The sequence below is a fragment of the Schistocerca serialis genome, chromosome 5 (assembly GCF_023864345.2).
Source record: "Schistocerca serialis cubense isolate TAMUIC-IGC-003099 chromosome 5, iqSchSeri2.2, whole genome shotgun sequence".
NCBI lineage: Eukaryota > Metazoa > Arthropoda > Insecta > Orthoptera > Acrididae > Schistocerca > Schistocerca serialis.
In genome coordinates this window covers 239636371-239708459 of record NC_064642.1, presented here as the reverse complement: position 1 = coordinate 239708459, position 72089 = coordinate 239636371, and the positions used below count along the sequence as shown (strand labels likewise).

The following is a 72089-nucleotide window of genomic DNA, read 5'->3' as shown; positions in this document are numbered from 1 at the left end:
CGGACTTTCGTTGACAGTATGCAATAGGGCGCCGCGTCGAACGCCGAACGCTTTCCGCAAATCTAGAAATATGGTTCGTCCGATGTGTGGAAAAAGGACGAACTGAATTTAGCACGAGCGACGCCTTCTGAAGGATACTGGTTTGTAATTTTTGGGGTCGGTTCTTCTACCCTTCTTACACACAGGAGTCACATGCACTTTTTCGAATCGGTGGGATTACGCGTTCGGCTAGTGATTCACGATAAATGTAAGCTGAGGTGCAAGTGCCGTAGAATAATACCTGTAAAACCGAGCTGCGATTACAATCGGACTTCGAATCTTTTTTTTTTTCTTTTTTTCATCTGTTGCTTGTCAGTAGCATAGGTGAATATTCGTGAGTCCGTCATAAAGGAATACGACTGATATACGAGGGTAAAAGTGTACCACCGTCGTTGTGAATGATTTTTTAAAAGCGAAATTTGAGGCTTCAGCTTTCCTTTTGGTGCCAAATCAGACTGGTCGACGAGTAATTGGACAGCAGCCTTCGAGGGACCAAAGTTTTCTCGGTGGAAGCTGAACTTCATGTTGGGTTCTCCCGTCCTTAATCCAGTTACTCGGAACCAACTTCTCCTGAGCACGATATATTATCAATTTAAACCTTGCCCATAATTCCTGTACTTTCGTTTTGAGTCATAAGTGTTCTGACTGGTTTGATGCGGTTCACCACGAATTCTCTCCTGCGCGGACCTCTTCACCTCAGAGAAGTACTTGTAACCTACGTCCTTAATTATCTGCTGGATGTATTCAAACCTCTCTCTTCCTCTACAGCTCCCTCTAATACCACGGAAGTCATTCGCCGATGTCGTAATAGATGTCCTATTATCCTGTCCCTTCTCCTTGTCAGTGTTTTGTACATATTGCTTTCCTCTCCGATTCTACGCAGAACCTTCTCACTCCTTACCTTATCAGCCCACCTAGTTTTCAACAATCGTCTGTAGCAACACATCTCAAATGCTTCGATTCTCTTCTGTTCCGGTTTTCCCACGGTCCATGTTTCACTACAGCTGTTATACATTATATGTGAATTGAAGCTGAAGAGGAGAAGAAAGGAATGAGGAGGGCTCACTGCGGTCAGCTGCACTGGGAAATTACGCGGAATCGGCGGCGGCGAGTGAAAATGTGCGCCGGACTGGCATTCGAACCCGGGATGTCCTACTTACTAAGGCAGCTGCGGTAAACACTGCGCCATTTGGGACCCAGGGTTATCGCAACTGGATGGACTATCTCGGTTCGCCTCACAGTCGCTCCACCTACCTATCCGCAGCCCCGGTCCATTTCCTCCACATTCGCTCTTCCAAGATTCCCACAGGAGGTGGGACGTATTTGTGCATCCGCACTGAAGAAGGTGGATTCGTTGCCCAGCTAGGCTTACCAAATTATATAAGTGTTTGGAGTCTGTTCATTCGGAGGTGTCCAAAGCGGAAATCACCGTAAGTAAAAAGCAACATACTGTTAACAAACAGTTTTCGATCTTGAAAAACAAATCAAATTACACACATCTTTACTTACAGCCCACTGATGATGCTTTCCCTCAATAAAACGAAACGTGTCTGGTGAAAAGAAACACTCATTCTCTTGTGGTTTTCAACGAGAGAACGAAAATACCCTCAGGAACTGTAAAGCAGCTACGCACATTATGGCCCCACAAATGAAGAGCTTTATGTTCGTTTATTCTGTGACATTTCTCAGTGCCTCGTTTTCGAATTCTTCCACAAATAAGTTTGCTACAACCGGACTCAGCAAGGACACACCATTCACATTTAAGTCCACAAATTTTCTCCTGCTGGATCGCCGTGATGTTAAGTCTACTAATATCACATGCTTGATGTAAGAGTCCGATCAGCGTAAATGCGGTCGTAATAGAGTTGTCAAGGACACCGCAGTCGCATGAGTGGGTGCACCAATGGCACTTAGCGGAACGTCTCCTTCGTGAATTTTTGACGACGCATATGCCTCGGCGGTAGCGCAGCTGAACGGAACAGACTGCTGCGTGTTCAAATCGAATGAAGAGTTTTTATGAAATTGTTACAGTTCCGAGGACTTCATCGGTAAGGTCTTTGTTCAGATTTTTAGATGTCTGCTGATGTAATAAGTACGTGTTCTTAGTACCACAGTCGGCCACTTCCATTACTACTGTTGCAGTGGCCTTGTCAGCGGGAAGTATAGCACCATCGTCGTCATAAAGGCATCACGTAGTGTTCATTCCACCCACACTTTTATTACCTTTTTGTAAAATTTCAGGTGTCTCCACCCGAGCTAAAACAGGGCGATCCTTATAAACCTGAACTACTTAAATGGATCATAATTTCCATTCGAAAGTTCGTAGAGACGGGAAAGTTGTTTTACTCATCTCTGAGAGAGTGAAAAGTACCACCCCTTGTTGGCAAGCTGATTGGAAGTCCGCGTCACGTAGGAAGGCGGCTCAATTTTCGACCGTTCTGCGCGTCCCCCTCTATTAGCCACTGCAGCCAATAAGATTCATTCTGTTCCGAGCGGCTAGTCGCGAGTTACAATTGCACAGCGAGAAACTCTCTCCTACGTGCTGCCGAACTTCGTGACAACCGAATTATTTATTCAACAATCGGTGCTTTTTTCCTCTTTGCAGCAATCTGGTTTTAAATGCGTATCTGCAAATGTTTTAATGCGCTTACAAAATTTCAGGTATTGGCAATAAACGTGAAGTGCTTCACAAGCAAGCGAGGGGGATTATCAACCGCATTTATAACTTTTTCAAATGTGAATTTCAAAACCAGAGTTCTGCTGTTGACATCTGAACAACACAACAACGAACTGCAGGAACGTGTGGAGTTGGCAAAAAAACTATAAAGGAAAATGTAAACAGAAGTGTCAGAGTTGTAGGAAACATGAAAAATTGGTTTTGTGTCTCTTGGAAAGCATCGAAAATGCAAGATACCTGTAATGCAAATGGATGGTTTTGACAACGACGTTTTAAAGCGGTCCGTGTGAATGCTGTACTTCAGACATCAAAAAACTTGTTACAGTTACGCATGGCTTCAAAGGTCGCCCTTCGTCAATGTAAAGAATTTTAAGACACAGGTTTCAAATAGAGTATATTAAGAAGAGAGTTTTTAGTTGAAAGAAAGGACATAGGTGCAGCACGAACCATCTCCCACATAAAGATGCACGATGTAAGAGAAGAACGTATTTAAACAGTGCGCCACATTGTTGAAACATAGACGAAACAGTCATTCCAGGAAAACGCGCTGGAAAATGTATGATGATACTGGCGGTTTTAACTCTTTTGAAATGATCGCTGTGTGTTTCGTGAAGAGGTTCACTGAACAATTCTTGCCATACCTCGCTTCGAAGTCTGTCATTGTAATTACCGAATCAGTTATCATTCAGCTGTTGTAGAGATATTTTGCCCTGGCTTAAAAATAAAAAATATTTCGCACAATACGAACCAGACTCTTATCGAACTCCTGCAGCTCGTTTATTTATATGGACAAACTTTACTCCCTTGCACGTGAATGTTGTCACACAGTCTTGCTGTCGCCCACGTATTACTGTCGGTATAATCCCATGGAATTGATTTGGGCAAAGGTCTTGAGGCGTAGCGCCTTCGCATCGCTCCTGCCACTTGGTTGGAAGATATCATTATAGGCATGAGTCATCGTCAGATGTCACCAGCTGACATGGACATGAGTTGCAGAACTGCACGTAGTTGTACTAGTAGGCGGCAGAGGTCAGCAGTTGATGGAGAGTGCTAGCAGTCGTAGTCAAAACAATGTTGTAAAGTTATGTTTGACTAATATTTAATGTATTTGCATAATTATAATTGTTTTATATGTGTAGTAACAAGCAGTGTGAGTGTTGTATGAGTGAAGAAGAACAGAAGTAAATGAAAATTGTTTTGTTTATTCACGAAGTACCAGTTAAACTATACAGGGATTTACTATAATTGTGCAGTCAGTTTATGGTACTAATGAATCGTGAGTAGAACACCAACTAATCGGTAATTTCAGAAGGAGTAATTTTATATTTGATACTTCCCTAAATTTATTTATTTAGCAATTGCCATAGAAAGAAATGTTTTATTATGATTGGTCATTAAAGTAAAGCGCGGGTTAGCGCGGGATAATACTGCAACCTAATTTGCTGTTTGTGATATCAGCCAATAAGAAAAATGCAGGCTCGTGCCAATCTATGCTGAGAAAAAAGCCTTTGGTGTGATCTAAGTAAGTCAGGGCTGAGGGTTCGAACTAGTAACATCTCACTGAAAGCAGCTCCGACGAAAGTACTGTAAAATCGCGGAAAAATTACGAGTTCGCGAAGTAGTACAATGCGTATTTAAGTGAACGGTATAGTGGAAGTCGTGTGGAATTTCGGACGGAATATCAAAATTATTGCTTTTGACTGTTAGTTAAAACCACGTGGCGTGTTGTGCGGTCTAAGACTGGAACAGGTATTACGTGTAGAGCGGAGGGCACAACATTTGGGCGACCATTTTCATAACTAAACGGTCTAGTGAACTCTATTAACTTCGGTAACGGGTGTAAATACCATCAACTGGCTACGTGTGTGATTGTGGTGTGCGTGGGAGCTTTACATTGTGTAGACACTTAGTACGGACTTGGCAGTATTAACTGTGATCTTTATCGTAAAATTACACCTGAAAATTTACATTGCCAAGTTAAAACTTTTATTTCAGTACTAGCCACATCACGTTTACCGGACAATTCTATGTATGTTGCGACCTGCAGTAGACATTAGTGGTCTAGTATTTTCTACTACAGCTTTTAGCTACACAAATGAACATTGCTGGACACGGGCAGGGCAGATAAAAAGAAATGTGAGGAAAAACATTATTCAGGCTAACTACACTGAATCGCTTGTGCATGAAGCAACATACATAATCCCCCCTGCCCCCTTCCGATAGGGCGCATAGGGCGCATAGGGCGCATAGGGCGCATAGGGCGCATAGGGCGCATAGGGCGCATAGGGCGCATAGGGCGCATAGGGCGCATAGGGCGCATAGGGCGCATAGGGCGCATAGGGCGCATAGGGCGCATAGGGCGCATAGGGCGCATAGGGCGCATAGGGCGCATAGGGCGCATAGGGCGCATAGGGCGCATAGGGCGCATAGGGCGCATAGGGCGCATAGGGCGCATAGGGCGCATAGGGCGCATAGGGCGCATAGGGCGCACAGGGCACATTCTGTGCAGCACACTGAGAAGACTTCTATAGAGAGGTGAAGATTGATATAGGTCCTGAGCCTATTATCGTAAACATAGTCAAATGGTTTGGACTCACTCAGATAGCAGTGAGGATGGTACAACGATGTAAATTTTGGAACAAAGTAAAGTAATAATAGTTCTTAGTTTTAAAGACCCATGGTTTAGGAAATGGTTGTCAACATTTCAGTCGCACACGTAGTATTCGAGAACTTCCTAGCCTTTATTGATTAGAAATTTGTGTCCCATATTATTCAACATGAATCGAACAGCCAAAACATTACGACCACTGCCCACTGCCTGGTGACAGTGTGGGCATGTGACGCGGTGACAGCAGCATGTAAGCGGAGACGACGCGGACGGGGGATCGCCCTAGGGAAGATATGGGCTGCAAATAGGTAAATCCATTGAGATAAGTGACTTTGACAAAGAGCAGATTATTATTAAGCAGAGCGTGTTAAGGAGTATGTCGAAAATGGCGAAGCTGGTCGAATGTTCACGTGCTACTGTCGTGAGCATCTACGGAAAGAGGTAAGACAATGACACTACCAATAGACGCCAAATTATTGGATGTCCGCGACTCTTCATAGAATACAGGGCTGTGTAAAGTAGGGCAGATGGTGATATGTGACATCTCTGCTGAAAGAGCACAATGCTAGTGCACACAACTGTTTCGGAGCACATCGTTCATAGAACATTGCTGAACATGGCAGCAGACCACCAGTACATGTTCACACGTTGACCCAACATCGTCAGTTAAGATTGCAGTGGGCACGGGACCATCAGAATCAGACCATCAATCAATAGAAATGTGTTAGCTCTTAGAGTGAACGACATTTTTGCTACACAAGGTCGATTGTCGTCTCCACAAAAGCCGCCAGAGGCGAATGGCAGCTTAAACCTTGCAGCCCGCCATGGACGCAGGTTGGTGGCAGCAGTATTTATACAAAGATAGACATTCTCCTGCGTTTACGTGGGGCCTGTAGTAGTAATCGAAGACAGGCTGACAGCAGCGAACCACTCGCATTGATGTCTCGGCGGCCAGATTCGCCTGATGTCAATCCTATGGAAGTCATCTGGGTCGCTATCTGGCGCCATCACCGAGGATGTAAATCAGCGGCCGGCCGGGGTGGCCGAGCGGTTCTAGACGCTACAGTCTGTATCCACGCGACCGCTACGGTCGCAGGTTCGAATCCTGCCTCGGACGTGGATGTGTGTGATGTCCTTAGGTTAGTTAGGTTTAAGCAGTTCTAAGTTCTAGGGGACTGATGACCTCAGAAGTTAAGTCCCATAGTTCTCAGAGCCATTTCAACCATTTTGTAAATCAGCGACCAGTTGTTTACGCGGATTACAGGACCTTTGCGTAGACATCTAATGCCACATAACTTCACAAACCTACCAACAAGCTGCTGGATCATCGATACGCAGAATCAGTGATGTATTTCGTTACAAAGACGGACCAACAAGCTGTTAAGCAGGTGGCTGTAATGTTTTGGCTCATTAGTGTATTGCCCAAGGAGAAGTTAAGCCTTTCCAAGCTTGTTGTATGCTCTAATAACTCGCGAGAATGCAGCCGTATAAATTCGTCAAAAACTCAAGACATTCCCACAGGTACGAATTGGGAAATACATTAGAAGGATAGGGACGATTACCTGTCGAGATACCGGTGGTTTTCGATGTTATTGGGCAGCATTCCCTTTAGTTATTCACAGAAGATGGTTCACTGGTTGTTTGTTCAATGGATTATAAATGTAATGTCGAACGGGTTTATTTGCACTCATAATGTCCGCTGACAGAGAAAAATACAACATGCCGACCATTTTTACAATAGTCTTTTACGTTAGTCTCTTCTACCAACAATTGTTTTTTCTGCAGACTGAGTATACTTAGACACACACACACACACACACACACACACACACACACACACACACACACACACACACACACACGCCTTATATAAATTTGCAAATATTGTGTGAAGCAGCAGCAGTTGTCAAGCAAATGTGATTCTGGTGGGTGTTTAAAGTTAATTTTGCTGTTTATTACGTTTTTATTTAAGACACAGTCCAAATCGCAATAGCTGACAATTATAGCAAGCAGTTTCAATTACCTTCTCGTTAGGCAATAGTCATTTTGAGGAAATTGTACTTGGCGCCTTCACAAAGCTGTGTCAGTTGTTCTCGCCTTCCGACGTCACGTAGAATAAAGCTACGGAGCAGTGGACGCCACGTCGTCAAGATCTGAAGTAAGACTTCTCTCAGGACGACTGAAAGAAATGAATTTTAAAATTTATTATTCCCGTGACAGATGTTGTTGTTGTTGTGGTCTTCAGTCCTGAGACTGGTTTGATGCAGCTCTCCATGCTACTCTATCCTGTGCAAGCTTTTTCATCTCCCAGTACATACTGCGACCTACATCCTTCTGAATCTGCTTAGTGTATTGATCTCTTGGTCTCCGTCTACGATTTTTACCCTCCACGCTGCCCTCCAATGCTAAATTTGTGATCCCTTGAAGCCTCAAAACATGTCCTACCAACCGATCCCTTCTTCTAGTCAAGTTGTGCCACAAACTTCTCTTCTCCCCAATCCTATTCAATACCCCCTCATTAGTTACGTGATCTACCCATCTTATCTTCAGCATTCTTCTGTAGCACCACATTTCGAAAGCTTCTATTCTCTTCTTGTCCAAACTGGTTATCGTCCATGTTTCACTTCCATACATGGCTACACTCCATACAAATACTTTCAGAAACGACTTCCTGACACTTAAATCTATACTCGATGTTAACAAATTTCTCTTCTTCAGAAACGATTTCCTTGCCATTGCCAGTCTACATTTTATATCCTCTCTAGTTCGACCATCATCAGTTATTTTACTCCCTAAATAGCAAAACTCCTTTACTACTTTAAGTGTCTCATTTCCTAATCTAATCCCCTCAGCATCACCCGATTTAATTTGACTACATTCCATTATCCTCGTTTTGCTTTTGTTGATGTTCATCCTATATCCTCCTTTCAAGACACTGTCCATTCCGTTCAACTGCTCTTCCAAGTCCTTTGCTGTCTCTGACAGAATTACAATGTCATCGGCGAACCTCAAGGTTTTTACTTCTTCTCCATGAATTTTAATACCTACTCCGAATTTTTCTTTTGTTTCATTTACTGCTTGCTCAATATACAGATTGAATAACATCGGGGAGAGGCTACAACCCTGTCTCACTCCTTTCCCAACCACTGCTTCCCTTTCAAGCCCCTCGACTCTTATAACTGCCATCTGGTTTCTGTACAAATTGTAAATAGCCTTTCGCTCCCTGTATTTTACCCCTGCCACCTTCAGAATTTGAAAGAGAGTATTCCAGTTGTTGTCAAAAGCTTTCTCTAAGTCTACAAATGCTGGAAACGTAGGTTTGCCTTTTCTTAATCTTTCTTCTAAGATAAGTCGTAAGGTTAGTATTGCCTCACGTGTTCCAACATTTCTACGGAATCCAAACTGATCTTCCCCGAGGTCCGCTTCTACCAGTTTTTCCATTCGTCTGTAAAGAATTCGCGTTAGTATTTTGCAGCTGTGACTTATTAAACTGATAGTTCGGTAATTTTCACATCTGTCAACACTTGCTTTCTTTGGGATTGGAATTATTATATTCTTCTTGAAGTCTGTGGGTATTTCGCCTGTCTCATACATCTTGCCCACCAGATGGTAGAGTTTTGTCATGACTGGCTCTCCCAAGGCCATCAGTAGTTCTAATGGAATGTTGTCCACTCCCGGGAACTTGTTTCGACTCAGGTCTTTCAGTGCTCTGTCAAACTCTTCACGCAGTATCGTATCTCCCATTTCATCTTCATCTACATCCTCTTCCATTTCCATAATATTGTCCTCAAGTACATCGCCCTTGCATAAACACTCTATATACTCCTTTCACCTTTCTGCCTTCCCTTCTTTGCTTAGAAATGGGTGGCCATCTGATCTCTTGATATTCATACAAGTGGTTCTCTTCTCTCCAAAGGTCTCTTTAATTTTCCTGTAGGCAGTATCTATCTTACCCCTAGTGAGACAAGCCTCTACATCCTTACATTTGTCCTCTAGCCATCCCTGCTTAGTCATTTTGCACTTCATTTTTGAGACGTTTGTATTCCTTTTTGCCTGCTTTATTGACTGCATTTGTATATTTTCCCCTTTCATCAATTAAATTCAATATTTCTTCTGTAACCAAGGATTTCTATTAGCCCTCGTCTTTTTACCTACTTGATCCTCTGCTGCCTTCACTACTTCATCCCTCAGAGCTACCCTTTCTTCTTCTACTGTATTTCTTTCCCCCATTCCTGTCAATTGTTCCCTTATGCTCTCCCTGAAACTCTGTGAACGTAGAATACGATGGTTCATCGTGGGCGAAGGTACCTGAGTATTGTTCGCAGTAACACAGTTCGGCAACGTGGACTTTGACAGCCCTCTGCTGTCACGCACACGCAGTTCCCGTCCCTTCCATTCTTCCTTGCCGCTCCACCTCTATTCGCGGAAGCGCCGTCCAATGTGACGCGGACAACCCTCGTCGTTGGCGGTTTGTGAAGTCTGAGTGTGTAGTTAGGGCTGCGTGAAAGTCGCGAGGAAACGGATTCCTTAGCAGTCTTTAGCTGGCCGAAACATGCAGTACACACTTCGAGAGCGGCTTTTTAATGCGAAAGCATATTGAGACACTCAGTGGATACAACACAATGGGCCCTCCGGAGAGAATCACTGTGTGCGATGTTCCAACAAAGACAATTTTTTTCGAATGTAAGGAAGTTGGAGACAACTGGTGCACCAAACAGTGGCAGTGGTAGACACAGACTATCAATGAGTCCAGAGATTATTGATAATGTTCGAAGAGCTTGCATAACTCTCTAAGGAAATAGTTGCGTCGATTGAGCAAGGAGACAGGCATTTCATATGACACATATGAGAGAGCTATGATAAATAGACATTGCCATCGTAATAGTGCACATGATGCAAACAATGCAAGAGACAGATACGAAATAAGAATGCGTTACTCTCGACGGTTTCAGGGTTTCTTACTCAACATCCAGACGTTCTCTCTATAACCTCGATTATAGATGAGATATGGTTCCGTATGTCAGATTACATCGACACGCAAAACAGCGGATACTGAGCTGATGTAAATCCCCGTATCATCTGCGAAACACAACGACATAACGCAAAGGTTGGAGTGTGATGCGCGGTGTCACCTTTCAGGATTGTTGGCTCCATACAGTGAAACAAATACAGTTGTTCATCAATGCTGGTGGAGGGCACTTCCAGCATTCGCTGTGAGGACTATGTATGTATGTATGTACATCTATATATACATACGCACCAAGCAGTCTGTGGTGGAGGGTATTATTCGCGCCAAAGTCATACTCTTTCCCCACCCCACCTCCCGTCTGTTCCACTCGCAGATCGCGCGAGGGAAAAAAAACTGTCTGAACACCTCAGTATGAGCTCTAATTTCCCTTATCATTGAATAGTGTTCATTCCGCGATTTTGAAAGTTCGTTGTAGTAATATATGCTCTACATCCTCGGCGAAGATCGGATTTTGGAACTTAGTGAGCAGCCCCTTCTGTTTAGCGCGTCGTCTATCTGCAAGTGTGTCCCACTTAAAACTTTCTATGAGATTTGTAACGCTCTCGCGATGGCTAAATGTACAAGTCACGAATCTTGCCGCTCTTCTTTGGATCTTCTCAATCGCTTGAATTAGATCCAGCTGGTAAGGGTCCCAAACAGACGAACAGTACTCTAATACTGAACAAACTAAAGTATTGTAAGCAATTTCTTTTGTTGGACTGCATCGCTTCAGCATTCTACAAATAAACCGTAATCTAGAGTTCGCCTTACCCGTTTCTTGTGTAATCTGATCGTTCCATTTGAGATCATTTCGAACAGTCACACCCAGATACTTGACGGATTTGCTGCTTCCAAAGACTGGGCATTTATTTTGCACTCTTACATTAATGGGGATTTTCGCTTTGGTATACACAGTAGGTTACACTTACAAATATTGAGAGATAACTGCCAGTCATTACACCACGCATTTATTTTCTGCAAATTCTCATTGATTTGTTCACAACTTTCGTGTGATAATACTTTCTTGTAGACTAAAGCATCATCGGTAAACAGTCTAAGGCCACTGTCAATACCATCAACCAGATCGTTTATGTAAATTGTAAAAAGCAGCGGACCTATTACGCTGCCCTGGGGCACACCTGATGTTACGCTTGTTTCTCTTGAAGTCTCCCCATTGACGACGACGTACTGCTCTCTGTCTGTTAGAAAACTTTCTATCCAACCGCATATGTCATCGGATAGATAGTAAGCGCGCACTTTTTGGAGCAAGTGACAGTGCGTAACTGAGTCGAACGCCTTTCGAAAGTCGAGGAATGACATCAACCTGGAAGCCGGTATCTAGAGCCTGTTGTATATCATGCACAAAGAGGGCCAGCTGTGTCTCTCATGACCGCTGTTTCCTAAAACCGTGCTGGTTTCCGCAGATGAGCTCCTCTGAGTCTAGAAAGGTCATTATGTCCTGAGCATAAAATGTTCCATGATTCTAAAACAAATTGATGTTAGTGAAATTGGCCGGTAGTTTTATAAACTGCTATGACCTGGGCCTTCTTCCAGTCCCGTGGAACTTTCCGCTGTTCCAGTGATCTGACAGTTGATGGATAAGAATGGTTCTATATTTGTAGCGTAGTCAACATAAAATCTTACGGGGATACTGTATGGGCCAGGTACCTTCCTGGCGTCTAAGGATCTTAACTGTTTTACAATCCCAGGTACTCCAAACAATATATCAGCCATCCTTGCGTTTGTTCGATAGTTTAATGGGGGAATGGTGCTGCAGCCCTCAACCGTAAACGAGTTTTTCAAAAGTTAGGTTTAGAATTTCGGTCTTCTGTTTAACATCTGTTACATTACCCGTACTGTCAGCAGGAGAAGGTATTGAATTATTTGTAGCGTTCATAGTATTTTACGTAGGACCAAAATTTTTTGGGGTCATTTTTAGAATCTGCAGATAAAATATTGCTTTCAGATTCGTTAAAAGAATCTGTCATTGACCTTTTGGCAGCTGGTTTCATTTCGCATAATTTGTTTGTTGGTGTGTATTATCCTCTCCCAAATCTGCATATGAGTCAGATTATTGGTTCAAACGTTATGACCCATTATAATAGTTCAGGTTTATATGGCTAGCACTGTCCTCTTTCACTTACATACTGATTTCTTCACCTATCAATACGTCCGTACTATGAAAGCCTGCTTCGTACACAGGCTAAAATTTCCTCCGTAGGCTCAACAAGTTAACGGCAAAATTCCTGTCACTGGCAAGCAACGACCTATCGTCATCATACCGGGTGATCAAGAAGTCAGTATAAATTTGAAAACTGAATAAATCACGGAATAATGTAGATAGAGAGGTACAAATTGACACACATGCTTGGAATAACATAGGGTTTTATTATAACCAAATATTACAAACGTTCAAAAATTTCCGACAGATGGCGCTTTATCTGATCAGAATAGCAATAATTATTATAACAAAGTAAGATAAAACAAAGATGATGTTCTTTACAGGAAATGCTCAATATGTCCACCATGTAGTCGACGAATAATGTTGTGAACAGCACTGTAAAGCATGTCCGGAGTTATGGTGAAGCATTGGCGTCGGATGTCGTCTTTCAGACTGCCTAGAGATGTCGGTCGATCACGATACACTTGCGACTTCAGGTAACCCCAAAGCCAATAATCACATGGACTGAGGCCTGGGGACCTGGGAGGCCAAGCATGACGAAAGTGGCAGCTGAGCACACGATCATCACTAAACGACGCGCGCAAGAGATCTTTCACGCCTCTAGCAATATGGGGTGGAGCGCCATCCTGCATAAACATCGTATGTTCCAGAAGGTGTTTATCAGCCAGGCTAGGGATAATGAGATTCTGTAACACGATTGTCATGCGCAGTCACTGACGTTTTGCTGTCCAGCGCCATCTGTCGGACATTTTGTGAACTTTGTTTCTTTTTTGGTTCTAATAAAACCCCATGTCATTCCAAGCACGTGTGTCAATTTTTACCTCTCTATCTACGTTATTTCGTGGTTTATTAAGTTTTCAAATTTAGACTGACTCTTTGATCACCCGGTATAATTAATATTCCGATAAAGCCGTAACAGTGCGTGAAACGGCTAAGTACTGTGTCGTCTGATCACACTGGAAATTACCAATATACGCTTCCCTTATAACACTATGCAACAGTCTATCAATTTTATCCCTGTCATCAACACACAATTTATTAGTGGGTAGCAATCTGAAACAGACTACTTAATGCTGTGGCTGCCAAGTTCTGACGGGTGCGCAGAACGCGCTTTCGTGCTAACACCGCCTCCGTCTATTTGAAAATCGGCGGCACCTTAGCAGAGTCGAGTAGCCCAGAAACTTCGGAATAACGACTGCTCTGCAACGACACGTAGGTGTGAGGGGAGAGCACACAAAAGCTTCCTCTGGAGGTCTTCCAGCGTCGCTCAGCTCTTGACGTCTTCTCCTCGCAGAGGCGTATAATCGTAAAATGTAAACTTTCGCGGATGGAAATGTCAAACTTATTAAAAGTTTTTGAAAACGTGTGATAGTACACCTCTGCGCAGTCAGTAGTGACACACCAGACGTTCATAGAAGCTGCAAAACCCCCCTTCAATTGGTTCTCTACAGACAAGGACGGAACGTTCCATTCGGCCACGGCAAATTTTAATAAGCGTGACATTTCCGGCCGCGAAAATTCACATTTTACAACTTGTATTACAGTAGATTGTTTTTGCATGTTCTAGACCACTAGACCACCCACTAGTGCAATACCGCAATTTCTGACTAATTCAAACGATTTTTTAAATTCAGTCTATTTAAATCATTCCAACCGATTTCTAAGCTTCAGCTCAATTGTTAAACAAATAGTCTTTGTAATCTTGTAAACTTATTCTGTGTTTAACTACACATTTCTTAACTCCTTTTGTTCTTTTCTCTATTTTGTTACCAACTTTATATGCATACATTTTTGCTCTTAATTTATCTTCAGATTTATTTCCATTGTCAATCGCAACATCAGATTTTCCTTTCTGGTGCCCTTACCTTTCAGAAAGCAAAACGGAAACTAATAATCCCAATTTTCTTTCCCGTTCTTCAAACCAGATGCCTCTGAGCACTATGGGACTTGACATCTGAGGTCATCAGTCCCCTAGAACTTAGAACTACTTTAACCTAACTAACCTAAGGACATCACACACATCCATGCCCGAGGCAGGATTCGAAGCTGCGACCGTATCAGTCGCGGGTTCCGGACTGAAGCGCCTAGAACCGCTCGGCCTTAGAGGCCAGCTCCCGTTCTTCAGCACATTATTCTTATCAGAAACTTGGATGCATGAGCCTTTAACCTGATAGTGGGATACTTACCTGTTCTTTAGATGTTCTGCTCTGTGCGGATGATATTTTTTAGAAAGTCTTCTGAGTAATAGGTCCTACACGTTAAGTTGAATAGTCGCTCGGCTGCAACGTCACCAGTGATATCGGGAGTTTCGAAAGAGTGTTATCTCTGCCTTCTGCCTTATTCAGTTTGTCTTCCAAAGATCTGTTAAACTCTATACGCTCTATACGCGATTCCCTACGTTTCCCATGCCGCCTCTTCTTTCTTCCTCAATCAATTCATCATTAAAGACCTTCCCGCGTAGAGGTCTTCATCCTATTTTACCTACCAGCTCTCTCCTACGCGCGTACCAGTGGGTTCTCATGCGCTCTTAATGTCGACACCGTAGGTTTATCTAGTGGCTAGCGTTACTGCCTCTGGATCACGGGGTCTCGGGTAAGATTCCTGGCCGGGTTGGGGACTTTCTCTGTCCGGAGACTGTGTGTTTGTGTTTTCTTCATCATTTCATCATCGCTGTGTGTAAAAAAAAAAAAAAAAAAAAAAAAAAAAAGAGCTGTCAAAATTGGGACTTCGTACGGTCGCTGATGACCGCGCAGTTGAGCGCCCCATCATCAACGTAGCTTTAAATTTCACTGAAAGTTTTTTGAATTTTCTGTATATTGTTTCGGTCCTTGAACGACCATTTATTTTTCAATTACCTCGTGTTTTTCCTTTGGGCATTTCACCTTTGCTTCCATGCACTTATATTTACTTCATTCCTGAGTGGTTTACATTTCCATATTCCTGTCACTTCTCGAACATTGTTGACCTTGTTTCTTTCGTCCAGCATTCAAAGTCTTCTTCCTTTACGCAAGGATCTTTCGTAGTTACTTTCTTTAACCAGTGTTTCTGTCCCACTGCTGTGATTGGCCCTTTCGGCGCTGTCCATTCCTTTCCAACTGAGCTGCGTAGCGTGGTATTCACTAGCGCATTATTTACAGCCTTGTAAAACTTCAATCGCGTCTCATCATTCCTCAGTACGTCAGTATCCCACTTCTTAGTACACTGATCCCCCAGACGAATTTTTTTAACATCATTGTACTCTTCATCATTAGTGATTAGGGACAAAGGTTTATATCTACTGCTGGGTGCGTCTTACAATCCAATATCGGATCTCAAAATCTTTATCTATAATGTAATCCAGTGGCAATCTTCCCACTTGCGACGCCTTTTCCAAATATACCTGCGCCTCTTGTGATTTTTGAATAGTGTACTCGGTTTTACTAACTGAAATGTACTGCAGAACTCATTAGGTTTTTCTCCGTTCTCGTTCCCACTACCAATCAACCATAATGTTCCGTAACTTCCTTCTGTTCCTTCCCCAGTCTCCCTACATGCATGTATGTATGTATGTATTGTAACCTCCCCACAAAAAATTTAAAAGACAATATTTAATAGAAATGGAGCCAAGCGTAACCTCCCTAGCAATTAAATTTAATGACAATAAAAATGAGAATCGCAATCTGACTCAAGGTGTAAGCTATCACGAAAATAATGAAAAACAATTCAATGCTAATGAGACTTCAGTGACAATGTAAACTCAATGGAACCGAAATATCGGTCTTTGGCCCTGTGCAAAAAATCATAATTAATTTCTTACCTCATTGAAACTGCATGTCAAATTTCTGCTCTTATTGTTGCCCACGGCTTGGAGGAACTGCATCGCAAGTAATATATATTTTTTTTATTTAACTGAAACTTTTCTTTAAAGGAAATGGAAGGAAATCGTTCGTTCAATTAAATAGTTCTTTTGTTAAAAATATAGCTTTGAAATCAAAATTATTATTGGGGCGATTATTGCACAAATTAGTTACAGTTAATTTACATTATTAGCTGAGCGCATTTAAAAATAATATACCCCATCCTGAATCTTGACCAGAGTGCCATGTCGACGCCCGCCGACTCCTCACACACAACTGTACTCGACTACTACTGCGGACCGACTACATCACACAATTGCACTGGGCTGCTACTACCGACATACTGCTCTGCCCTACTGCTACTGACAGACAGCCCACTGACTACTGCTCGCAACTGTACTGCACGACGACTACTCACAGAGTACCGCTCGCAACTCTCGCGCGGTCAAGCGCAGACTAGCCACGATAAATGGCTCTCTGGTCAGAGACTCTGCAATGCCTCGCCATCGCCGCCACACAACATACGTGTTTCAGTATGTATGTATGTAAGTGTGTGATTGAACTGGGGGACACAGTACAGTTGCGAGCAGTAGTCAGTGGGCTGTCTGTCAGTAGCAGTAGGGCAGAGCAGTATGTCGGTAGTAGCAGCCCAGTGCAGTTGTGTGATGTAGTCGGTCCGCAGTAGTAGTCGAGTACAGTTGTGTGTGAGGAGTCGGCGGGCGTCGACATGGCACTCTGGTCAAGATTCAGGATGGGGTATATTATTTTTAAATGCGCTCAGCTAATAATGTAAATTAACTGTAACTAATTTGTGCAATAATCGCCCCAATAATAATTTTGATTTCAAAGCTATATTTTTAACAAAAGAACTATTTAATTGAACGAACGATTTCCTTCCATTTCCTTTAAAGAAAAGTTTCAGTTAAATAAAAAAAATATATATATATTACGTCGGAGAGGCGTCGTCCCCGCCGTAGCCCTCAGTGGTACACTACCCCACAACAGACAAAGCAGTCAACTTCACCCCACCGCCGCCCACACAATGAACCCAGGGTTATTGTGCGTTTCAGCCCCCAGTGGTAACCCCCCCCCCCCCCCCCGCCCCCCGGAAGGTCTCACCAGACGAGTGTAACCCCAATATTTGCATGGTAGTGTAATTATGGTGTTTGCGCAGCAATCGCCGACATAGTGTAACTGAGGCGGAATAAGGGGAGCCAGCCCGCATTCGCCGAGGCAGATGGAAAACCACCTTATAAACCATCCACAGGCTGGCCGGCACACTGGACCTCGACACTAATCCGCCGGCACGCTTTTACGCTCGGGAAGCGGTGCATAGACGGCAGAGCTAGCCGAGCGGGCCTCCCAACATTATTCGGTTATCATCTAGTTTTGCATACTGAATTACTCGTTTAGTAATTTGATACATTATCTGTCGCCTCAACTTTTACTTGGAACTACGGCACGTGTACCTGAGCTATTGTTGTTGGCGTAAATTTATCGTAGACTCTGAGAACGAACCTATCATTGAACTGTTCGCTGTAACTGTCTCTGTCTCTCTCTCTCTCTCTCTCTCTCTCTCTCTCTCTCTCTCTCTCTCTCTCTCTCTCTTTCTCTCTGCGACGGAGATAAGCTGTGTGTCACTTGTATAATTTATAAGCTTTTGTTGACTAATTGTGTTAATTTGATGTTAAGCTGCAGTGTTACATTTGAAGATCCGTTTCTTTGCTACTCTTGTTATGTGCTCCTATTATGCACCTTTTAAGTCCAATTTCAGGGTGCTTCGAAGAGGAGTTGATAGCGCATTTGTTAGAACTCATTCACCATTTAATTCATCAGATTATAATTAATACGTCCTTGAGATCGTTCTTACCACTCTTTCTCTCTCAAAACCCGGCCAGTGCTATTACGCAAACCGCGTAATATTCATATTGGTCATTGGCCTCCAAACATACTCGTCTACCAACGCACTCGCCTGTCAAATGTAACGATGGCCGAGTTCACCTTAATTAGAAAACGGAGTAAAATTTCGCTGTCACATATTTCACCATGTCAATAGTATTGTCTACAGCAAAGCAAGAAACTTTCAGTAGTTTTCTCAACCAGTACTTACAAATGTCAAATCTTTCTTACGTCATTTTTACTAGCAGAAATAAAGTCTATTAACATTCCATCTTAGTTAATTCTTATCCAATCTAAGAAATAATGATATAAAATACATTATTATTATTATTATTATTATTATTATTATTTATTTCTTGTCTCAGACGTTATGTCTGTTTAAAAATGGAAGGTGACGCGGACCTTGATCAAGCGTGACTTCCTTTTAACTGTACGGTATATGTTACATTGCATTTAGGAACTTTCGGGTAATTCAACAAGTGTCAATAATTACAGATTTCTGTAGTTGTATATATAAGTTTGGATGTAGCTGTATTGCATTGATGTACTGGTGGATATTGTGTGGTATGACTCCTGTAGTTGATAGTATAATTGGTATAATGTCAACTTTTTCCTGATGCCAAGTTGTGTTAATTTCTTCTTTTTATTGGTGAGTATGATGTCAGGTTTGTTATGTGGTGTTGTTTTATCTGTTATAATGGTTCTGTTCCAGTATAATTTGTATTCATCGTTCTCCAATACATTTTGTGGTGCATACTTGTATGTGGGAACATGTTGTTTTATAAGTTTATGTTGTAAGGCAAGTTGTTGATGTATTATTTTTGCTACATTGTCATGTCTTCTGGGGTATTCTGTATTTGCTAGTATTGTACATCCACTTGTGATGTGATCTACTGTTTCTATTTGTTGTTTGCAAAGTCTGCATTTATCTGTTGTGGTATTGGGATCTTTAATAATATGCTCGCTGTAATATCTGGTGTTTATTGTTTGATCCTGTATTGCAATCATGAATCCTTCCGTCTCACTGTATATATTGCCGTTTCTTAGCCATGTGTTGGATGCGTCTTGATATATGTGTGGCTGTGTTAGATGATACGGGTGCTTGCCGTGTAGTGTTTTCTTTTTCCAATTTACTTTCTTTGTATCTGTTGATGTTATGTGATCTAAAGGGTTGTAGAAGTGTTTATGAAATTGCAATGGTGTAGCCGATGTATTTATATGGTGATTCCTTTGTGTATTTTGCTAGTTTCTGCTCGTTCTATAAAGAATTTTCTTAAATTGTCTACCTGTCCATAATGTAGGTTTTTTATGTCGATAAATCCCCTTCCTCCTTCCTTTCTGCTTAATGTGAATCTTTCAGTTGCTGAATGTATGTGATGTATTCTATATTTGTGGCATTGTGATCGTGTAAGTGTATTGAGTGCTTCTAGGTCTGTGTTACTCCATTTCACTACTCCAGATGAGTAGGTCTATATTGGTATAGCATAAGTATTTATAGGTTTTGTCTTGTTTCTTGCTGTCAATTCTGTTTTCAGTATTTTTGTTAGTCTTTGACTATATTTTTCTTTCGGTTCTTCTTTAATATTTGTATTATCTATTCCTATTTTTTGTCTGTATCCTAGATATTTATAGGCATCTGTTTTTTCCATCGCTTCTATGCAGTCGCTGTGGTTATCCAATATGTAATTTTCTTGTTTAGTTTGTTTTCCCTTGACTATGCTATTTTTCTTACATTTGTCTATTCCAAAAGCCATATTTATATCATTGCAGAATACTTCTGTTATCTTTAGTAACTGGTTGAGTTGTTGATTTGTTATTATTATTATTATTATTATTATTATTATTATTATTATTATTATTATTATTATTATTATATTTGAGAAACGCTACACAGTGATTTCCATTTCCTTCTGCATGTTTATTCACTTGATCGTTGCTGAATCTTCCGCCTTTTAGGAGCATTTTCCCATCCTAAGGAAATCCACTCCTCCGCCGTCTCTAGCAATGCCTCTGGCGGAGCGTGGGCTACTCCTTACGCTGATGGCTTTCATTAAAAATTTAAGCAGTGGCTGGATTCGAATCTAGGACCCAGGACGTTTTGATTATAAATTAAAGGCTCTCCTTTTATGTTGTCATTACGTAGGGGCTGTTGAATCTTAGTGGAAATTTCCTCTATCTTTTCTGGGCGTAATTTCACTTACTGCAGTTTACAGGATATCCCTAGCTCTGCAGGTAAGGCAGCTGGCGCCAGTAGCACGGTGTAACACCTCTCTCCCCGGTCTGTAACTGTAGGTTGAGGACGCTCCGCTGCCGGTGGAGCTGCCAGAGGATCACGTGGAGGTGCGCGTCTCCCACTGTGGCCTCAACTTCACCGACAACTACCTGCGCCTGGGCATCATCCTCAACCTGGACTTTCACGTTCTCATGGGCAGCGAGTCTTCCGGGACCGTCACACGCGTCGGAAGACGGGTCAACGACGTCCAGGTAAAGCGTGCAGACAGTGGGAATGGGCATGACGGACGTCTTTACTCGATCTGTCGATTCAGTTCGAAAGCGAAGGGCCTCATTATGCAGCTCGGCTCGGAAGAGTCGGCATACAGTCACTTGTCGCAGAGATTCCCAAATAGAAGTAAGCATAAGTGCGCCCTACTCTAGCTGTGTTGCACCAGACGATCAACACAAAACTCTGTTAATGTTATACTTTCGTATTCCTACTGTAGCTGCTGATTTCATGTTTATGCATGATATTTAGATACCGTACCAGTCCTCTCCTTTGGATACTGTGAGCTCATTTGTTGTTTAGTAACTAATCTATTCAACCTGACAAATTTATGGCTCACAGGGCTCCCCTATTATATGTACGAGGGACATCAAATGAAAACCGAACACACACCACAACGGGACCATGGAATGATTACATTTGGAAGTAATCACCTGACGTGCTAAGACATTTGTCCCACTGTTAGACGAGATGCTCAGTTCCTCTTTTGTACAACACTGTCTGTTGATGGCGGATTAATATGTGCACCCACTCTTGGTCTGATTGAAAGGGACGTCTATGCATGTCTTCCTTCAGGTCGCCAAATATGTGATCAGTTGGTGAAAGATCGAGGCTATACAGAGGGTGTTGCGGTGTTTCCCAACCAAATCGCTGAAGCGTGGCATTCGTCCGATTGGCAGCGTGGGAGAGGGCTTTATCATGGAAGAGAATGATTCCGTCTGACAGGGAAGCTAACAGTGGATAACACCCGCATCTCCCCTGTCCAAGAAATGCAATGATGTTCACCCAAGCTCTGGTATGGTTGTGATGACCGCCTCATACTTGGAGGGGCTCTCTGCTTCTAGAGATCCTAAAGTGTGGTACCGCAAGCAGTGCTCAGCGCTATGAAGACACTTTGTAGAAATTGTGACCATAGTCAGAACGCCCAGGGACGCTTTGGGACGGATTCATCATGTGGCACGGTGACGCCTGTCCTCACTCTGCCAATTGGATTGGACAAAGGCTACAATTCAGCGAAACACTGCAACATCCTCTGTACAGTCCATATCTTTCACCGTGTGATTTTCACACCTTTCACGACCTGAAGGAAGACGTGCTAGATGTCAGTTCGTTGAACGAGGGAGTGCAAGAGTGTGGGCAGTCGAGGATCCGTCAGCAAACGAGCGCGTTCTACGAAACAAGAATTGACCGTCTCGTCTCCCAGTGGGATAAATGTCTTAAGGTGTGTGATGATTACTTTCAGCCGGCCGCGGTGGCCAAGCGGCTCTAGGAGCTTCAGTCTGGAATCACGGTGCTGCTACGGTCGCAGGTTCGAATCCTGCCTCGAGCATGGATATGTGTGATGTCCTTAGGTTAGTTAGGTTTGAGTAGTTCTAAGTCTAGGGAACTGATGACCTCAGATGTTAAGTCCCATAGTGCTTAGCCATTTGAACCATTTTTTGATTACTTTCGAATGGAACCATTCCATGCCTCCGTCGTGGCCGATGTTCGGTTTCCATTTGACTACGCTCTCTAACTAGGCATTCTAGATGCTTTGCGTTAGGATCATTAGGATAAGCATATTTTAAGTTAACATTATGTAAGGTACAATATTACATAAGATTTGGAAATTATTACAGTGAAAAGTAAAAGAAAAATCACAAGCTTATATTCATTTATAAAAAGCATATAAAATTACGGGCAAGCTGATTTTAAACTATCGGTAATGGCGACAGGTTTTCAATCGAACCGTAATAAAATAAAACGAAGACAGGGGCATGACTGATTAAGAAACGAAAAAAAGCTGCAAGAATAACTGGGTGAAGTTAGAGCAATAGCTGAATTGTTTCACGGATGGAAATATGGCCTTAGATTAATTTTGGGGAAACATCACGGACGTGACAGAAGAAATTGTTTTAGTTGCTTCTAAAGACCAACAAGGTATTTAATTGGGTGCAGAGTGGATGTTAGGTTGTTGCACAGTTGGACGGAGGAAGAGTTGGTGAAATGTTTTCTTTTACAGGTGGTTATAACTAGGGTACATGAGAAGTGAAACTTTCTTTCAATAGTATTGACATGATAGGTGCTTATATCTAAGATGGGAGGTAATGGGGTGCATGTGCACAGAAAGGCGGATGTATCTGCAGTCTAGGATTCGTCTACATATCATGGCTTGCGGAATCTGAAGGCAGAGACGACGACGACGACGACGACGACGACGACTGGGTCGGTCGTAGATATGTTGTGCGTAAGACAAGAAACGAACAGTTCCACAACTCTTCATCAATCGTCCTGGTAAAGCCTGACAGATCAAAGAAGCACGCACCTCTATACAGAATAAAAAAGAGGATAGAGTACAGAATAAAAAAGAGGATAGAGAGAATAATCATTTGTGTGATAGATTACTAAATTAAAAATTCCACAGGCTACAATTCAATCGAAGAAATACCAGAAAAGGTTTTCGTGTCTTACAGAATGAGTCAAGAGAATTTTTTAATACACTACTGGCCATTAAAATTGCTACACCAAGAAGAAATGCAGATGATAAACGGGTATTCATTGGACAAATATATTATACTATAACTGACATGTGATTACATTTTCACGCAATTTGGGTGCACAGATCCTGAGAAATCAGTACCCAGAACAACCACCCCTGGCCGTAATAATGGCCTCGATACGCTTGGACATTGAGTCAAACAGGGCTTGGATGGCGTGTACAGGTACAGCTGCCCATGCAGCTTCAACACGATACCACAGTTCATCAAGAGTAGTGACTGGCTTATAGTGACGAGCCAGTAGTTCGGCCACCATTGGCCAGACGTTTTCAATTGGTGAGAGATCTGGAGAATGTGCTGGCCAGGGCAGCAGTCGAACATTTTCTGTATCCAGAAAGGCCTGTACAGGACCTGCAACATGTGGTCGTGCATTATCCTGCTGAAATGTAGGGTTTCGCAGGGATCGAATGAAGGGTAGAGCCACGAGTCGTAACACATCTGAAATGTAACGTCCACTGTTCAAAGTGCCGTCAATGCGAACAAGAGGTGACCGAGACGTGTAACCTATGGCACCCCATACCACCACGCCAGATGATAAGCCAGTATGGCGATGTCGAATACATGCTTCCAATGTACGTTCATCGCGATGTCGCCAAACACGGATGGGACCATCATGATGCTGTAAACAGAACCTGGATTCATCCGAAAAAATTAAGTTTTTCCATTCGTCCACCCAGGTTCGTCGTTGAGTACACCATCGCAGGCGCTCTTGTCTGTGATGCAGCGTCAAAGGTAACCGCAGCCATTGTGTCAGAGCTGATAGTCCATGCTGCTGCAAACGTCGTCGAACTGTTCGTGCAGATGGTGATTGTTTTGCAAAGGTCCCCATTTGTTGACTCAGGGATCGAGACGTGGCTGCACGATCCGTTACAGCCATGCTGATAAGATGTCTGTCATCTCGACTGCTAGTGATACGAGGCTGTTGGGATCCAGCACGGCGTTCTGTATTACCGTCCTGAACCCACAGAGTCCATATTCTGCTAACAGTCATTGAATCTCGAACAACGCGAACAGCAAGGTCGCGATACGATAAACCGCAATCGCGATAGGCTACAATCCGACTTTGATAAACGTCGGAATCGTGATGGTACGCATTTCTCCTTCTCACACGAGGCATCGCAACGACGTTTCACCAGGCAACGCCGGTCAACTGCTGTTTGTATAAGAGAAATAGGTTGGAAACTTTCCTCATGTCAGCACATTGTAGGTGTCGCCACCGGCGCCAACCTTGTGTGAATGATCTGAGAAGCTAATCATTTGCATCTCAAATCATCTTTTTCCTGTCGGTTAAATTTCGCGTCTGTAGCAAGTCATTTTCGTGGTGTAGCAATTTTAAGGCCAGTAGTGTAACTTCAGGACTTAATGGACTTCGCTGATGAGTTAAACTGAATGAATAGTATCTTGAAAAGAAACTGAAAGAGCAACAAAAAAATGATTAATGTAATGTAGTCGAATTAAATCAATGATAATGGGGTAATTAGTTTAGAAGAAATGGTTATGACTTTCCTATTTGAGTAGCGAAATAACTGACGATGGCTGAAGTAAAATGGATATAAAAGAAGATTGGGTTTAGCTAGAAAAGCTTATCTAAAGAGAATATTTGTTAATATCAGATGTAAATTTAAACGATAGGATTCCTTTCCTGAAGGTATTTACTAGGAGTGTAGCCATTCTCGGAAGTGAAAAGTGGACGTTAGCATTAGACACAAGATGACAGAAGCTTCTGAAATGTGGTGTTAAAGTAATTGCTGAAGATCAGATGAATAGAATGAATGATGATTAAATCGGTGCTGCATCGAAATGGAGAGAAACAGCTTTATGGTTTGTAAGTAGGCTGCTTAGGTTTTTATGTTGGTAACGCCATGTAGCGCTCGTATGAAAATCACTGACTGTGCTGTGTGCAGTCTGTGGCTCGTTGGCATTGTTGGAATATTCGCTGTTGTAGTGTTGGGCAGTTGGATGTGAACAGCGCGTAGCGTTGTGCAGTTGGAGGTGAGCCGCCAGCAGTGGTGGATGTGGGGAGATGGCAGCGTTTTGAGAGCGTATGATCTGGACGTGTGTCCATCAGAAAAAAGGAAATTTGTTAGACCGGATGTCATATATATGAGTTTTGAGCACTATTAAGGTAAATATATTGTTTGTTCTCTACCAAAATCTTTCATTTGCTAACTGTGCCTATCAGTAGTTAGAATCTTTTATTTAGCTGGCAGTATTGGCGCTCGCTGTATTGCAGTAGTTAGAGTAACGAAGATTTTTGTGAGGCGAGTGATTCATAAAAAGTATAGGTTATTGTTAGTCAAGGCCATTCTTTTGTAGGGATTATTGAAAGTCAGATTGCGTTGTACTAAAAATATTATGTCAGTTTAGTGTTGATCAGAATAAGTAAAGAGCGAAATGTCTGGGAATGTTCAGTTTTGCTCAGCTGTTTGAAAATCAAACGACGTAAGAGGTTTACCAGCACTGTCATTTATTAATTTTTCTAAGGGAATGTTTCAGGTTCACCTCTATTAAAAGAAAGAATAGGTTGATAAGACACATTCTTAGGCATGAACCAGAAGTCAGCTTGGTTGTGGTTGAAAGTAAGGGAGAAGGCGATCAAAAATAGTGTAGGATTATTAAGGCTTGAATACATTTAGCAGTTCCTGTGGATGTGGGTACCAATACTTACAACGTCCAGTAGGTAAGAAAATACTTGCATAGTACTGACTAACTTAGACACTTTTAACAAAATCTTTAGAATGAAGAAATGGAATGACAACCACACATTACTACTGCCCAGCAAAACTAACTGAAGACCTGGCCAGGGTGACAACACCGTTGTGTTTACACCAGAGAAACGGGGAGGGAATGTGCTAACAGCGTTATTCCGGTATTCTTAAGACAAGCATTGTCACATTCTACTTCTCTATACGCCAATGCCTTGCAAAGCACAACAAGGAACACTGACAGACCATTGTTTGACAATACTCCTCTCACTCTTCGTCAATATTCCTTTACACTGTAACCAGTTTTAAATGGCGTTCCGTTTAAATGAACTGCTGGCCTCTATTATTCTCACAAATTTTCACGTAAAAATTTAATGTAATGTACCTATATCCAAACTATATGGTCTCTTTCGCAATAAAGACGTCTGGTTTATTCAGGTGTCAAGTTTCCATAGGCAGGATAGTTTTCTTAGAGTGCTCTTGCTAGCTCTGAAGCCTCTTTATGTTCGACAAACTATTGTGTTTTCACAAAATTGGTATTTCCTTGCATTTCTCATAATGCTGAAGAAATTTCTGCCCTGATGACGCATTAACCCACACCGTCAGTTGTTTGTCAGCAGTCTGCTTCTTATACTAGACTCCAACATTGCTCAGTGCCGTTTCCTCTCCGTGATTTACGCACCATCGACTCCCTCAAATTTCATCTTCACATTTTCCATCATAGGGTCATTCCTATCCTCAATTTACACTGGCAATAAATTTATGGAAGCCAACAGCAAGCGTCAGAGACTGCTTGCTCACGAAGGCATTTTCCGCAATAAATTTTGTGCTTGAACTGCGAGGTATCACCTCAGACTGCTTTCAACTGAAACTTGACTGCTTTCAACTGAAACTTGACTGCTTTCAACTGAAACTTGACTGCTTTCAACTGAAACTTGACTGCTTTCAACTGAAACTTGACTGCTTTCAACTGAAACTTGACTGCTTTCAACTGAAACTTGACTGCTTTCAACTGAAACTTGACTGCTTTCAACTGAAACTTGACTGCTTTCAACTGAAACTTGACTGCTTTCAACTGAAACTTGACTGCTTTCAACTGAAACTTGACTGCTTTCAACTGAAACTTGACTGCTTTCAACTGAAACTTGACTGCTTTCAACTGAAACTTGACTGCTTTCAACTGAAACTTGACTGCTTTCAACTGAAACTTGACTGCTTTCAACTGAAACTTGACTGCTTTCAACTGAAACTTGACTGCTTTCAACTGAAACTTGACTGCTTTCAACTGAAACTTGACTGCTTTCAACTGAAACTTGACTGCTTTCAACTGAAACTTGACTGCTTTCAACTGAAACTTGACTGCTTTCAACTGAAACTTGACTGCTTTCAACTGAAACTTGACTGCTTTCAACTGAAACTTGACTGCTTTCAACTGAAACTTGACTGTACCTAGTCACGTGGCAGCTGTCACTACCACAGGCACTAATTTATTTTGTTTCCGGCAAAGTGTAATTCACCAGATAGAACTACGTCTTATGATGATAGAAACAGGAACATTTCTAAATTTATTACAAAATTGGAAACACAACTGTGCGAGATAAATAAGTTCAAATGTCGAACGTTCTACTTGCCAAATCTCACATTTGTCAAGAGACTCAAAACACAGTGTATCTCCTGTTCATAAATAATTTGAGTGCAAAAAATCGTGAAGGTATTTGGTTATCACAGAATTATGCTGTTCATCTCATCGCTGCAAAATGAGACAAATTTTTAAAAAAATATTTGATTAGAAACTTTCTGGATGTCATACCAGTGAACTGTTTCTAATTGCCAGTAAGAAAGTTTCGAATAAAGTGTCAGTAACCTTGAGGCACTAAGCTCTATGATATCACAAGTTCAGAAAGACAACAGTAACGTTTTAACTAGAAGAACTGTAGTCAATAAAACCCATTTCCAATGTCTTTTGAATTTTTTTACGAGAGACTAACGAAAAAATCTCAGTACTGACTTCTGTCCTTTTTGCACATAGCTCCATTCTTGGGATCAGATGATGCAGAGTTTACTGTGGAGCTCCCTGTGCTGTTCAGGAAGAATTGTCATCGTAAACATGTCCTTAATGTGTGAAATGTTTCGCAGTTATGAATATGGACAACCATGACAGTGAGAATTTATGCTCGAACCCGGATTTCCTGCATATCCGACCACGTTTCACAGCCAGATCCAAACTTCCATATGTGGTCAAACACGTGTCACAGCCTGCACTCCTACATCCATTACATATATTGCTTTAAGGGCGAGACATTTTAATTGAAAGTCTCTTGCCCTGTGTAGACGGCTAAATAACGTTATTGCACTGCCGTCTACCTCCAGCAAGTGACTTTAAATTTAGTCTCCCCTACACGGGAACATATACAATGAACGTAAAAGTGCGGGTTGTGCCACACGATTTGACGACGTATGGAAGCTTAGGTTTGGCTGAAACGTTCTTGGATAGCCTAACTGTAAGGCGACCACTGGTAATAAGCGGAGAACTCGGATTAGAGTCCCGGTCAGGTATAAATTATCATTTTCGTCATTCCATTACACTGCATGCATGAATGTCCGAAGGTACATTCTGTTGTACTTCCGAACAACACAAGCACTGCTATATCGTATGTCTTAATGTTTCGTATCTTACAAACATGGGTGGTCTTTCATATGAAGTACGGTGTAGCATAAATTAGCCATTGTCTCTTCTCTTTCGACTAAATTACCATCTTGGCATTCTTCTGTTTAAGAATAAGAACTTAATAGTTTCTCGCAGTAATCCTCCTCAAACAGCTATCACTGTACTACATTTGGAGATGTTACATGCCCACAGTAGACATGTGTTTCAACAGCATGTATAAAATCAAATGAGTCAGATGTATGCACTGTAATTATAAAGAATGCATTCATAGATTTAGCAGGTTCAGAAGTCTTGTGTAAAACGTGCTGAACAAAGAATTTGAAGCAGCATTTGGAGCTAGAGGGAAGCTCTGCTCGGCACAAATACCACGCACCATCTAGTGATGAATGTTTGACACATTATCTCCGTGATACTTCACTAGGAAAAACTCTACACACATCGAAATGAGAAGGCAATAGCAAGTAAAAAGTGTTTTGCGAAAGAATATCGCTTAGAACGTTTGACGTTTTCTTTCTTAAATTGGTCTTCAATGCACATTATAATGACTGCACCACTGTAAAAAAAAAAAAAAAAAAAAAAAGGCAGCCATAAAAGCGGATCAAACAAGTCTAATTTGCAGGACTACATGTCTACGCTGTAGGGCGGATACTCAAGCAGCTCCCATTTGAACTTGGCCATTATACTTTGTCTGACCTCTCGAAGACATGTGGACATGCATTACCATGGAGCAGAATCACTCCCCCCTTGATCAGCCCAGGCCGTTTGCTCTTGACGGACTCCAGTAGACTTCTCAGTGTGTCTCACAGTACATGTCACCCTTAATGGTTTTCCTGTGTTCCAGGAATTCGATAAGAATTAGACCTCAGACGTCGAAAAAGACGGTGTCATTTTGCCTGTTGAGGGCACACCTTTGAAATTTTTAGGGAAAGTTGACGACGCTACATAGACATCCCTAGATATCTGACTACGTTATCCCAAAACTAAGTTTTACCCCGATATATAGAACTTTCTCTCTAGATCACTCCTTATACTCTGATAAGCACGGGAGGGGTATCTCAGCCGATGCTGCACCCTTTTCGCCACTTGGTCTGCGGATTACTTTTCCTAACAAGGTCCAGAATTCATTGCAGATGAATCAGTTGAAGCAGTTCTGTTGCGACTCTTTGCAGTATAATACGTCGCAAGGGATTTGTAGTTTCTCCTTTGGCTGCTCTTGCGAGAATCTGTAGGGCACTTACTGAGTCATTAGAAACTAGCACTTAGTCGACTTGCGTGCTGACTATGTACGAAATAGACTGATGAATAGTATAAAGTGTGTCTACGCTGTTGCTGGTGACACAAAGTTCGTTTCAGCGAAGTCTGCGTCGTTGCCCACCTTTTCCGATCGCATGTGTGTCGATGTGTTCACCTTGCTGTGTGCCCTAGTCCAAAATACCATTTGAAATGGGTGGGAATATATCTGAAAGCCGACGTCAGAATAATTACCTCCTACTGATCTACAGATGAAATAGCAGCTGAGGAACTTGTACACAGATACATGGCAAGGAGAGATATGGCAGCAAACTATCACTGAAGTGTAGGATGGCCAAACACGCTATCACAACTGACGAAAAATGCTTTCAATCTGTCTTTGGGCCATTGTCCCACTTCAACCCATGGTCGGCCATGTTACTATTGATTTGGCAGTGTTAGTTGCAGAGGGTGGCCACACGCCCTTCCTGCCGCCACCCAGAGCCCCCCAGGATGGAATCAGTGTATCCCAGCTGTCTGAATCTAATGTAAGCCATGGAATAGTACGAACGTTTTCAAATGTCCGTGATTCGTGTAACTGTGGCGGAACTTAGGGAGCAGCCCGATATTCACCTAGCGGGATGTAGAGAACCGCCTAAAAACCACACCCAGGCTGGCCAGCATACCGGCCCTCGTTGTTAATCCGCCGGGCAGATTCGATCTGGAGCCAGCGTGCCAGCGTGCTTACCGCGAAGCAGCGCATTAGCGCTCTTGGCTACCCTGGCGGGTTAACTGACAGAAAGTGCTTCATTGCTCTAATTATACATCTAAATTGTCGTGAAAGATCTACCGCTCATAAACAATGGATTATAGTGACACACACACACACACACACACACACACACACACACACACACACACACACACACACACACTTAAGACCTGGGCGCTTCCTGTGAGTTGTTTTACGTATTTCTCGGAAAGACTGGCCCCCTGGAACGATAGCGAAATTCCCAACAGTCAGTCGTAGATGAAGAACTGGTCAACAGTGGCATGCTTCCAAACGTTCTGGACGTGCTGGAACTGTCTGAAAGTGATCTTCGGCTAGGTAAGATCAGTATGAAGTAGGAAAAACATTAATATCATGCCAGAGGAACAGACGGTGGAGGAATTTTACACAGGTCACGTCCTCCTTCTAGAGTAACACACTGCGTGTCTGCCTAAAGACAGATTGACTGCTGTAATATCACCTCTTTCGTTGAAAAAAGTGATTAAATAGACATGGATACTCACTCGCTGCATGAAATATTACCATCGAGTATTAAACAGATGCGGTTCTAATGCTTGCTGTAACGAATATTGTACCAACAGACTTCACCCCACGTCAAGTAAAATGAGTAGTTGGGTAAAATGCATTGAAGCTACGGAAAACGATGGAAAATAGGTAAAACAAGGAAAGTAAGACAAAAATGATTGTTATAGAGCTTTGACCTCGACAGTTTTCTCGTCCGTCATCGACAACAGTATCGTAGACGGAGTTTAGTTCTATTCAATTGGATGTTGCGAAATAACAAAGAGGGAAGGGATGTGAATTATAACGTGCTGTTAGCTGTAAGAATGGTCTTTTTCCCGACAAATGATTAGCTATTATAGTGTGTAAGGCGCTGTCCTGTACGCAACTACTCAAACTTTCAAAATGAATACTGTGATAGCAACAGTGCAAACAGCTGATGTAGTAGCAAAATCAATGAAATCTTCAGCTAAAGAAGTGTAAACTCGTTCTTACGCCTGATACAATGAATATTGAACCGAAAACACCTAATATCGCATTGAATATACTACAAATTAAGCATTAACGCCATACATCAGTCCAACATACATTCAGCTATGAAGTTCCACACACTATGTTGTGTAGAAGAGTTTAGAATGACATAATTCTGGTAGGAGCAAACAACAGTATGAGAACGGATAGAGTGAACATTCTGGGATGGATAAACGATTTTCTTGTGAATGGTACCAGTGTGTCTTACGAGGAGACAGATGTAATCATCTTATAAGCAGGCAACTACTAAAAAAAGCGCAACAGCAACCATTCCGTCACACTAAGAATGCGTCCTGCGATTGATTCTATGGGAAGATGGAGCATTGTAATGATGTCATACAACAACTGAACAAAGAAAAAGTTCCAGTAGAACAGTGTCTGTGTCTTCACCTCGATGTGTGGTTACAGACTAAGCAGCTTAGAACCAGTCTCACCTCCCCTCATAGATACCTCTCCTCCCCCCACCCCTCCCCGCTCCCCCCTCCCCCTCCCCCTCCCGCTCTTGCGTAGAGATATTGGTTTTGCAGGCCTGTTCCAACCTGTTGGTTTGACAAACATCTATTGTTTCAGGTCTGCAAGAATCCAACGTATTTTAAGGAAATGCCAAATCTTTGAGTAATAGCGATTTACGTGATTAATCGTCACGGATGAGGGCAAAGGCAACTACCTGGGAGAACAACAGCCACCAGCATGCTACGACTCTCGGGCACGTATTGTGGTGGACGGAGTCAGCTTCAGGTGTTGCACTGGCCAGAGGGGGGGACGCTATGACCAGCGCCCGTTGAGGTCACAGCAGGCGATTGCCATTCAGTACACTGGCTGCTTCCAGAAGCTCCCAAAACAAGCGCTCTCTCCTAGCCTCTAAGCACTCGAAATTAGTGTCTGTGGATATTTTCTAAATAAAGTGTTGTACATGTGGGTATTAATACATTTCAGATGACAATTATCAGTTCAGAACAGCGGCTTACACACTATAATAATTCATTTGTCGAAAAAAAAAACAATCATTTTTACACCCAACACGTTATAATTCACATCCCCTCCCTCTTCGTTATTTCGCAACATCCAACCGAATAGAACTATGAACTCAGTCTACGATACTGTTGTCGATGACGGACGAGCAAACTATTGGGGTCAGAGCTCCGTAAAAATCATTTTTTGTTGTATTTTCCTCAGTTTTACCTATTTTCCATCGATTTTCGCAATTTTACCACGTTTTCTATAGCTTCAATGCACTTTACCCAACTACTCGAGTTCCAAGCCACCACTTCCGGCGACTTGTCACGTCAACAAAACTTCTCATCGCATTGCAGCGTGGTTCTCAATTTCTTTGCTAACCAACCCCTCCATTACTTTGCGAGTGCACTATGTATGTTGACATATTATGAATCCTGTTACACTGCGTACATCACGTTGCACAAATACTATTTAATATCGTGGGAAATAGCCAGCAGCAGAGAGGAGGTTCAGGCTGAAACATTTTATAAATTTGGTGAGATGTTGTTATGATCGGCCATATCTCCTTTTGTTGATGTAAGTCACAAAGTATTCTCGCATATGTAAGACAGTCGGAGATCTTTCTGATCTCAACACATTTTACGATTACTACCACAACAAACGAATCACATCCATACCAACACTCTGCGCTCTATCTCGAAACGAGCTGCCTCTTCGCTGAAACTATTGACTAAGGATCCTGAACAAAACTCCAGATAGTCTCCCTACATATTTTTCTTAATGTTCCTCTATCTTTAACCAACGCTCCCTATAATACTGGCTTAAACTGTCTCCACTTTAATTTTGAATTCACCAGAAGTAAGAAGGCACTATACCCTCCACATTAGATAGTAAGAAGGCACTATACCCTCCACATTAGATTCCTCATGAAGGAACAGAACGAGCCGAGTTCCATGGAATAAAAAAAATTGATATTTTTGTTCCGGCAAGAGCATAACACTTGTTCCGAAAATGTGCAACTGACCGAAATTTGTTCTATAGACCAGTATTTTCATTTAATACCATAAATTCCATTCTGCGAACGTACGAGTCTTAATCATCATCTCTGTAGATGTATGTATACTGAGGTGGTTAGGACTAGTAACTGCTGTATAGTAGATACAATCCTGAAACATTCGAGTGTGTTGTGATACATCAGATGGTGAAGAAGAAGAAGAAGAAGAAGAAGAAGAAGAAGAAGAAGAAGAAACGTGTGGTTTATGTGCGATGGAGCTGTAGGTAGAAGTACTTTGAAACGTTTTACATAAATCAGTTCTAGTACCAGTTCTGGCATATTGTTCTAGCATTTAGAGTCCATACGATGAAGATATTGTAAAGAGAAATGATCATAGAACATAAAAAACGCTTCTAAGGCTACATGGCCTTTCACTTGAACATGCTATAATGTCAAAGCAATGTGGTTAGTCATGGAATGCATCGCTGTTTATGCTCCAATGCAGGAAGTATGTTTCCAACACATATCACTCTGCAAATTTTCTATCGCACTCACTGTGGTGACAAACTTAAAAATGATGAAACTACTGCCTTGTACACCAAAGGAAAGATTCTTTGTGGTACATGCACTATGGAGGTTTTCACAGACGTACAGCACCAACTGTTCACGTCCGCTTATGGCTTGGAAATTATACTATGCTCGCATCAGTCCTATAAAATGATCGTCAGCAACGGAGAATGCATGAAACATCTTACGAGGAAATAGACAGACGCATGGCAACAGTGTTTGACATGTGAAATTACATATCATGCTGCACTAACTCCATGAACAGAAGTCTCTTCCACACATGACAACTGTCAAGGAAATGCATACACAGGGACTGCAGTGCCACTCAAACTTTTGCCAGTGGCTTAGTCACTGCAGTTATGAAACTGAAGACTCTGCTTACGTCCAAGATGAGATGGCTGCAAGGTGTCAGCATCTTATGGACTACGAAATTGAACTACTTAATTTGTTTGAGAAACAAAACTGTGTTTATAGCTATTACTGTGATTTTCATTAATTATTGGTAATTTAATTATTAATGTGAATGATTGTGTGAGGGCTAAGTATTAAATAAATGAATATTGTTATGTCTGTTAACTGAGTATGCGTTAGCTTGAGAATTGTGAGCTGAGAGTGTGAATCATACTGGCAACTAGCCAGTTTATGGGACCGAAAAAACAAGATACATTTTACGGTAAATTTGTTATTTAAAGGAGGTAGTATTCTAATAGTGTGTTTTATAAATTTGTTCTTGTGATAGCGTTCTCATAAATGCTATTAAGTTTCAATTAGCCAAAAGTAAAAGCTGCGAAATTGGGTAGTTTAATACTAATATTGGATTGGTGACGATGTATATCAGCCAATCAGAAGAGTGCATTCGCGCGTATTTTGTGGGGTATGAGAACTGCTTTGCGAAGTTTAAGTTCAGTTAGAATCTCAACTGTGACCGCGTTCCCACGTGGATATAAGGAGCTTTGAACAAAAGTGAAAGTTTTCGGAATAATCGTTTAAACTTTACCGTGAAGTGCTACAAGGTCGATGCGAACGTGTGAAAGACGAACACATGAAATACCGAATCCAGTAAATAAACTGTGGATTTTGACTAAACAAAAACCGAGTGTTAAAACGTGACCGCAAACTGAACATTCTTAGCGGTCACTCTGTAGAATATTTGAACGAACATTCTGTCACAGATAATCCTTTAGTTAATCCTTTTGGTAGCCACTATAGCGAATAAATGTGATAGTATGTAAATGTCGAAACTGTAACTTTGTATTATCACGGTCCTGGCAGTGTTTTGTGTCAAAATATGGCAATACATTGAAGTTTTCACTCTCAAACTACCTTATAGTTAATGGCTCAACTAATCTGATCCCGAAAAACATTTGTTCTGCCCGTTCGACTCGTGTAATGCTACTTGTTCTACAACAACACACCAGTAGAAGAGATATTCGTTTCTAACAGACAAAGAGCGTGGATCGTACTGCAGAAGAAGAAACCACCGCAAGGTGAGTGGACATTATTTCTGTAGAACGACATGCAGATAACCGCGCCGTGCCGGCCGCGGTGGCCGAGCGGTTCTAGGCGCTCAGTCCGAAACCGCGGGACTCCTACGGTCGCAGGTTCGAATCCTGCCTCGGGCATGGATGTGTGTGATGTGCTTAGGTTAGTTAGGTTTAAGTAGTCCTAAGTTCTAGGGGACTGATGGCCTCAGATGTAGTGCTCAGAGCCATTTTGAACCGCGCCGTTGCATGTGGTTCACCGCGTCTGGAAATTAAAAGCTGTAGAAGTTCGTAGCGTCGGTCGGGAAGTTTTGGAAGTGGGCGGTGCAGCGTAGTGAGGTGACAAAATTATACAGAGCGTGAAACTGGTATTGCTGAGAAACGAGATCATAAAAGTACACAAAACAAGTCGCGACTAAGCACACAACTGTGTGCTTGTATTAAGACTTGTAATTATGGAAGTGTGTGACAGTTCTGTCATTATGAGAGAAACTAATAAGGATCAGTTTAGTGTGTGTGTGTGTGTGTGTGTGTGTGTGTGTGTGTGTGTGTGTGTGTGTGTGTGTGTGTGTGTGTGTGTGTGTGTTTTGAGGGTAAAATAAGCTTTTGATGTTGGTCCTTGTAACGTAAAGGAACAACAGAGTGTGGAAACAGATGCCCATCTTGATCTGCTGCCTCTCGAAAGTAGAAAAAAGAATAGCGTCTGAAGAAAGCAGAGTAGAAAGTATGCAGGAAACGCTTGTTGCACTATGAAAACCATTTAATTGTGGTAAATAACTATTTTACTGAGGTCAACAAAAATTTTACCGACATAAATAAAAATATATAACAGACGAGACGAGCAACATGGATAAGAAAATAGAACAGTCTAATGAGCCTAAACAACAGACAGAAGCACAGAAGATTTTGTCTAACGAGCTTAAACAGCAGTCTAGTAGTGTTACAGGATGGCTGGTAAGCTTAATCAGTTTAAATCTGAAATTAATGTGAAACTGTAAAACCAGGTTGCTGAGTAAAGTAAAATGTGGAAAAAGATTTACATCTGTTAGATAGCACGGTTGACGAAAAAATTTCTCAGGTTGAGAAAGATTGTAAGACGTAGTCACAAAATCTTAAGTCAGTTAAGAGGTTGCTATTGTAAGCAAGCAAAGTGTAGATCACGTTAAGGAGGATGTACGTAACAGTAAGCAAAGAATTGCTGCTGTAGAGTTTGTGTGGAAAATGACCACGAAGCTTTAGACATTAAAATTAATGCCGAAAGTGCAAATTGTTTAAAATCTATGAGGATGCGTCTGATAGTGTAGAAGTGGTTGAATCTAATGATCAGTTGAATAATAAAGTTGAAACAGTACAAACTAAACTGTAAGAACATAACAATAGATTATCTACAGAAAAACATAACATTAGAACTCATCGTAGTTTGGTGACAGAATCATCTCAAGTTGTTTATATTAAAAATAGTTTTTGCGTTTGACCCGTCTGGAAATGTGCAGCCAAAAGTTTTATGGAAAGACTTTGAAAATGTTTTACCCACTTTGTGGCCTGGTAGAGGAAAGGTTGGTTTCTTACGCCAAATTTCATGGAGGGAGCTAGGACATAGGGTATTCAGTTGCAGTGGCACTGGAGAGTGTGACACATTAGAAAAGTTAAAAGAAGCGTTTTTCAGAGAATATTGGGGTACGTAGAAGTGTATGTAGTTACAAAATAGTTTCTGGGCTAGGGAAACGTTCAATTCTAGAAAAGAAAGTGTAAAAATCCAAAACGAGATTTTCACTCCGCAGTGGAGTGTGCGCTGATACAAAACTTCCTGGCAGATTAAACCTGTGTGCCGGACCGAGACTCTAGCTCGGGACCTTTGCCTTTCACGGGCATGTGCCTTACCATTCTTTTTTTCCATTTTGTTCGTTACTGTTCGTTGTATTTGGTCGTAGCGGACATCACATGACAGTTGGTGATGCCTTCACTCTTTTTTTTTTGTGACACAGACAAGTCAGGTCTCCGACCGAACACGCTGAGCTACCGTACCGGCATACCATCTGAGCTACCCAAGCACGACACACAGCCCGTCCTCACAGCCTTAATTCCGCCAGTACCTCGTCTCCTACCTTCCAAACTTCACAGAAACTCTCCTGCAGGCACTTTCCCTCCAAATGCAAAGGTCCCGATATCGAGTCTTGGTCCGGCACAGTTTTAATCTGCCAGGAAGTTTAAAGTGTAGCATTACAGTGGTTTACTAATCTCTCGTATTCGACCAATAAATTAGAGCGTGAGCAGATTATTATGGGTTTAGATTGGAAGCTGCCTATGAATTGATTATTTCTGCTTCCGTATACGATATATAAAAGTTAATTAACTACTTGAAAGAGGTAGAAAAACTATTACAGGAAGGGCAGCACGTAAACATGAACTTTAGGCCTCAGGGAAACCTAGAAACACGTCACACCGTTAATGAGAACAGAATGAGCATGTTTCGTAACAATAACAGGAAAGAAGCCGGGAGATGGCGCCATACAACGGCAAGTACCTCGTATATCAGGCAATAGATGGCATAGATCTATGTATGGGTCGCGCTCTCAGAGACGTGGCAGTGAAGATTTTCAAAACAGACAACACTTAGGGATAAGAGTAGGAAATGAACTAGAAACACAGATTATGTAAAATTAGATCCCTTCTCTGAAGTGGCTAGCATTTGCGGAATGGGTACCAGCAATTTGAATCCATTAACCATTCGCTTTGCATATAATGAGAACAAGGTATTGGAAATTAGAAATGACAGGAGTAATACAGCTGAAGCTAATGAAACTAATGAAATTGGAATACCCGTATTCAACGGTTGCTTGGAAGAGTTTCTTAATAGGAAGGAACGAAGTGAACACAACAGTACAGAGAATATGGTAATAATTTAAAAGAAAATGACAAATAATCTGATATACAGAAAAGTGTGTACAGAGAAACTGATGATGAATCTTCTCATGAAGGGAAGACCATAGATACTTAGGAATTGCAGGAGCTGTAAGAGAAAAGTGTGGAGGAAATATTACAAGCAATTAATGAAGATTTATGTGTACAAATAGAAGTGCAATCAGGTGATGACCACAATGGTCGTTAGTCAGTTGATAGGAATTTATGGGTGGTTGAAGATGATAGTGAATACGAGGAGCTTGTGAGAAAATTAATTGCGGTAAAAAGAGAAGAGGTGAATGAGGAGTGTTTTGATTTGTCATTAGTGGACAGATTGACAAAATAATATTGAAAAGATGGATAGTGTGTGCAATTCTGCAAATGTGTTTGTAATCTCCAAAGAGGTGGTTTTGGTAGAAGGAAGCTGTACACGATTTTCTGGAGGAAGTTGAAGTCAGTAATACTGGGGAAAAGACAGGACAACCTGTAATTAGTTTGAGGATACAAGGCGAAGTAATGCAGTGTTTAGCTGACAATGCCAATGAACTTTGTGCTGTTAGTCAGAAATTGTTACATGCTTTACCTATTAAGGAATAATTGATAGTAATGCACGTCAGATATCCAAATAATTGTAGCGGCTAGAAAAGTGAAGACGAGTGTTAAATATTAAGTTGTTACCTATTAACATAAATGGCATCAAGTTGTGTCACAACTTTCTGATAATTTCCGGTTTGAGCATTGACATACTGAGTGGAGTAGATTTCTTTAATGAATAAAAAGGAAATTTGGATTTAAATGATTCTGTGATTTTGGGCGTAAATAGGAGAGCAGCTTGTATACCATTTCCTAGGAAAAAGAACCTGAAAGATGAGGAAAGAGGCAGTATTCCTATAACCTACGCAAAAAGAGAGAAATAGGATGTAACAAGTATAGTGAAGAAGTGGGGGTGGATCCAGAATAATTAGAAACAGCCCAGAAAAAATAGAACTAGAGGTACAGAATTTGCATGAATTGTATACGAGCTGAGGATAAAGACCTCAGTGTTGCACTCTTTGCAGTACCAGGTGACTGACGATCAAGTATCAAAGTTACTGATATTATTTAATATTCTTTTCATATTGTCAGTCTTCTTCTTCGACTTCCTGAACTATTTCTATCATTCTTTATCTTCTTCACTATTGGGAAACAAGTTGAGGTATCAAGGGGTATTATACTGAAATTAATGATTGCAAATGAGAAGAAATTCAAAATAAAGAAAAGTATTAAGGAATTTCAAAGAGTAATAATGAGGTCCTTGACTACTGCATAAAGTAATTAACAAGGAAATAAAGTAAGGTAAAGATTACTAGAGGTGACATGTGAATGAAAGGATTGGAACAAGGAAATTGATTGTGAAAGGATGTGACTTATGGAAGAACAGGGTATTACTGTGTTGGTAAATAGTATGTTGTGGATCTGTGAAGTAAATGATAGCTGATGTGGTTTAGCAGGAAACTAACTAGTATATATCAACTAACCAGTTAAGGAATAAAGTGCTGTTTGTAGAAGACAGTATTGCTATGATGAAAAGTGATTAATAGGTTTTGGAATAGTGACAAAAATTAACTGGATGTGATTAATTAAAATAAACTGAGGAGTATGACAAGAGTTTTAGCGGAAGTGTGCGTGTGTGTGTGTGTGTGTGTGTGTGTGTGTGTGTGTGTGTGTGTGTAGATTTGTCATATAGAAGTTTGTCACCATAGTTAATCACACTGCTTTGACGTTATAGCATGTTTAAGTCAAGAATTTTGTAGCCTTAAGAGTGAATGTTTATGTTCTATTATTTCTCTCTTTCCAGTACCTTCTTGGTATAGACTCCAAAACTCCAAACACAAGATTAACACTCCAGAACTGGTACCAAAAGTGACTTAGGTAAAATGTTTCAAACTCCTTCCATCTGTAGCTCTATGATGCATAAACCATACATTTCATTTTCTTAACTGTCTGTTACATCACAACAACACACTCAAATGTTACAGGCTCATATGTACTACACATCAGTAACTAGTGCTAACCTCCTCAGCAAGCACGCACCTAGAGAGATGATGAATAAGCCTGGTATGGAACAGTGTTTGCAGAACAGAAGTTATGGTATTGAAATTAGAATACTAGTCCGTATCACCAACGCCGGTCGGTTCTGCAAGTTAGCAACAAGTGTTATGCTCTTTCTGGAAAAAAATCAAAAGTGATTGATTACGTAGAGCTGGGCTAATTTTCTTGCTTCAAGAGACGTTGAATGTACAGAGTCTAGTGCCCTCCTACTTCTGGTCAGTTCAAAATTAGACACTTTTACAGAGAGGGCTGGTTAAAGACAGAGGAACAGTTAAAAGAAGCGTAGAGGGACCATCTAGGGTTTTTCTCAAGATCGTTTTCGGTAGGTTCAACGAAGGGGCAGCTCGTTTCGAGGTAGAGGGCAGAGTGCTGATGTCGATATGATTCATTTTTTGAGATGGTAATCGTAAAAGGTGTTGGTGAGATCTTTGTCTCCAATTTTATCCTACAAATACGAGAATACTTCGTGACTCCCAACCACATAAGAAAATAGGCCAATAACAATATCTCACCAAATTTATATAGAGTTTTGACTAAGAAACTTATTGTTGGCACCCTCCCCCACCCTCTGCTGCTGGCATTTTCCACACTATGAAACAGTATTTGTGTCACGTCATGCAGGCGGTGTAGCAGGCCTCACGATATGTTCACATTCATATAGCACTCGCAAAGTAGGGGAGGGGGTGGTTTAACAATAAAACAGAAATTGAGAACCAGGCTGCAATATCATTAGCATCACGAGATACACACAATGAGAAGTTCTGTTGACATGTCACCGAGAGCACTAGTGTGGAACTCTAGAAGTTGGTTAAAATGCGTTAAAATTATGGAAGACGTGGTAAAACTGCAAGAATCAATGGAGAATACGTAAAAGTGAGGAAAATACAACAAATGATAGTGACAGAGCCCCGACGTCGACAATTTGCTCATTCGTCATCGACAACAGTACCGTAGAGATAATTCGTAGTTTTACTGAGTTGGTTGATAGGAAACAACGCAGAGGGAGGGAATGCAAATTATAACTTGCTGCTCAGTATAAAAATGACTGTCTTTTTCCGACACACGAATATTTAGCATAAAAGCTGCTGTTCCATATTGATATTTTTCGTCTGAAATGTATTAACACTCATATGTATAATAATTTATTTACAAGACAAACACACACTAATTTTGAGCGCTTGGAGGCTAAGATAGCACGACACAGATTGAGTTTGCTAGAAGTGGTCAGTGCCGGCATATTGCTTGCAGCAACCTCAATGGCTGCTGCTGAAGGCGCCCGACCCTCAACCCCCGTCTGGCGATTGCATGCCCTGGAGCTGCCCCTTTCCACCATGACCCGTAGACGAGGGCATTGGAATGCTGTTTGCTGTTCTTTTCCCAGATAGTTATTTTTGCCCCACTCGTGGTGAATAATAAAGTACTTCCTATTGTTCCAGGGGTCGGCACATCCTTAAAATCCATTTGATATCTGGAGACCTCAAACAGTATATCGTTGTCAACCCAGCATCAACCAAAGCGTAGCACCTACAGTGGATGGACCTCTTTGTGTACCATCAGCGACAGGCTAGAACAGACATGGAAAACCAGTGTCTCTCTCTATGCAAAGGAGGAGAGATTAGGAGGAGGGGAGGAAAGATTGGCCCTAAGCTGCTTACTCTGTAGCCACACATCGATGTTAAGACATGTACAGCTGTCGCCCCTTTCTCCTGGCGAGATCTTTTGCAGGCAGTTGTTATTACAATAATTATTCTAAATTCCCAGTGCGTATGCTGCAGTGTCATATGTTGTTTATGAGCTTTTTTCATGACAATTTTGATGTGTAATTAGAGCAATGAGGCATTTTACATCATTTGCGGTGGTGTGTGTTGGTCTTCCTACACTACTGTCACTGTTTGTTACTCTATCCCTCCTTACCATGTATCTGTGTAAAAGTTCCTCAGCAACTATACATTTGTAGATCCGTAGGAAGACACTTTTCCTACACCTCAGTGATACTTCATTGCCCTATCCCTTCATACCACATACCTGCGTAAACTTCCTCAGCGGCTGTACACTTGTAGAACGGTAGGAGATAAGTCTTCTGGCAACGGCTAAAGCACAGTTTCCCAACACTTCGGAGTGGTATTGCGGCACACAACACGGTGAACATATACACACAAACACAATCAGCAACAGAATGGATGTGGGGGGAGGTGGCAAGTGGGGCTGTGAGGGGTGGCTGTAGGACGGTTTTGAGCAGCCTCTGGTGGAGTATTGTTTACTGGAGTAGTCAGTCTTCAAACTTCAAGCCTAACATATACATACACAATCAAAAAAGTGTGGGCTTGGGAGTGGCGGAATGTGGACAACCCAGCAGCAGGTTAACACTCTCAAAAATAAATTGAATAAATAAAGGCAATATCTTATGTCCTTCCTCTCCAGCAGCTCAGCACGGACTTAGCCTTCTTCCGCGTATTCACATGTGGGGGAGGGGAGAGGGGAGGAGTGGAGTGTGTAACGAAACTGGTTCTCTACTTCTTAAAAAAAAACATTTTAAACAATAAAACATGATCTATACAAGGAATCTGATTACCCCTTTTAGTCATGAACGAAAAAAAATAAATCAGGTAATTCAGTACAATTATTATATATATATGCGACACATTAAATCACTTTAACGGGGCCAAATGGACACTTAGTCAATAGAATTCCAGTAAACCTGCAAAAGTAAAAACAAATTATTGTAGGAGCCTACATAGACATCGCGCATCTGCTAGATGCCCACGAAATACGTAATTTCGTTTTGAAGTTGACAGCCAATGAGAAAATAGGTGGTTTTCAAGCAGTGATGGCGGACAGCATCAGCTGGTAATATATGTAATTTTGTGGTAGCTAATTTTACAACACAAAAAATATGTACTCCCTCCAAAAGAAGTTACAAACATCAAAATAAAATTGAGCAGCCAAATGTCTGAAAAGAATTTTGAAAGAAAATTATTAATATAACTTTAATTTGGCGGGTTTTCAACACTGTCAACAAGACGAAATAATGGAAAGAATATTTATTGGGACTAAACGAAATTGAGATATTGCGACAGTATTTTTAAAATAGTTAATTTAACTGCAATTGTCTTTTAATTTTGAAATGAGAGAAAGCGTAATAATTTTCTTTTAATGTCTTAACTGTTGCTGCAGACAGTGCGATGACGTCAGCGGTGGTCCGCGCGGACGATGTGTGAAGTGAGCCCTGGTTCGTGACGTGAAGATAATGATAGATCCTCCTGTTTCATTAATATTCCAGTTACGGCGGTGGTCCACGTCTCCGTTGTAGTCGAATCAGCTGGCAGCACTGGCTCGATAATAATAGTTCCAGCGTGTGCGTTGTCGTTACGCGCGCGACGTTTTATTATTAAAAGTTTATTAATCACGCGGTGCCGGTAGGTCGGAATTATGCAATGTCTTTGGTATTTACCATATATATCCAGTTAATGCCAGTACTTCGCACAGTTCTTTCACCGTGTTGCTACAGGAAAACAGTCACATGTGTTTATCGCTACAACAGTCCATTAAACATCAGTTCAATTTGCGTCGTCGTCTTTAAGACAGTTTGGACGATATAATGTATGTTTCTTGATCAAATCTTTATGGTTTGTTCCACTTTCACGCAGTTCTAACAGTGTCTCCGCACGACCACAGTGTCTGATTCATGGCTAATTGTCACAAGTTCACACAGTTTGTAAAATCGTCACCGCACACATTCGATATACTTTTCAGGTTTTACTGTTCACTTAATAATGCCCGATCTCCTATTAATACAGCGGACGCACTGTAATTAATTGTTCCTCCGCGTATCACCGTCTTTAACACTGAACTTTTCACGTTTTTTTTTACCGGCCGCGTACAACAACAACAACAACAACAACAACAACAACAACTCGCACGCTCTCTATCGATAGTCGTTCGTTCGCTCTCTCGATGACACAGTACTTCTCCTAGCCTAACCAAAGATTTACAAAGCATATAAAACCAGAACATTCATATTCGTACAATATAAAATATAAAACAGTAGCAAAATGAATGATGAAACAGTATGACGTATTAACAAATAAAGAATACTTGAAATAAAGGATACATACTTACTATGACAAGGTAATGCACAAAAGAAAGAAAATATCGACTTTCGGAGAAAGCAATGTCTTCACAGGTGGTGATCTTGCCACACACACCACCACAGAGAGGAGGTGGGCATCCACTCAAGGACAGCCACAATCTTGGATAAATTTGGCAACAATGCAGATTTCACTAAAACGAACTTTGTCCCTCTGCTCTCATCCTATTTGGTCATATAAATGTGACCCCTGCAGAGACACACACCCTGGAACCATCTGTGTAAAATTTGTACCAGTCGTGCCAGCTAAGACAGATTTTCGACAGTGTAGCAGCGCTCAATTCACTCTTACATCACTGGTCTTATAAAGCACTAAGTATTTAAGAACAGAGATCGTTTTATTGAAGCAACATGACCTCTGTGAAAAGTGGTGGAATATTCTGGTGTCGAATGTTCAAGGATTTTACCATACTATTTGATATTTGTGTAGTGGTTTGGATGTATTCATCCAGTACGACTTACTCTGTCAGATTTAGTAACTGAGGTAATTCCCAATATAATGGATCATTGCTAGACGATTTGACGCCCAACATGTAACGGTGACAGAAGAGCTTTCGTCCCATGAGTGGGGAAATTTCCAGTTCGCTGTAGTGTTCGCTTTTATACGAGCAGCTGGTCTGCACACACAAAGTCGCGACACACAATGTATATGCTCTGCATAACCGGTTGAAAAATTGTTACCTTATGGTAAATAAAATGTCTGCAATAACTTAAATTACTTTAAATAATGCAACTGATTTACTACACTCACTGAAAATTGCGCAGAATCCCTCATAACGCTTTATTGGGAAGGACTGTAATTTGTGATGTAGGTTGTTTTCTACACTGTCAATATAATAAAATTCGTGTCGCTGGCGAAACTTCCCGCCAATCTGAGAGCTTCTACGAAGGCAGCAGCCTCTAATTCTTATAACTCATCTCAACGTACACACACACACACACACACACACACACACACACACACACACACACACACACACACACACACACACACTCACTGTTCAGTAGAGCAGGTACGCCTGCCAGTGGAACGCAGTGTAACTTAAACTTTACTGTAGTTCGATATCTGTGGAACTGTTTGGTCGCAGGTCAGTCAAAAGGCAGACAACGGAATTCCATGATTTTCTTAGAGACCCACGTCCTTTCTCTCGAGCAGTTATGACATACAGCAAACATAAAAAATTTAGTTACAAATAAAGATCAGTTTAAAAGGAGCCCGAAAGACTTACTAGTGGCCAACTCCTACTTCATTGACGAATTTTTTAATAGAAACAAATGATGTATTGTATATATTCATACTATTAGTATTATTTCAGCTTTAAAAAAAAATTTACATGTTCCACATCCACGAGGATCTCCTCAGCAAGGATCTATGGAACGAGAAACTAATCTAATCTCTAATCTAAATAGACTATGAACAACTCAGTAGTGCTCTATTTACCTCGTTCAGTTATTAGACTAAAATAATTTTTATTGATGCACCTCGCCTAACAGTGTCGTGACAAGTTTTTCAACCATGGATTTGTCCCAGGTGGGACAAAAAGTTCTTTGTTTGCAGATGCAAGGTGGTCTTTTCCGTCACACCATCCAAGTTCCACGAAGAAACTGTTACCTGCTGCCGGAATATATTAGTCCCAAAACCGCTGTGGGTCTCGGACTTAACTACTTGATAGCACACTTGTGTTTGTTCGAATTTGGACGCCTCAAGACTAAACATGTCATTTTCATGCAATCCATAGGAGGTATGTACACAATGTTTAATATTATGTTTGTATTACATAGTGATTGCAAGAAGTTAGTCTACTACGTAGTAGAATCGTGATGAGGATTAAGCAAACCAACCAAGGCTGGTACCAATGTTCTAATGTTCATGTGTTAGTAAGAATACAGTAAAAAGCTACTATCCCTTTATCGGGAACAAACTTGTGTCCGTTGCTCACCTACTTACTCTGAAGTAAGTAAATCCAAAAATATCTCGGCCAAATGTTTTTAAGGAAACCCAGTGGCTGGAACGACAAGGAAAGAAGTGAAGAGTATTTAATATAAACCATTTAGCGAACTTTCATATAGAAAACACTCACTGCTTGCATTACTTTCACAGGCAAACTCTCCAACACTAACAAACTGCAAAACACACTGAGACATAATACATACATCAAAAAAAGTTTTGCCTCACCCCGGTTCCCATAACTCCTGAAGACAGACGTTAACTCTGGATATTGTATCACAGACAGTCTCTTTGATTAGTCAGAGGTGTCCTTAACCCGCCCAAAGATGTAATGGCGTCGTATTTCACCAATAATTTTAATTTGTATTTAGATGACGTTTTGAGGGAATGAAGACAACGAATTATGATATTTAGTATACAGAAAAGCTTCAAAGGGAGACATTTTATCAAAAATCTTACGCTTGCTTGGTTGCGGATAACAAAGAAAACTTGCACAGAGCACCATATGAAGTTTATTAAATAAGAATGCAACATAATTTAAGCATATTGAGAAATACAGCGAAAATCATAGCGTTTCATGGCTCAAAACCCTTTAGACTCAAATACATATTGGAAAATAAAAACTATTGAACTAGTTAACACCTTCAGGTTCTTGGGCTGTGACATGATACGTCGGTGAAGTGACTGTTGAAGAACAGATTGAAAAGAGAAAGTAAAAAATGCTAAAATTTTATAAATTTGCAGCAGTTTAATGTGGACTACGGAAGTGAAAACTACAGTTAACTTCAGAACACACAGTAGTCAAAGTAGCCGAGATTCATGAGAACGGTCCAGGGAGGAACATGAAGAGGCAGATTAAAATATGAGACCATCCGGAAGAATATAGGGATATGCCACTTGGAAGGAAAAGTTAAGGAATACAGGAGTGAATGAAAGGAAGGTATAAAAAGTGCGATGGACTTACAAGGGGAGGCCGCCAATTGTGAAATTCAGATTCGATTCATACTGCGCAGAATAAAAGCTCATGGCCAGAGGTGTAATGCAGCAAAGCACCAAGATGCACTTCTCAGCCGTTGTCGAGAAAATCAAGTCAAAAGAAACCGTTGCGGTGAAATATTCTCTACGAATAACAATTTTCTACAGCGTCGTGGCGCAGCGGTAAGCGCTCGGATTAGTAATCCGATAGTCGCCGGATCGAATCTCGCGCCATGCAATTTTTTTTATTAGTTTTTTGTAATAAATGTATATATATATACTATTAATGAATTGCTTATGCATCTTGGTGAAGGCGGATCGCTCTCCAATTGTACCGCCTCCATTTTTCCGTTTGTTTAACAGGGTGTACCACAGCTCTCACGTCCGCACTGATTATATATATAAAATTCCCGGCAATCAGTTGCAACAATTATGCATATAATAGGTTGTTGAAAGTCGTTTGTCGTGGAAAAACTGGCGACTTCGAACATCATTATGTTTTCCGCAAAGTTGTATTTCACAAATGTTATTAATTGTCTTCATGATGTTAACCACGTATAGTTAACGAAAGACATAGAAACGACATTCCGAAACGAATACGTATGGCGTAAGTCAAGCATTCGAATTAGAATAGAGACCCCACGAACACAAATTTGCTGTGGCAGGTATGAAATATAAACTCCGTTACTCGCTCGTTACACTTGAAGGACAGATGTTGAATGGGCCGAAACGAGCTGCCGCATAACAGCGTAGTTGCCTGCTAACTTCGAAAGAAGGTAGATGCGGTCCCTAGCGCAACTTATAACATCGTCGAAAATCGGTGCGAACGTGAGAGCTTTGGTACACCCCGTTAAACAAACTGAAAAATGGAGGCGGTACAATTGGAGAGCGATCCGCCTTCACCAACATGCATAATCAATTCATTAATGTTTGAATTACAAAAAACTAATAATAAAGAAAAATTGCATGGCGCGAGATTCGATCAGGCGATCTTCGGTTTACGAACCCGAGCGCTTACCGCTACGCCACAACACTGTAGGAAATAATAAATCGTAGAGAGTATTTCACCGCAACGGTTTCTTTTAACTGTCGATTTTCTCGACAACGGCTGAGAAGTGCATCTTGGTGCTTTGCCACATTACACCTCTGGCCATGAGCTTTTATTATGCGCAGTATGAATCGAATCTGAATTTCACAATTGGCGGCCTCCCCTTGTTAGTCCAAAACAGCTGCTACAGTACATACCTAAATTGGTAGACGCAAGAGATTAGTGTATCAAGCAGTCGCAGCATACTCTAATGCTTGAGGGAGAAGAAAAGAAAGACTTAAAGCAAATGTGTCAAGTAGGAAGACTGGTTATGTGGAAGCCTTCCTGTTATGATGTAGGTGTATAGGATGGCGAACTGAAGACGGGCGACCATAAGCTGTAAATCTTAGATGAGTCATTACTCAACGTAAGTTCGTTCCTGGAACTAATGGTACCAACGCGACAAGCAGGCGAACAAATAGTTATCAGTCAAAACCGAAGCTTCCTGATAAGTTCCTAGTATAATTTACGTGGAAAATAATGAAGTAGACATAGCTACTAAAACACCTTCATACCAGTCTTATTTTATAAATAGCGTAATGAGCCAATCACAAAAAGTTGTACTACTTTCAGTAAGATTGTTCGTAGAACTCGTACATTTCATTTTCTATTTTCAACCATTATGTAGGTGACGTTCAACCTACACTGACGGAAAAAAAATCGCAACACCAAGGAGTTGTGCGACATAAGCGAAAGTTGGAAGGCGTATTTCTGCATCTGAGAGGTGATGTCTACTCAGATTTTGCGACGGGCGCCTAAAGTAGCGCCACTGTACGGTTGCATATCAGGTTTGCCTTTAACACTCGTTGTAATTGTCGTGAGCGTTGGTTACCTTTGAAGTTGGACATAGTGAGTTGATGTTAGTCAAGAATACGTTTAAGTCGACAAAGACGCCATTTTTTAACACCTCACTGTGTTTAAACAAGGTCGTGTAATAGGGCTACGAGAAGCTAGATGTTCCTTCTGCAATACTGCAGAAACCCTTGGCAGAAATCGAGCCATTGTACGTGATAATTGGCAGCGGTTGTCACGAGAATGTGCGGTCGCAAGAAGACACGGCTCCCGACGGCCACGTGGCACTGCGGAGAGGGCTGGCCATTGTGTTCAGAGTGGAGCTGTGGCGCATCTTACTGCGACGGCAGCAGCAATCTGAGCAGCAGTTCCCACCAAAGTGACACAACGTACTGTTACAAATCTCACACTCAAAGGACAACTCCCAGCCAGGAGTCCTGTAGCGTGCATTCCACTGACTATGTAGTGTTTAATAAAAAAGAAAAGAGAAGAGACGAAAAGAGATTGAAAACGTGGGAAGAAATGGTGAATAAAAAGGGAGTTCTAAAATCGTTAATGACCGTGAAAAAGGGAAAGAATGAAATGCAAATCGGATTTCGTATTACAGAAAGGTTGCCGGACTTCGTGATTCGGAAAAGCTATTGTTGGGGTGGTCCTTGTGGCGTTTCTGAGCAAAAGTCAAACCAATTTCCACTACAATAATTATTTGACAGAGAACAGAGAATAACAAAATGTGATTAAAAGGGGAAATGGCGTAGATAAGAGTTCATGCTTTACCATGTTAACATGTCTTCTTTCGTGCGGCGTCCAGGTCTTCAAAAATCTCCCACTTCGTTTCTGCGTGAAAAGTAGTAGCTGCTCCGAAATCTTGCAATCGTCCAGGAATCACTAATTTATACAAATCAAAATCGTCTTGAGATTAAATGCAATGTATTTTATGTTGCTGCTTCCATCCTCTGAATTTCATAGAAATTTCCACAATACGTCTGCACATCAATAAGTTGTTTTTCCTCTTAATCAGACCAAGACTAGCTAATAAGTTTTTACGTCTGCATTAAGCTTCCGCTCTCGAGAGACAAAAGACGGATAGAAAACAAAAAAGTTACATTTTTAGTACTTTCCTTTTCTTATATACAGGGTGATTCAAAAAGAATACCACAACTTTAGGAATTTAAAACTCTGCAACGACAAAAGGCAGAGCTAAGCACTACCTGTCGGCGAATTAAGGGAGCTATAAAGTTTCATTTAGTTGTACATTTGTTCGCTTGAGGCGCTGTTGACTAGGCGTCAGCGTCAGTTGATGGTAAGATGGCGACCGCTCAACAGAAAGCTTTTTGTGTTATTGAGTACGGCAGAAGTGAATCGACGACAGTTGTTCAGCGTGCATTTCGAACGAAGTATGGTGTTAAACCTCCTGATAGGCGGTGTATTAAACGTTGGTACAAACAGTTTACAGAGAATGGGTGTTTGTGCAAAGGCAAAAGTTCTGGACGGCCGAGAACGAGTGATGAAAATGTAGCACGCATCCAGCAAGCATTTGTTCGCAGCCCAGGAAAATCGACTCGCAGGGCTAGCAGACAGCTGCAAATTCCACAATCAACTGTATGGAGAGTCCTACGAAAAAGGTTAGTTATGAAGCGTCAACTACCCGAGGCGATGGATCGGCCGCCAGGCAGCCCGTGACAGAGCACTTCATCACTGGCCTCCAAGAAGCCCTGATCTTACCCCCTGCGATTTTTTCTTGTGGGGGTATGTTAAGGATATGGTGTTTCGGCCACCTCTTCCAGCCACCATTGATGATTTGAAACGAGAAATAACAGCAGCTATCCAAACTGTTACGCCTGATATGCTACAGAGAGTGTGGAACGAGTTGGAGTATCGGGTTGATATTGCTCGAGTGTCTGGAGAGGGCCATATTGAACATCTCTGAACCTGTTTTTGAGTGAAAAAAAAACCTTTTTAAATCTTTGTAGTGATGTATAACAGAAGGTTATATTATGTTTCTTTCATTAAATACACATTTTTAAAGTTGTGGTATTCTTTTTGAATCGCCCTGTATTTTCTCTGCCGTCGCGCGCTCATACAGCTGCGACGGTATAATTTATATCTGAGGGAACGAGTGTTGCGCGGCGAAATTCAAAGTCCCACTACAACTACAAACCATCACCATTTGCGTATTAAGTGGTGACAAGCGAGAGTTCATTAGAGAGAAGGGTGGAGGTCTGTTGCCTTACCTGATGGAAGTCGGTTCTGCCTCATTGCAATTGATGGCCATGTGTTATTTAGGAGGCGGTCAATTGACCTGCATCCAACCTGTCTGCTAGAAACACTGGACTTAAACCTAAAAGTTATAGTCCGGCGTGCGATTTTGTATGACTGCAGGATTACTCTCTTTGTCATCCCACACAGCCTGACTGCAAAATTGTACGTCAGTCTAGAGATTTGACCTCCGGTACTGCCATTCATTAACAGCGTTGTAGGTGGTGTTTCCCAACAGCATAAACCTAGCCCACATACTGCTCTTCTGACACAACATACCATACAGTGTCTCGACATGGCCCGGCCTGCTCGATCACCAGATCTGTCTCGAATCGAGCACGTGTGAGACATCATCGGACAATTCCAGCGTAATCCACAAAAGTTATCCGTCCCTGCATTGACTGGCCAGGTGCCCAGGCATGGAACGCCATCCCACTGACATCCGGCGCCTGTTCGACACTCTTGCATGCTTGCATGCAACATTCTGATTGTTAATATGTTATTCATGTGACAGCATTTCACGTTTGGAGTGGCTTATCTCGCGCTTAGTTTAACCTATGATCTTGGAATGTTAATCACTTACATATGTTAGCTAAGTAAATGTATTCCCGAAATTTCATTACTCTACTTATCTTTTGGTGTTGCTATTTTTTTCGTCAGAGTATAATCATAGCGTACATATCAGGGTGAAGGGAAGGGAATACACATTTGTAAATAAATTATTGTAAATAACATTAGCCACGAATACTAATAGTCACCGCTAAGCTTCACTGCACAAGGGTATGATGTGTGGAGTGTGGCGTACTGCTCAACAATGCAGTTCCTGTATGCTATAATGAAATTGGTGTAGGTACACATGGACTGGTCTGCATACCAAATAACTTTCGTAACAATGGCTTAAGGGCTATCTGAAGTGTTATCCAATAAGAGAAAATGTGGCAGCCTGTTAACAGTTAGGGCTGTATTTATTTCTAGTTAGCCTTTGATCCAGTTGGCGCTTGACTGTAGTCAGACTAAAACTAGTTGGCAGCGGACATTTACAGCCTGATGTTAAAGTGTTGTCGCTACAAGTAGGATTACAATCTGAATGGAGACACCTAAGCTCACTGCTTTCCAGGGCGATAGAAAATCAGTTCAAAGTATCTCACATGTTACGTATAAAGTGGATGAAATTCTTGTACGATATAGATCTCTTGTGGTTCTAAGTATGTCAAAAATCAAATCTAGATTTTCAATGCGATAGGGTCCGCAATAGCGATGAATTTTTTGAAAGGTTTCTTAAAGCCTTCAGGTGCAATTTTATTTCCTGTACGATTGTACACTTTCGGACTTAGGCCATTTTCAAATATCTAAATTGGAAGTATCATACATAGGATACCTTAGTGACGCTTGTGACTTTGATGTTGGGACAAGTCATATCTGTAGATATAATAGGTACATTATAACTTACTTTATGGATTATTTTTTAGTAGTAGCTTCAGTCATATGCGTCGTTGCTCCTATGACATGTTATTCTTATAAAATAAATCATAGATGTTCACGCTATTTTAGGAGCACATTATTTTTGAGCAGTTGTCGCAGATCTCTTATATTTAACGTACTTAACACTAGGAAGATTATAGTTACTTTACAGAAATTTTTCTACTTAACCTGCATATGCTTTTGTTCTCAGTTATAGTTAATTGCCGTTCATCGCTGGTGTAAATATGACTACGTAATTTCTTTAAAATAACTTGTAAATATTTGTTCAGTTATTGTGGGAGCACGTCATTTTTGAATAGTTGGTACAAAGATCTTGTATATGAAATCCATCACAGTATTCTAATACAACAGTAGTGACAACTAAGAGTGTCGAGTAAAAACTGCTTTACGGTTGTGTGATGATTCGCAATACAGTCTTATTTATGAATGAGTGTAGCCATAGTTTTACATGCTATGCTTCCGTAATGCTTCGCCGTGGAACTGATGGAAAGCTGTCTAGGGATTTCCCATTTGGCAGGACTTTTTGCTCATTTAAAACTCTTACTGATCTTTTAGATGGATGTAAATTTCTTCCGTAACATCCTTGATTTTTCCTTTCTGTAACTTACGTAATATTTGAACTGATCCTTCTATATTAGGTATTTTGTGGTTGCTGTCTCAACTGTGCAGCAAATGTGGATGGGTTAGTGTTGCTTATTGTACTGTGTTCATTACATCGTATACTAACACATGCCGTGCAGCCTTGTATTCTTTCAATAAACATCCATAAATTAAAAGTACTTCTTCACTGCGGCTGCTTTTCTTAGAATTAAGCAATATGCAATGAGCTATTCAATTAGTTAATGTTACAACTATCTCATTAAAACTAACTTTAAAACTAAGGACGTTCTTTACATTTTGTGTGGTGTAACAACTAGCTTACTGACCTTCATTTGCAGGTGGCGTTGGTACAGCTGTAATTCAGCTTGCACGAACAGTTCCCCAAGTCACAATTTTGGGGACGGCGTCATTTTCGAAACATGTCAATCTGAGATATCTTGGCGTGAAGCGTGTATTTCGCCACGAACAAGATTATGTAAGCAACATTATGGAAGCGTACCCAGATGGAGTAGACCTAGTGATAAACAGCGCCGGTGGAGCAGATATTACGAAGTGTTTAAGTCTGCTTAAACCGTGTGGAAGGTTGGTTACCATTGGTGAGTGTACTCTCCGTAAGAAAATTAAGCTGTTAAAATAAAAATAGGACTATTGTCTCTAGTTGATGGTAGATTTGCGACTCTTATTGTTTAAAAACGTGATGTCCACGAAATTACAAAGAGCCAGTCTTGGCGGTAGGAAATCCAGTAGAACCAGGGAGTATTATATACCTTTCATTCCACCTTCTAAATATAGTTACGTACTGTCAAACGTTGTGGATAAAATATACGTTCATTTTGGTCCTGGAGCTCTAATAAGGTATTGCTATTGTGTAGCAGATTTCTGGCATTACTTGAGCGTTGCATGACTCTGTTTAGCAGTGACGATGTTTATTTAGCCATTGTTCACTTGGTGGATGTGTTTTACAACGGCATGTTACAATAATATAGACACTGTCTCTTAGTAAATAATTTCTTAACCAAGCCAGATATACAGAGTGTCACAGAAAGGGACTTGAACTGGTTGAAATTTAATAACTGAAGAAGTATTAATGATAACGTGATCTAGAAATTGTGATTACGTTGTGACTACATGGTGACCTGTTGATTGGTGTGAGTAGCCATTTGTTTGTTTTTCGTGTTCAGTTGCCAGTAACTATACTAAATAAGATGGCTAGAACCTTGTCTTCCGAGCAAATGTAGTGGATTTCAATGTTTTATTGGAAATATGCAAACGTGAAAGTGCAGAGACAATGCATGGCGGAGTTTGGTACTGCGCCACCGTCACGTGTAACAATAACAAAATTACGTGATAAGAAGAAAAAACTGTAGGGCAGGAAGAAATCAGCGGACGAAAGAGCGGTGCACGCAATGGTAAAAATTCTCACAACATCCGCAGAGAAGTCCATAGGACGAGTTGCGCGCGTGTCACGTGTCAGCACATAGTGTTCACCGCATTTTAAGAAGAGCAATGTGTAAACCGTACACTCCCAGGTTGTTCCATACGACGATGATCCAGAGAGGCGCTTCGAATTCCGTGAATGAATTTGCGATGTTGAAAAGCTGACTTACATCATTCTTTGGTGTGATGAGGCGACGTTTAAATGGAATGGAACCATAGATCACTGTGTGTACTGGCAAGAGATTATGCCCATGTTACGGAATAACAAACTGTTAATAATCTTCAAGGGTTGTCAGTGTGGCGCGGCATGTCTGTCAGAGGACTTATCGACCTCTCTCTTTTTTTTATGGAAGAATAGTGACTGGTGAAGGTACTTCACCATGATGCAGGAACGGATTGTACCGGCTGTAACGAGAACATATTTTTTTCCGAAGAAGACAGTGCACCGTCACATTATCGTCGTGACGTGTGGCAATCCCCGGATGAAATATTTTTCGAGAGGCTGACAGGCCGACGAGGAAGTGTAGAGTTTCCAAGCAGATCTTCCGATGTAACGCGATTAGATTTCTTTCCATGGGGAACTCCGAAGAACACAGTCTACTCCGGAAAGCCACGTACGCTGGATGAAAGAGCAGAGGCGACTGTGATTGCCTGTGAATCTATTGCAGTGGCAATCATAACACGTGTGTGTTGCGTCGATCTGTTCCGCAGCGTTGCACACACTATTGCTGCCGATGGAGGACGTTTTCAACAATAACAGTAAAACATCAGTGATGTCTTGACCATCTGTGTGACTTAAAAATTCATAGTTCTTATTATTTTTATTAGAATTATTAAAGTTCAAACAGCGTAAATCCTTTAGTAACGTGAAGCTGAAACGACTTACGTAATGACGATCATATCTGGTTCAAACTGCAGAAGAGTAAGGTACAACCTTTGGTAGTGATCTTAGTGTTCTTATATCTCGTTTAGAGTTCGGTATCCGTTTTTCCAAGAACGGAGCCAGGATAATTTAGTCCTCTCGGAGTAACTACCAGAGTATTCTTGTAGTACACTACTTGTGATTTGTATTCCTGCTTTGATTAATTCCGTGTAAAGTTCGTTCAGCTGTCTTTATAATGCTTAGCATTCCATTACCTCACCACTCGGGCGTAAAAGTTCATCTGGCTGAGCTCCAGAGTTTGGAGATATTTTCATTCCGCACAGATGTGGCGGGTAAAATCGGTATCCCAACCTGACAGTTACTGTAGATGTATACGTTTCTATTCGTCTGAGAAAACCATGGCTTCCTAGGGATATGGGACTGCACATGTAGTGGTTAGTGGGAGCACTGCCACATTGTCTTTCCATTCCTGTAGGATCTGATTGTTAAAGATAGAAAGTCAGATCTAGAAACGTAGGGAGACACAACATCACACCCTGCTTCTATAGTTAGTCTACAAATTCATTCCAGAGTAAGTGTTATTCTTGTTGGTCTGACTAAAATGTATGTACTAGTGTGGTAAACGTTCTCCAGGCCGAAACAACCAAATCATGGAACCTGCAATTAATCTTGGATGTAGATAAAAGTTGGGTTGTAGAAGTACATACGTGACCTGTGTCGTGGTGGTTGATTCGTTGCTGGTATATCGGGATGGAGTGCCATTTCCCTCACCTGGACGTTTTGGTTTTGGTGGTGGTGGTGGTGGTGGTGGTGGTGGTGGTGGTGGTGGGCTTGAACTGAATGGCGAACTAATTATGACAGTTGCAGAGCAGTGATTGTCGATGGTAATCTGGTTGGTGCCCTCAGTTACGTCAACAAAGGTCGCTGGAGCGTACCAGCATCAGCGGTAATCCGCCAGATCTGGCGGCGCATGTTGCGGGTGGGGTGTGTTGGTTTCAGTGCAGAAGCAGATAGTTGACGTAAAGTGGTGCGTTATCGACAAGTGTTTCTCCAACAGCAGTATTCTCGCCCCCATAGACCATAGCAGGCTGGAGTGACTGGGCATTGCCACCGAACTACGACGACGTACTTGTTGCGGTTTTCCTGTTTCGAATCTCTTCCAGAAGTTCCGCCAGAGCTGTAAGATGCCGCAACTTCGACTTTTAGGAATGCTGGGTGGCGTCTTCTGTTTTGTCAACGTCCTGAAGGAGAGTTGCTGCGTAGTGAATACATGCTTTTGCTCCATAGCGCATCAGCCTGACAGTCATTTCTTCCAGTATGACTTTATATTAATCGACATACGACTAATGAAGCCATAATATGACATTGTTTATATTTTCTTGCAACCTCGGTTTCGAGTGATACCTAAGGCTTTCGGCGAATATCTCCATCTCTATCAAGAGGAGAGTAACTTAACTCATGTTATGGTGGTATTTTACTTTTTATACTATAGGTTAACTTATAGTATAGGTTAATTTATTGACTGTCAGTTTTTATTTGTAGGTCATTGTCATTTGACTTAACATATTGTTATTTGGATATAGTGAGTGGAGCTGTGGTCGCTATAAAATGGAATGCCAAGTGCACAGATCGGGCATTTCCGACATATTCTTGAGAGTACGAAAGAGGGGTGACAGCAGCGGACGGAAAAAGCATTTGCGCCGTGTATGGGAATAGTGCCATTGGACACAGCACGACAGGAAAACGTTTCTCTCGTTTTGAGGAGGATCGTTCTGAAATTTGTGACGCTCCACGTTCAGGAAGACTTTTGGGGCTTAAAGTAGATCGTTTAAACGCATTAATCCGCAGTGATCTGCGTTATTGTAATCGAGAACTGGTAAATGTGCTGAACTGTGATCATTCCACTGTCGTGCGACATTTACATGCAATGGAGAAGATTCAAAAACCACATGTATGTGTACCACATGCTCTAAGCGAAAATTACAAAAATTAGTGGAAGGCCATTTGTGCACCTCTGCTTGCTCGTTGTAAATTGGCTCGTGGAAACAATCAACCAGTCGTATCCCGTATCGTTACTAGTTACGAGAAATGGTGTCTTTATGCTAAAATTAGGAAAAGAAAGGAACGGATGAGCCCAAACAAAGCAGCAACTCCCCCTCCAAAGAACTGCGTGCGTCCACAAAAGAAAAAATTATGCAGCTGCTGGAACAGCGACGGTGCGGTCAACTACGAATTGCTTCCCCGAGGGGGAAAGCATCACTGCTGACATTTACTGTCAACAACTGAGACGTCTTCTCAGGTCTCCCTTTGCAGTATTTTAATATGTACCGATTCAATGAGTAGTTTGCAGGCTATAGACTGATGCTGCCCTCGTCACTTTTTGATGTCTGCTATCCATGATCATCTCTCTGCCCTTGGCCGTGTCGTCTCCTCCGTTGCCTTCCTCTCTCTCTCAGATCACGTGTGTATCCCAGAGAAAGAAATGACTGACCATTTGGCTGAGAGACAGATACGTCGTGTCCATTCCCTTCCATGATTTCAGGTGCAGATATGCGGATACACATCAAATCTCTCTGCCCAAAAGTGGAATCACATGTGGTGCGCTACAGCTCTCAGTAATAAACTCCTTACAATCAAGAAGACCACTGCAATTTGGTGCTCCCCCTTCCACTCCTCTTGGAAGGAGTCCACTGCCTTACGCTGCCTACGCATCGGTCATGCTAGGCTCACCCATTGGTTTTTCTTGCCGATCGAGCCACCCCCCACAATGTGGCTGGGGTGCCAGAATGGCGGTATGCCGTATATTGGGGAAATGTCCCGTTCTTTTGGCCCTTCGCACTAAGTATAACCTTCCAGATTACTTCTCTTTAATACTTCCAGACGATTTACTGATGGTTGACGTGGTCCTCAGTTTCCTGCATCAAACTGGTTTATATTTTCAGTTATAAGACTTTACTTTACACCTAGTGCAGGAACAGGGTGATTGTGGTTGGGTTCTCTCTTCCAGTTTCATAGGTCTGGGACCCGTGGCCATTCCCTCAGTTTTCCCAGTTTTTTTTTTTTATTTGGCCTACCCTTTTATGCCTTCTACTGTGTGTGTTTTAACTTCTTCGCTTTATAGTTTGACCACTCTGACTGGATCCGCCCACTTTTAGCGAACCCTATATCTTAAGCAAGTAACTTTCGAATTGCGAGACTGATGACCTCGCCGTAGTCCCATAATCCCCATCAATCAATCAATCGATCGATCAGTAAGTCAACTGAGAAGTCTTGCAGACGCAGTTCAAGAGCAGCGACAAGGGAGACTGCGTGAAGTGATGCTACTCCGCGATAACGCCCGCCTTCAATCTGCTAGACTGACAAAAAACACTGTACAGGAGTTCGGTTCTGAAGTCATTCTGCATTTACCATGATCACCTGATCTTCCGCCCTCAGATTTCACATTTTCCGCTTTCTATCGAACGACGTACAGGGAACTTCCTTTCTGGATGAAAATGCGTTCCGAACATGCCTCGATGAGTTCTTAGCCTGAAAACCAAATGTTTTCTGCAGTCGCGGAATCGAAAAATCACCCCTGCGTTGGCGGGCTGTTGTAAATAGTGTAAGGAGAATATATTGATAATCACTAAGGTCTCTGTTACGTACATAAATTCGCAACTTATATTTATTTACATTGTTCCAGGTACAAATAGCTCAGCGAAGTACCCGAAAACTACCTTATGGGGACTAAGATCAACGTGGAATACGAAACGAATACCATCTGCAGACATAATCGGCAGGAATCACGCAATATCAGGGCTAAACGTTGGTCACTATCTCGAAAACAACCAGAAGAAAGTGCGCTCCATACTCGACCACGTCTTCCAGCTGCGGGCCGAGCGCACAATAAGACCTCGTATTCACTCCGTTTTAGATTTCGAAAGGGTGAGTTTTCACGCAACAGCGGCTAATGTGAACGTGGAAACGTTACCTGTATCTTCTGCACGTTATTCCAGGTTGGCGAGGCGCTGGCGCAGCTGTGGAGGAGGGAGAACTTGGGGAAGGTGCTGCTCGTCGTTCAGCAGGACTCTCCCCAACTGAGAGTGCGAGGAGACGACGCGCTTGCAAGCGTCGCTGGGGCGGGCCGGGGCGTCGCCACGCGGTGACCCGAGGGCGGTGGCCGCATCAAAAGTGCAGCCTGAGGTGCGAACACGGGTAGCAGCCACGCCAGGTTGTATAAAAGACGCACATAGCTGAATTGTTGACCAAGAATCTACGAGGAATCGCCTTTGAAACCTGCGAAATTAGTGACACTCACTAAAACTTGCAATATTTTATATTCCTTCTACACGTTAACAACGTTAAAACGAGTACAGTGTCTCAGTTGTGCAAAAAAGAGACACTGTAAAAATGTCGATGAGCTTTAAAAACGTCGATGAGCTTTAAAAACGTCGATGAGCTTTAAAAATGTCGATGAGCTTTAAAAATGTCGATGAGCTTTAAAAATGTCGATGAGCTTTAAAAATGTCGATGAGCTTTAAAAATGTCGATGAGCTTTAAAAATGTCGATGAGCTTTAAAAATGTCGATGAGCTTTAAAAATGTCGATGAGCTTTAAAAATGTCGATGAGCTTTAAAAATGTCGATGAGCTTTAAAAATGTCGATGAGCTTTAAAAATGTCGATGAGCTTTAAAAATGTCGATGAGCTTTAAAAATGTCGATGAGCTTTAAAAATGTCGATGAGCTTTAAAAATGTCGATGAGCTTTAAAAATGTCGATGAGCTTTAAAAATGTCGATGAGCTTTAAAAATGTCGATGAGCTTTAAAAATGTCGATGAGCTTTAAAAATCTCGATGAGCTTTAAAAATGTCGATGAGCTTTAAAAATGTCGATGAGCTTTAAAAATATATTCTGTCGCTTTTAAATGCATGCAATAAACTTGCTGTACTCAAATGGCCTAGTGTATAATAATACTCCGTCCTTCCCATCATTTTCTTATTTTTCCGCTGCAACATGGCTCTCTTTCTCTTTCTCCTCCTCCTCCTCCTCCTACGCACCCTTCTTTTTACCTTAAGACTTCACACCCGCTTACTATGTTAGTGTGTGGCAAGCACTGCTACCGAGCGAGGTGGCGCCGTGGTTAGACGCTGGACTTGCATTCGGGAGGACGACGGTTCAATCCCGCGTCCGGCCATCCTGATTTAGGTTTTCCGTGATTTCCCTAAATCGCTCCAGGCAAATGCCGGGATGGTTCCTTTCAAAGGGTACGGCCGACTTCCCTCCCCGTCCTTCTCTAATCCGATGAGACCGATGACCTCGCTGTCTGGTCTCCTTCCCCAAAACAACCAACCAACCAAGCACTGCTATGCACTTTGCTTTTATAAAATAGCACCTGATGCTCGTACATTTATAAAATAATACCTGAAGCCTGTATTTTGTAACTACATTGGCCCTAAATGCCATCAATTGCATTATAGTTAGATGAAAAGGAATGCCTTACTCAAGAGAAAATACATGTTAGTAATAACGAGCATCTTGGTTACATAACAAAACTGGTGCATAGTTTTGTCTTACTACTAAATTGAAACTTCCTGGCAGATTAAAACTGTGTCCTGGGCCGAGACTCGAACTCGGGAAGTTTCATATGAGCGCACACTCCGCTGCAAAGTGAAAATCTCATTCTGGCTTATTACTAAATTCATAAACTAACAGAAACGTACCATGTCACTGTAACGTAAAAGAAGGAAAAAATACTACTTTGTATCCTCAATGTGTTCACATCATGATAAAAATAATTAATAAAAGACATTGGTGTCACAATACGTTAACGTAGCTCTACTCTACCATTTTTCTGATCTAAATTTTATTGTATATCTGAAATGGTTATATCTAATATCCGAGTTTGGAGTATTAGATTGTATCTCTGTAAGAGGGTGTTATGAACGTGTTTCACAAGGACATATTAAACATTTAGTCAAATATCCATCTTGCCTTTTTCCTGGTAATGCCTCTGGTGATCCAAAGATGAAGTGATTCGCAGCGCTACTGATTTGTTACTATCTCTACAGCTCTTTTGACAAATGTTAACGTCAGTTGATGCTCTGTGTCATGGATGCAGGTCACAGCAACGTATTTGCTGTTAAAGGCTCCATACTGTGTGTTAAACCCTGTGTAATGGCGACGGTTCAAACCCGCGTCCGGCCATCCTAATTTAGGTTTTCCGTGATTTCCCTAAATCGCTTCAGGCAAATGCCGGGATGTTACTTCGAAAGGGCACGGTCGCCTTCCTTTCCCACGCTTCCCCAATCTGATACGACCGATGACCTCGCAATTTGTTCCCTTCCCCCGAATCAACCACCCAACCAACTGTGTGTTAATGGTTATTCAATGTGCAAACTGTCAGGCGTAATATGTATCTTTGGCATGCAGTCATACCTTGTAATTGACAACTAGTTCATCAGACCAGAAATGTTTTTTTTTTTTTAACGACGACCCGCCACGCCATGCCATGCCCTGCCATGCAGGCGGGTCAGATATATTGTAACATATAAGCAATGTTTTCAAATATATAATATCTTGTTCCTATGCCCTGCACTGTAGGACATACACGCTTTAATAATATGCAGTGCAGCATGCATTTGAGAACAGCTATAAAGCCAAAAGCATGATTGTGTGGAATAAATGAACAATCAACACATAGCACAAATTCCTTTTAAAACTATAGTAATGGAGATACAACTTTTTCCATCAAACTGATCTACTGATGTGGTAACAATTCTACTGATACAGCTAATGGAACAAAACATCTTCTGAAGAAACACGTCAGACAGTAATGACCCTACGATTTATATTAAAATATATACTGAACAAATGGGAGCTGGAAGTGAACGGGCTGCATTTTTACACCTCACTCTCAGTGCGCATTAATCTTGATTTACAGTGCGGAGGAAATCGCTATTTTGTACCAACAGTGAATGGCATTAACTAAACCTCTAGAAGGAAATTTATTTAATTATCTGTTATAGTTTAAGAATTATAACATTTTGCCTAATAAAGAATGTTATAATACTCATTCCCATGCTGGTACCATTTTCGGGTAAATAATCCGTCCAAAAGCATTCAAACTATGGGAGGCTGCTATCAACATTCGTAGGAACACATTATGCCTCCCGTTTTGTAGTTTGTAGTATGTCTGAGGAAGCATGAAACTCTTATTATACCACATAATTATTTTGTTTAAGAACAGCGGCTAAAACTAAGTGCATAATCACAAACATAGAAAATTTCTGCCATGTATTGGGCCTAATACGGAGACTATCCCATTCTTCACTTCGGAGAAATCTGGTGATCATACCTCATACCACTGTGAAGATGTATGTACCCAATGTTCTGAAAATGTAGTTCCGACTAAATAAGACCCTTCTGTGCTTCTGACTCACCGTACATGTCAGCAGCATATTCTTGCTGGCAGATTCTTCTTTGTTCTCTGCAGACGTTTAACAGGAGTCTTTTCCTTACTCTGACCTCTTTAGTAGTGGCTCCCGCAGCCCTTTCAGCTTAAACTACTCGCTGGCGTTCTGTGGAAGTCAGAGCAAACAATCGTATCCTGGTTGGGTACCTAAAAAGTCTATTACTTTTGTCCTACTGATTGCACCATCATTGAAACAGGTAACAACACCCATCACACCTATTTTGAATACTGTCCACCCACAGACAGGTGTTGAAACTCTCATTATGGTTTTGTGTGTGGCCATGTAGACATCTGCTCTGTAATTTTGTATCTGCAAGGTCCCTATGTATTGGCTTTGTTTCCATGACTGTGGCAGGCAGACAGAGAATGTTTATCGTGATATCACTCACCCAACACTTGCACTATGAAGCATCACCTTTAGGTCACAGCCCATGCTGTGGCTTCTCATAAGTAGAAATTTTGCGACACCAACTAGCCCAGTCAACTTTCCTCATATTCTCCAAATCTCCAACATTTCATCCTATTGCAGGCCCTCAATATTGTGACAATTTGTCTATTTAACACTTTGTTAGAAGACCAAAACCTCCTATATATTTTCCGCCTGAGAGTTTCTTCCCACACAAGTTTTTACACAGCGTATAGCACAACAGATCTACTAAACGAATAGTAGAGGCAATACTGACAACTTGTTTTATCTTAGAAGATACATTGAAAAACGTCATAGCATTTATAGACTAGGAGGGAAGACGTTTCACAATATCGACTGGAATGCAATATTTGAAATTCTGAAGGAGCTAATGGTAAAACACGGGACATCCCAAAGAGTAAAACAGTCAGGTAGGATGGGGGTGGGTGGGTGGGTGGGTGGGTGTGGAGGAGGAGGAGGAGGAGGAGGAGGAGGAGGAGGATTGTAAAAGTCGGGCATGGGATGAGTACAGAAAGGTGCAAAGAGAGATAGGCTTAACAATTTGTTAAGAGACGGAGCCTTGTACAGGATATAGAATAGCTTAGAGAGCTGCATTAGAGCAGTCTCCGGACTGAAAACCGGAACAGCAGCTATAAAAGTTATGCGTAAGTAATTCATTCGTGTGATTCGCAAGTATACTTGTGAACGTTCAAACATTTAACCCGTGTCAGCGTTTCTGAACAGTGTACACCAGCAGGCTCACATTATTTCACTTACTACGCAGCGCTCTCACTACCCAGTGAAGTTACGTTAGACAAGCGATATTCGCCGCTATAGGAAATGATTTACTGTGATTCAGTGGACTAATTCAATGAGTAACACGTTCTTAGAAGACACTTAGTTATTGCACACAAATTCGTTGAAATTTTACAGACTTGTGGAAATTTCATCACGCACTCTCAGGTATGCCAACTTATTTCCAGTGGGAGGCAGTGACTGAGGTAGCGCTGTGGCAAGTCCCCGGATTTTCATCCAGGAGTACGACTGTGCAAATCTCGTCCGGTAATTTAGGTTACCCGAATCTCCCTTAAGTCGCTTTTGGACATTCAGTACTGTTCCTTTGAAAATGTCACTGCTGAGTAGGTCCTCAGCGCTTCTCAACCATAGTTTGCTCCAGCCCTTAAGACCCACCGACGATAAGATCATCAAGCCGTAATCTTCCAGTTGCACACTTTGAAACAAGGACATGACATTCCTAATATTCACCATCCAAGAACTAAAGTAATACTACTGCCGAACGTATGGTGCCTGTTAATGGAGATGAATATGTAGGAACAATAATATCGCTGACCAGCGAGAGCGACGAGTGGGACACTCTGACTCAGCAGTTCGGTCCGAACCTTAAGTACATTGAAATACTAGCTGACAAACCAGGCATTGTTCGGCTATTCACTTAACACTTTTCTATTATAAACGAAAACAAAATGAGCCGTATTTTTTTTGGGAATATCCTGGACAGTTTTTGTACGTTGGGCACAGCTGTTTCGCGCGTCTCCAAAGCTATTTTTTAAACGGCTCTTCATAGCTCTATACACAGGTTTTTTTGCTGTAATCCATTGCGCTTCACAACTGAAAGCTGTCAAACCCGCCGTCATGTGTCGGCTATTACATTAGCTGAATCAGTGGAGGAGTGTCTTATTAGTGAAGAATAAATTTATTAATGGTTCATGCATGATGTAGTACTTCTCCACGTATCTCAGTGTTTGACTTCATATCTCTTAAAATACATGTCGTACAATAATGTATTTATGTAGGTACATCCAACGGCATATCTGGATACTGTCTGCAAAATGTATTGCGAACAGAGATAGTAGCAAAGAAGTAATAAATTTAAACATCACCCACAGTGCAGCAGTTATTCATATATATCTCATTTCGACGTCATATCTCGAACTATAATAGGTAGGTGCTTCTGCACCTACCCACAGAGATTGTTGCCCGACGGTAGGGATGTATGTACAAAGTTAGATTGAAATCGGTTCAGTAATTTAAGAGGAGATGAGAGAAGCACACGCACACGCACACGTACGTTTTTATAATATGTATGAATATATCATGTTGTGCTCAGTAAAAACGTTTTCGAACTCGGTAACTCTGACGTTCTTTAGCACCCGACACTATTACGCGCCGGAGTTCCCAAAATACAACGAAAAATCAAAGGTCTTTGAGTATATTCCAGTCACTGTACTACAGAATTGGAGCGAATTCATTTTATGCTTCATATCACACAAAATGCTTAATTTATTCATATGCTTATTATTGAGAACTGGGTTTATAAACGTAAATACTTAAATTTTTAATTATAATTTACGCTACAAACACAACTTTATTCAACGAAAACCGTAAACTGCTTTTGTTTCTATAGTCTAGTGGCTTCCAACCGGCAGGGCGTGCCCCCTGGGGGAGCGTAAGAGATTTATAGGAGAGCGCAGACAGCTCAAACGACAACATACACTGCCAAACAAGTCAAAAAATTTTATCCTTGCTTAGTGGGTGCATTTTTTGTAGCGTTGTAGCCTCACCTTCGCCCCGCGCGTTACCTTTATCTCTAGAGCTCCTATATAACACGCTGATAGTCCACCATGTTTTCCTCACCTCTGAGGATTCAGTAGTGTTTTCCTCGTGGGTGGCTCAATATTTTACAATATTGCTTTTAACATATTTAATATTGCCTGTATGAAGTGAACCAAACAGTAATTAATTTTATAGAGATATTTAGAATGTCCATTTCGTATAACAGAAAAATTGAAGTGTAACATTAAACGGCTCGAAACTTGCGTGATAATTTGTAAATCGTAAATGTAATGAGTTAAGAACTCGCTACCCATGTCTTCAAATCTGTCTACAGCTATTTGTTGGTTTCCCCTGTATATAGCCACATGTAAAAGTGTTTATTTTTTATTCAAAAGGAGGTACTTCAAGAAATACCGAATTTTTATTGTACAGAAGTGGAGGGAAAGTGTAGTCCCGCCTTACAATGAAACGAATATTTATTATAAGTTTCACATATCATTTAAGCAGTATTCATTTTATGTACTTAATGATAGGTTTGTTGCTTGTTGAGTTGTGGTAAAAATTTTATTCTTTAAAGGTAAAGTTACTTAAGCAGGTTTCCTCACAATCACCAATCGGCTATAAAAATATCTGAATCATTACTCGTTCTGCCGTGCCTATATAAGAAATGTGGTTTAGTATTATTCAATTTGTTTATGTATTTTTATGATAAGACGAACAAATATATCAGAAATATTCTTTCCACTTTTCCAATTGCGAAAATATCTTAGGACTCGAAAAATTTTGAGACGAACTGCTTCAGTATAGCTTTCGACTGGAAAGAAACGCAGTTTCGTACAACTGGTTTCCTGTTTATAGCTACTTTCATCAACGCAAATTTACAATACACAAGTAGGCGCCGGGTGGTTTCTAATTGTCTCTCCGGCAGCCTATGGAAATCTAAGCATGCAAGAACCATTTTGGCAATAGTTAGTGCAGTTCACAGCTGAGCAGCCATATTTACGAAGAATTCAATACATTTAATTAGAAATCTCCACTCGCATAGTGACTCGTATGTAAACAAATAAGAATATCCTATACTTTGCGGCAAAACATGGCGGACTGTTCAGCTCATGTTATAGGAGTCTTAGTTGTACCGACACAACACATTCTTCAGCCTGCGCTCTGCATACTTAACGCAGTATTACGCCTGGTGAGTTGTGTAGAAGTAAATAAGTTTTATTGGTTTTGTATGTCAAGTGAGACTGTCTGCTACAAGGTGACTCTTTTTCAATAAATGTGAATCCATCTAATTTCCAACAGCCACAGTACATTGTGTGTCACAATGTTCTCACTAAAGACTCATTGCGGTTTGTGTGTCTGGAACGTCATCCAGCAGCACCTAGCCCCGCGCCGAAAAATAAACCAACAGACTTTTTTTGTTGTAAAAAGAAATTCATTAAAACGTCTGAAACAGGACTCTACTGCAATCTTTCATGGAAAATGAGAAAGTTACTGAAGCATCATATGAAATCTGTCTTAAGAGCAAAAACCAAAGAAACCTCATATTACTGGTGAGGCGTTAATCAAGCCTTCCACTCTTAAGGCTAACATATTTGTTTTTGGAGAAGATAATCATAGACAAATGTACAAGATACATGTTTCAAACAAGTGTGAAATGTATGATAGAGAAAAGAGCCCTGAATGTGAAAGAACAGCTAGTTAAGATTGAAAAATATCCATTTTTCTTTGCTTTACAATGTGAAGATTCTACTGAACAGCTGATGAGTGTCACCAAATAGTGTACCACCGACTTGTGGACGAGATAAAAATAGTGCAAGAACAACTGCTTCCTAAAAACTTGGAAACATCAAAAAGTTCTGATGTATTTTCTGCTATTAATGAAATTTTGGTTGATAATGGTTTGTTTTGGAGCACAGTTATAGGAATGTGTTCCGATGGAACACCAGCCATGTTACGTTCACGTTCTGATTTCATAAGTATTGCCGAGAAAACGATATCCTCATCTTATTGACTCACAAAGTGATCACATACATACCCTAGCTTCTAGAACTTTTCCTGAGAATCTGAACACTGCACTGGAAGTGGCTATGATTGTAGTTGATAAAATTAAGCTTTAAAGTTTTCGAAGAATACCTATCAGACTTGTTTGAAACCCTCAATAATCTGTTTGAAACAACAAAGTAGAAACACCACGATAATGCACGCCAGTGATGTCCCTGAGGTCTTCTTGGAAAAGAAACTACGGAATCATCGGTTGGCTGTTTGCGTTAGAAACGTCATTTCCTCGATTCATTGAACTTCTGTATAGAAAACAACGCGATGCCAATGAATGGACAGTTATCAGTGGACCAGTGAAATGGCTGAAAGAAGAGATCAGATTCTATTTTCATAATTTGTTTTTGGGAGACTGTCAGTGTAAATTCGCCAGATCACCCTTCACAATTGATGTGCAGGCATTCCCGATGAAAAACAAGAGGATACTTTTGAACTGAAATATGAGTGTAAAGAACCGTATCAACAAATGGGGTTGGAAGAATTTTGGGCCAGTGCCCTTCCAGTTTATGCAGGAGTGTAAACGGAAGCCTTAACAAGTCTTCGTACAGTTCTAATTCACAACAAAACACTGCAGTCGCCTGAAAGAGTGACCGTAGATATACTCTAACTAATTTGAAATCAAACATTCAGAGGCTGTTGAAGAAATACAATTTGAACTGTCTCGATGGTAGTCTGAATTGTTCTTGTGACTATCATCGCATAAAGAAATGTTAGATGCGAAATGTTGTTCACGGGTAAACATCATTAGGTATTAAAGTAAGAAATAAAGACATTCCTACTCCGCCTACCAAATCCTTTGAAATATTAGAGTTTTGATTTACTCTGCATTTGATAACCTTATTTTTACTAAAATTGTGGATTACAGATTATCAGTTTTTCGAAAGAAACAAAAAATTAATAAATACAAACAGCATAGGGGCATGGGAAATTGTGGAATGCAAAGGAGGCAACAGGTAGAAAAGGTTGGTTACTGCTACTACGTATTAACGATCTAACGCGTATGGGCGTGGTATTATTCCTTCCTCAAAATAAACAATTTTATTCGTGCTAACATCTATAGAAGTATTAATTCCTACGTGAATCCGTTACATGAAAGAAAAAGGCATTCATCTGAATCGACGCAAATACGATGCGTCTAGACAATTTGTAACATACAGAACACAGTCAACTCAGATTTGAAAAACTGGTTCAAATGGCTCTGAGCACTATAGGACTTAACATCTGAGGCCATCAGTCCCCTAGAACTTACAACTACTTACACATAACTAGCCCAAGGACATCACACACATCCATGCCCGAGGCAGAATTCGAACCTGCGACCATAGCGATCGCGCGGGTCCACACTAAAGCGCCTAGAACCGCTCGGCCACAGTGGCCGGCAACTCACAGACTTGCTCAAGAATAAATCATAAGCCCTTTATCCTGAAGATACTTTTGAGATTCCACTCCCAATTAGCTGTTCTTAATTCGAGCGAAAGCAATTCCTCTTACTGCTTCCAACGTAAATGTTTATTTAAAATCGAAATTCTCCGAATGTTCTTCACCGATTGCTTTGAACTTTTGGGTCGGCGTTACAGTCGACTAAGCGCTCATGTTCACAAAAAAAACGACACCCAGAATGACAAGATAGGCCGTTTATATTCACAGGTAATGTACATCAGTATGCACTGGAGAAATGATTGGCATTTGAACCTTGTCGGCCCACCGGGTTATCGCGGCGAACAACAGGTACGATCTTCATATAATAAATAAATAAATAAATTTATATATATATATATTAACATGATTGTCTGTTACAAAGAATCTTATATTGCGTGAATAACTTCGTCTTCAAAGAATCTAAACAGTTCTGTGAACATTTAAACGATTTTCTGAATTTTTTGGATCCTTACAAACTGTGCAACATTTTCTTTCAATATTCCTGCTGAAAAGCATCGTGTTTGATTCAAAGTTCCGGTGTTTTTGATAAATATAATTACCGACCATTTGACCATCTTCCTCTGTGCGAATGCACAAACAGTTCCAGAACTCTTACGGGAATCGGCAGTAAAGCCGAGAGTAACGAGTATAATGGGCAGGGGCACTACGAATATAGTGCGGGACAATAAGTTGCGAATGTGGGTCTCACGGGAGGCGTTCCAGGTAAGAGTCCCTGCAGTCGCACTATTCCTGTGTGTCCTCGGTGGCTCAGATGGATTGCCGGCATGGTAGCTCAGCGTGTTCAGTCAGAGGGTTTAGCTACCCTCTGTAATAAAAACATTGAGTGAACGGATCAACGAACAACCTGAACGAGCGTCATCGGACATCGGCCACGAACAAATCCAACGAACAAATCCAACGAACAATATAGAACAAATGAGATTTAAAAAAAGGATAGAGCGCCTTCCATGTAAGCAGAAGATCCCGGGTTCGAGTCCCGGTCGGAGCACACATTTTCAACTGTCCCCGTTGACTTATATTAACGCCTGTATGCGCCAGGGGTATTCATTTCATTGTAATCATCTTCTGGATATTATGTCGACGACGCGGTGATAATGTTACGATGTCGACGGTGTGAGGACGATGGTATAGCAGGATGGTGAGAAGCTGCAAGACATCGGGTTGGAATGGCGGTCGGGGTGATGGTTGGTCAGGTGGTCAGATGCGAAGCAGTGAAGGACTCGAGGCTCGGAACTACTTAAGGCTCACAGCGCCAAGATCGTTCTCGCGACATACAAGGTATAAAAGAATGAGCAAGGATAAAACGGCTAACTACAGTGCCTATGTGAAATAAAACGGATTAGCGTTCAACTGAACCCAACTCGCTCCTGTGTGTAAACAGTTCGTGTTTGTGCATGCATTCCGGAGTGTCCAGCAAGCAATAAAGTCAGTCACAGCACAGTGAAAACAATCTACACTGATATATCTTCGCAACACCAGATACGCTGTCCAAAGTATCCACAGTTCCATTGAATAATGACACTAGAACTGTTCAGAGAAGATTGGTGCAAACACTCACATGTGTACTAGCGACTGAGCACGATGGATCACTTTGCATAGTAACACCACTCTGCCTAACCCCACAAAAACATTATCACTGTCAATCGACAACACTTCCATTTAAGTTTCATTGTCAGATAGGACACAGGCCGAAAACAACTCACAGGGACAAAGTTCACTGTCTGTATATCGCTGAAGGCGATTTCACACAATTCCGAAGAATACTGTCTAGAACAGTCACTAGTTAGCATGATACACAGTGATCGCAACAAAACACAACACATAATGTTACAGCACAATTACATGTAGA

At 41.3% G+C, this 72089-nt stretch overlaps 1 protein-coding gene across 1 annotated transcript; it reads left to right on the top strand.

The window, feature by feature from the left end:
- Positions 1-36556: 36556 nt before the first annotated feature.
- On the top strand, positions 36557-60457 carry LOC126481864 (synaptic vesicle membrane protein VAT-1 homolog). Its single transcript, XM_050105823.1, has 5 exons — positions 36557-36664; positions 46408-46591; positions 54331-54588; positions 59995-60236; positions 60308-60457. Exons 1-5 carry the CDS (start codon positions 36557-36559, stop codon positions 60455-60457), a joined length of 942 nt encoding a protein of 313 aa, XP_049961780.1.
- The last annotated feature ends 11632 nt before the right edge of the window (positions 60458-72089 follow it).

Bases quoted from the DNA above. Each gene is read 5' to 3' on its own strand.
- LOC126481864 (XM_050105823.1), top strand. From the start codon at position 36,557: ATGGATAAGAAAATAGAACAGTCTAATGAGCCTAAACAACAGACAGAA. The intron at 46,592-54,330 runs GTATGTACACAA...CTTCATTTGCAG, and splicing joins TTTCATGCAATCCATAGGAG to GTGGCGTTGGTACAGCTGTA. The intron at 60,237-60,307 runs GTGAGTTTTCAC...ACGTTATTCCAG, and splicing joins CCGTTTTAGATTTCGAAAGG to GTTGGCGAGGCGCTGGCGCA.